Source organism: Quercus suber, unplaced genomic scaffold (genome assembly GCF_002906115.3).
Source record: "Quercus suber isolate HL8 unplaced genomic scaffold, Cork oak 2.0 scaffold_657, whole genome shotgun sequence".
NCBI classification, from domain to species: Eukaryota; Viridiplantae; Streptophyta; class Magnoliopsida; order Fagales; family Fagaceae; genus Quercus; species Quercus suber.
This window is the reverse complement of record NW_027070098.1, coordinates 177,591-249,199: the sequence shown is the minus strand read 5'-3', so window position 1 is coordinate 249,199 and position 71,609 is coordinate 177,591. Positions and strand designations below refer to the sequence as shown.

General features: G+C 35.4%; 6 protein-coding genes and 1 pseudogene across 6 annotated transcripts in view; 4 read left to right on the top strand and 3 right to left on the bottom strand.

Annotated features, from left to right (window-relative positions):
- The window catches only part of LOC112008721 (protein DOWNY MILDEW RESISTANCE 6), a 9,700-nt gene extending 8,613 nt beyond the window's left edge, over positions 1-1,087 (top strand). The window contains exon 5 of the mRNA XM_065765836.1: positions 159-1,087. Within this exon, the coding sequence (XP_065621908.1) occupies positions 159-401 (243 nt within the window). The 3' untranslated portion in view covers positions 402-1,087. The remainder of the gene's footprint in view (positions 1-158) is intronic.
- A 13,669-nt stretch (positions 1,088-14,756) lies between these two features.
- Positions 14,757-20,975, bottom strand: LOC111998091 (caffeic acid 3-O-methyltransferase). The gene is made up of 4 exons (XM_024030199.2): positions 20,456-20,975; positions 16,316-16,626; positions 15,572-15,636; positions 14,757-15,280 (listed from the first exon to the last, which is right to left on the bottom strand). The coding sequence occupies exons 1-4, from the start codon at positions 20,872-20,874 to the stop codon at positions 14,978-14,980; spliced, it is 1,098 nt and encodes a 365-aa protein (XP_023885967.1). The 5' UTR covers positions 20,875-20,975; the 3' UTR covers positions 14,757-14,977.
- A 130-nt stretch (positions 20,976-21,105) lies between these two features.
- LOC136064283 (caffeic acid 3-O-methyltransferase-like) lies at positions 21,106-21,528 on the bottom strand. The gene has a single exon (XM_065765837.1). It carries the CDS (start codon positions 21,526-21,528, stop codon positions 21,106-21,108), a length of 423 nt encoding a protein of 140 aa, XP_065621909.1.
- A 20,727-nt stretch (positions 21,529-42,255) lies between these two features.
- On the top strand, positions 42,256-45,509 carry LOC112008722 (uncharacterized). Its single transcript, XM_024041051.2, has 4 exons — positions 42,256-42,719; positions 44,294-44,380; positions 44,466-44,549; positions 44,954-45,509. Exons 1-4 carry the CDS (start codon positions 42,303-42,305, stop codon positions 45,134-45,136), a joined length of 771 nt encoding a protein of 256 aa, XP_023896819.1. The 5' UTR covers positions 42,256-42,302; the 3' UTR covers positions 45,137-45,509.
- Positions 45,510-47,858: 2,349 nt separating this feature from the next.
- On the top strand, positions 47,859-49,449 carry LOC136064281 (RPM1 interacting protein 13-like). The gene is made up of 3 exons (XM_065765834.1): positions 47,859-48,583; positions 48,756-48,842; positions 48,952-49,449. Exons 1-3 carry the CDS (start codon positions 48,251-48,253, stop codon positions 49,030-49,032), a joined length of 501 nt encoding a protein of 166 aa, XP_065621906.1. The 5' UTR covers positions 47,859-48,250; the 3' UTR covers positions 49,033-49,449.
- A 3,066-nt stretch (positions 49,450-52,515) lies between these two features.
- Positions 52,516-54,485, top strand: LOC112008719 (nascent polypeptide-associated complex subunit alpha-like protein 2). The gene is made up of 4 exons (XM_024041049.2): positions 52,516-52,756; positions 52,846-52,945; positions 53,636-53,754; positions 53,839-54,485. The coding sequence occupies exons 1-4, from the start codon at positions 52,664-52,666 to the stop codon at positions 54,187-54,189; spliced, it is 663 nt and encodes a 220-aa protein (XP_023896817.2). The 5' UTR covers positions 52,516-52,663; the 3' UTR covers positions 54,190-54,485.
- A 625-nt stretch (positions 54,486-55,110) lies between these two features.
- LOC112008716 (peroxidase 5-like) lies at positions 55,111-57,440 on the bottom strand (annotated as a pseudogene).
- Positions 57,441-71,609: the final 14,169 nt, after the last annotated feature.

The following is a 71,609-nucleotide window of genomic DNA, read 5'->3' as shown; positions in this document are numbered from 1 at the left end:
ATTTGATTTCAAATGGCACAGTAAGCTTGTAGCACGTTGATTTTCATCACAATTTGTACTATAAGATGCATATCAATTTGCACTATAAGATGCTTATGTCATTTTCATGAAACACATTCTATTGTCAAGGATATAAAAATGACAATGAGTCATTGCAGGCATTGAGTAATGGGGTTTATAAGAGTGTTTGGCACCGAGCAATTGTCAATGCTGACAAACCAAGGCTATCAATAGCTTCGTTCCTCTGCCCATGTGATGACGCATTAATCAGCGCCCCCAATTCACTCACAGATGATGGATCTGAAGCTGTATACAGGGGTTACACATACGCAGAGTATTACAAGAAGTTTTGGAGTAGGGACTTGGAGAAAGACAACTGTTTGGATTTATTCAAGAATTAGCCTGTGTTGGCTTGGATAGTCTTAATTTTTTGTATTTTATTTGCTTATTTTCTTTGAAGTGAGTTAGAAAATGGCTTTAAGCAAATAAGCTTGTTTGAAGTTTTGCTTATTTGCTTAAAGCCATTTTCTACCTCCTTGAAGCAAGCAAGCTAATAAGATACCGAATATTAAGTCTATCCAAGCTCTCAACTAGTCAATCTGTTGTTGTTGCTGTTCTAGTACTTTTCATCTATTTTTTTCTACTCATATTGGGTTTCTCTTGTTGCAAATGAAGTTCTGCGGGTGACTGTAATCATTTTGTTAAGAAAAGTTCAATGGCAGCATGGCTGAATTGGTCCCCCTCTGCCATCAATTTATTACGCCAAGCTCCATAGCAGCATGACTATAATTCACCCTAGTCTTGGTGGGATAACGGGGGTTCTGCCCTATTTCATACGCGACAATGCATATTCTCTGGAGGAGGCTGCCCATTGTACCTGTTATGGTAAGTAGGAATTTTTTCTAACTTTTTTGGGCATAAGATGAACCTTTAATTGTTTTTTGCTGTATGTTTGATTGTCGGTGCATTCTGTTGTATAAGGTTATGTTATGTGAAGTTGAACTTCCCTCCATAATTGTATTATGTCAGACAATTTTAGCTGTTCATGAAATGGTTATTGTATGAAAGAAAGTTTTTTCCCTTGTCACTTATGTTGCGTAATATAAGGTAGAAAAGGGTTGAGCTGCATTACAATAAGGAAGCTCTGATATCTGGCAGTAGTGTATTATCACAATGTTATTCCCATCCTACTAGATTTTTTCAATGAAGCTATGATATCTCTTTTTTTTTTTTTTTTTTTTTAATGAATCAGAAAATTTCATTAAAGAGAACCCAAGGTACCATTTTTTTTTTTTTTTTTTTTTTAATGAATCAGAAAATTTCATTAAAGAGAACCCAAGGTACCAAACATAAGGCTATACAAAGACCAAATTTTAGTAAATACTTAAACTTCACAGACACATCTGCAAAAGCAAGCCCATTTAGACCAGATGAAGCACAAGCTACCAGCTCAAGGTCCCTCACAAGGAACTAACAGATGAGAGACATGCACTGAGCAAATTTGCAAACAAAGAGGTAGCCAACCTCAGTCAATCCAGCCAAGCTAGCTTCATTCTGCAGGTTCACTAGGCTACTAAGCCCCAGCAAATGATAGGGGATGTTTCAATTAAGCAGAGCAGCACAGTTTGCTAACCTTCATCTCAGGACACAAGCTGCAGAATTTCACAATCTTTTGGGTCTAGTTACACATGACGGAAGGGTTCAGCCCCCAATTATAACAAAGGGCCTTATTTAGGGTGGAGTTCCGAAATTTAATTTGAGATTCAAGACGACTTCTCACCATCCTTAGAATCTGCTTAGACTAGAGGGAGCCATAATGTATTATGGCATTTCTCTGGAATCATAGATAGTAGATAGAAGCCCTAAAGCAATTTTACAAATGTAGGTTCTCAGCCCCTTCACTTTCAGATTGCCAGTAGCGCATGTCATCAGCTCCTGTCAATTGCTCTTAGCATCTGATACTAGACAAATGAACATTCAAAAAGAGTTGATTTCTTCTTTCATTGCAACCCCTGCAGAACACTCAAAGACTGTCACCAGTGTAAACCCTTTGAGACAGCCTATCTCTAGTTGATAGCTTATTCTTGATTATCAACTAACCAATAAAAGAGGGTCTAGGAATGCTAAGAATGATCCGTAGTATTTTGCAGTAATTAACCACCTCTACCTTCATTCTAAGATCATCATATGCAGCTGCACAAGGGAAGCAGCCAAACTTGGTAACACACCATCTTGCCTTATCCTCATCCTTCAAATTCACCAGGCTTAGTTGGCTCTATTTGATAACAAGCTCCCCAAACCTGACAGGCTTTCCATATCCAGTTCTTTTTCCTCAATACTGAATCCACTCTAACCTCAAAACAACTTGCTGCATCATAAATGATTCTAAAACCAAGTTTCAATAAGAATACCCTCAAGATGCCAGTTATTATGCCATAGAAAAATCCTATTCCCATCTCCCACGTCAAACTGTATAAATCTTCTAGCCTCATCCCAAAGCTTTAAAATGGTTCTCCAATCCCATGTCAGCTTTGAGGGATTTTTATGGTCCGAAGGCACATGCCTTTCAGCAGACTCTCATGAATCCAAGCAACCCATAGAGACCCTGCCTTGCCTTAGTGAATAAGCTCCAAATGTACTTCCTAACATAAGCTATGATATCTTCTCCACACACACTTGAAAGTTGAAACCATTCGGGCTTTGGCAAGGAAAGGATTTTCTTTAAGGGTCTCAGATTCTGTACCCAAGAGAACTTCCTTTCAAGAAAAATAATCGCCTTGTGGTGTTTTCGATTGAGATCACTAGTTACATGTGCTGGCCAGGAAGAGGGTCAGCTTGAGTGCTGTCTTATGCATCCTCTTGCTACTCTAAATTGACTTCCTTTTTTCTGGGTGGATTTATGGCTTCCCTGCACAGTTTTCACTAGATTTCTTCATATTATTCCTTTCTGTTTTTTCATATCAATGCATATTCATGGCTAAATTTAAGAACTTGCATAGTCAAACACTGTGTTGTAGTTTTCTGAATGGCTGATTAGCTTCACTGGTGGTACTTTAAAAACCAAATCCCTCTACTTTGGAAAACATTCTTGAGTCCTTGTGAAAATGCATGTGTTCTGTTAAGTTCTTGGTTGATCAAGAACTGTTAGGAAGGAAAGGTAGTTACTTCGAGGGTAACTGTCCTCTAGAATTTAGAAAGAGTAGAGAGAAGGAAGATTAGAGAGGGAATTAGAAGATAAGGAAGAGAGCAATTGAATGGTTTCTGCTTGATTCACTTCAATTGTACTTACAGACTTATATACATGAGCCATTCCATGTTTTCCCTCCAAAACTAACAAACTAACTAACTGACTTGCCAGTTCACTTACATACCAGCCCATCAACTAACAACCTAACATACAATGCAATACACATACATCAATGTTCATATCAATGACTAAATGATCCCTTAGAATTAACAATACAATCATGTACAATCGGGTTCCTAACAACTACCCCCCTCCATTAAAACATCTTGCCCACAAGATGTGGAAATTGTTGCTGAAGTGTCAAAAGATCCTCCCGGGTAGCATCCTCAGTGGAACAGCCTTGCCATTGGACCTACAACTGAGTAATAGTCCTCCTGTGCAGCTGAAGTGACCTGATCTACAGAATGGCCACAGGTTCAGGGGCAAGAACACCTTGGGAATCAACAGAAGGCAAAAGAGCAAGAGGGACAGTCTTGTGGCCTAACTTAGCCTTCAAACATGAAACATGGAACACTAGTGAATATAGGAACCAGCAAGAAGGTCCAATCTATAAGCATCCTGTCCAACCCTTTGGATGATTTTGAAAGGACCAAAGAACCTAGGGGAAAGTTTATGGGAGGCCCTATAGGCCATAGATTGCTGTTTGTAAGGCTAAAGTCCTAAGTATACTTAGTCCCCAACTTGAAATTCCCTTTTAGTTCTATGCAAATCACTCTGTTGCTTCATCCTGGCCTGAGCATCAACCAAATTCTACTTGAGCAAGGACAAAATTTGCTATCCAGAAGCACAGAATCAACAGCAGCTACTTGAGTGGTTCCTAGAATATAGTCCAGCAATCTAGGTGGAGCAGTGCCATAGAAAGCCTCAAATGGAGTAAACTTGGTGGCAAAATGGAAATTGGAATTGAATCAAAATTTAGCCAAATACAGCCAATCACACCACTTCGAAGGTCTATAAACAGAGAAGGACCTGAGATAATGTTCCAAACTCTTGTTGACAACCTCAGTCTGCCTATCAGTCTGAGGATGGTAAGCAGAAAACATTGCCAATTGAACTCCATAGAGCCTCATCAACTCAGCCTAAAACTTAGTAGTGAGCTTAAGGTCCTTATCAGAAATTAAGGAAGTAGGCATGCCATGGAGTTTCAAAATGTGCTAGGCAAATAAATGAGCAACCTTGGCAATAGAATAAGGATGGGAGAGGGCAATGAAATGCACATACTTGGTAGGCCTATCAATAACCACCATAATGATATTTGTTAGGACATATGTGGATATTGTTAGAGACATATGTTATATAAATTGGCTAATTTTTTGACAAAACGCACTTTACTTGAAGGAACAAGAATTCAAGCTTAGTATTGAAGCCATGCAAATTTGTCCAAGAAACAAGTGAAGAAGCGTTGTTCATTAAAACTTGACAAATAGCTCGACAGATTCATATCTATCAAGGTTTAATGAAGAAAGCTCGACAGAAGCTCGACAGAAAATTTGTCGAGATCTACGAAATTAGAATTTCTAGATCTGATTTTTGGCCCAAGCTGATGTGTATGTGTAGGGTTTCTTTTCTCACAACTCTAGACATATATAAAGCTTATTTTAGAGGTCGTTACATAAGAATATACAAGGAGAACAAATGCAAAAAGTGACCTAGTGCTTTATTCTCTCTGAAAGAAGTTATTGCGTCTTTGCGCCTTAGAGTTTTGTAACCAAGTACTTTTTGATCTTCATAGTTGATGAAGTGAAGAACTTTACAACCAACAATTTTATTCAAAGTTGGTGAGTTAGTTACGTACTGGGAGCCGTGCATCATTGATTAGTCACGTACTGAGATCCATGCAAAAGAGTGGCTTTCATATATTGAAAAGTTCAGAAGTTCTGAAACGGTAGAAAGTTTTTGTTATAAATTCATCTACAGGGATTGTAGAGTCTAGAAACAAAAGTTTTATACTAGATCTGAAACTTCTTTTTATTATAGTGGATTGCTATTTAAGAAAGTTTCCCTCCAGTTGTTTTACTGTGAAACTAGTTTGTTTCATTGGTTTTTTTAGGTTATCATATCTTGTCTTATTTACTTTTCTGCTGTGCATAATATTGACATGATATAGATGTTTGTTTGTTTTAACAAGATTTATTCAAAGTAAATCTAATTAACAACTTTGGTTTAAAACTTGTTAATTTTATCAACTGGGGTCTAAATCTTCCAACAATATCTATTCTTTAAGACTTAGGCAAACCATCAATAAAATCCATACTCACTACAGACCAAGACTTGTTCGGAATAGGCAAAGGCTGTAACAGCCCAGCAAGGTGACATTTCTCATGTTTCATTTGTTAACATACACCACATTCCTTAAAGTGAGTCTTCAAATCAGCTTTCATCCCCTACTAGAAAAAATCTTACTTCAGTTTATGGTAGGACTTAAGAAAACCAGCATACCCTCCCAGGGGACTATCATGCACCAAATGAAGGACCTTGGGCTTCTAAGCACAAGTAGGCTACAAAAACACTCTTCCATTGTACAAGATTAGAACATTATGCAAAGAAAAGAACTTAGGGTAGCCTGTATCAGACTGCAATTCCTTAAGAATCTATTGAGCTTCAAGAGAAGAATCATAGCTAGCCTTCAATTCCTCAATCCAAGAAGGGCAAGGAAAGGAGATCAAGCACAGGGAAGTTGAAGAAGGAACTTGGTCTACATCACCCTCAAGGTCAGCATCCACTTTCTTAGAAAGGGCATTAGCAACTCTATTTTCACAACCCTTCTTATATTCCATAACAAACAGGTAACCCAAGAGCTTAACCAACCACTTTTGTTGAGTTGGGGTAGCAATCCTTTACTCCAAGATGTACTTCAAGCTTTGTTGGTCAGTCTTGATGACAAAAGGCCTACCTAACAAGTAAGGTCTCCATTTGTGCACTGTAGTGACCAAGGCTAAAAGTTCTTTTTCATAAGTTGACAGGTGCATAGCCTTGCCCTTCAAGAGCTGACTGTGAAAGGCAATTGATCTGTGATCTTGCATTAAAACAATCAAGGTTGTCAAAATCGAGATCCTATGTAGGATTGTAGGAGGTAGGTAGAATCGTGGATCGTAAGATCGGATTGTGGATCGTATGATCCTATCTATTTTTAGATTTTAAGCAAAAAACTTATTGATAGTGACTTTGTATGTTATATAATCACTTAAAATATGAATCCATCCATTAAAAAAAAAAATTGCATCATAAAAAGTAATTTGCACGCACTACATTGTTCTTATGTCATTCTAACGAACAAAATATATTTAACTTTTGACATAATGTATCTAAAAAGTTCAATACATGTTTAATTAGCAACTAAGTACCAAAATATTATCTACACATTTGGAAAATGTTTTCCAAATTCTAAGTTCCAAATCCAAAATAAGTTAGGCTAGTTAGCATATAAAAACTAGCTAACTACAAATTTACAATATGTAATCCAAAAGAGAATTCTCAATCTAAGGTAAACTAGCTAATTGCAAATATGAAATCTAAAAGAGAATTCCTATTCTAAGGTTCTTCTAATCTAATCATTGTCATTGTCATATCCCATTTCATTATCTAAATATTTTAGGTTTTGTTTTTGAAAAAGTTAAATTTAAGTACTATGGTCTTTTTGAGATTTTTTGTTGACATATGGGTAAATTTGGGACTTCAATTCATTATTGGGCTTCTTATAGCCCATTGGGCTTGTGGGTTTAGGTGGATTATCTTACCCAAATGAATCCCACTTAAAAAAAAAAATCAAGCCAAATGGTAGGATCGGTAGGATCCCATACAATCCTATGTGATCATACATGATCCTACCATTTTTGTGATCCTGCTACGATTTAAAACTTTTTGGTGAGATGGGATCGTAAAATTGTGCAATTTTATGATTTGGATTGCGATTTTAACAACCATGAAAACAACCCTTAACCCAACACTAGAAGCATCACACTCTATAGTAAAGGGCTTAGAAAAATCTGGCAAGGCCAAAACAGGTGGTTGACACACGGCAGCCTTAAGTTTTTGAAAAGCTTCCTTAGCTTGCAAGGACCACACAAAGGCTTTTTTCTTCAATAAGGCAGTTAAGGGAGTAGCTATCTAACCATAATGTTGAATGAATTTCCTATAGTAGCCAATAAGACCAAGAAATCCATGCAAAGCTTTAATAGTTTTTGGAGAAGGCCAAGCTTGCATAGTAGAAATCATTTTAGGGTCAGCACTCACACCTTGACCAGAGATAATGTGGCCAAGATACTCTACTTCAGGGATGCCAAAGACACATTTGATCCTTTTGGCATACAACTGATGCTGCAACAGTAAACTGAGGACAATTCTGAGATGCTGAATATGCAAATATAAGCTTTTGTTGAAAACTAAAATGTCATTAAAAAAAAAAACCAACACAAACTTCCTTAAGTATGGTCTAAAAATAGCATTCATTAAAGCTTGGAATGTAGAGGGGGCATTGCTCAAACCAAATGGCATAACAAGGAATTTATAATGCCCTTATGTGTTCTAAAGGCAGTTTTGGGAATATCTTCATTCTTCATACAAATCTGGTGATAACCAGTCTCAAATCAAGCTTAGAAAAAAAAAATGCAAGAACCAACTAATTCATCAAGTAATTCATCAACAACAGGAATTGGGAACTTTTCTTTGATTGTGGCATGATTAAGAGTTCTATAGTCAATAAACATGCGCCAAGATCCATCAGCTTTCCTCGCCAACAACACTGGGCAAGAGAAAAGGGTCTGGCTGTGTCTGATAAACCCTAACTCCAACAAATCATTAACAGTCTTTTCAATTTCATTCTTTTGGAAGTGAGGATATCTGTAAGGCTTCTGACACACAAGTTCAATGCCTTCCTTCAAGAGAATCTTATGTTCAAACCCTTTGTAAGGAGGTAGACCAATAGGTGTCTAAAAAATAACAGCAAATTCAGTCAATAATTCTTCAATTTATGGGATACACTGTAAGGAAGAAGGACATGTAGCAGCTGGGGACACAATCTGTAACATAAGGCCTTTCTTCACAGGTGGTCTAAAGAACTTAGTACTTTCTTGGATGGTCAGACTAGTGAGTTGTAAACCTACTAATTTCATAGTGGAATTAAAATGATAAAACACCATAGATATTTCCAAAAAGTCCCATTGAATAAGACCAAGGGTCCTAAGCCACTGAGTACCTAAAACTAGTTCACAATCACCCAAAGCTAATGCATTCAAGTCCACTGCAAACACCTGACCTTGCATAGCAACCTTGAGATTAGAACAAACACCCTGTGTCCTAATGGAAGCACCATTGGCTACCTTCACTTCAATGGTTACAAAAGAGTCTAAGGGCAATTGTAAAATAGAGACTATAGCAGCATCTACAAAATTATGTGTACTCCTAGTGTCAATCCAAATAAAAAGGCAATGCCCATTAATTTTTCCTTGAATCCTCATAGTATCAAGTGAGGGACTGCCCAAAAGGGCATATAGTGTAATCTCTGCATCCACTACTTTAGGTTCAGACCTACTGTCAATAGATTTATCCTCATCTAATTGTAATAAGGTGGCTTCAGAATCATCAAGTTTTAGTAACTGAACATTAGAACTAGAATCTTGGAAAGGATAAAGTCCCTCTAACAAGAAAAGCTTAGCAGACTTACATTGATGACCAGGTTGAAACTTCTCATCACAGTTGAATCAAATTCCCTTCCTTCTTCTTTCTTCCATTTGAGCAGGTGACAACCTCTGCAAGTGCAACCTCAATTTGGATTTCACCTTCCCCTCAACTTTGGACCCAAAATTGAAGGTTTAACAGAATCAATTGAAGGTTTTTGACTCTTAAGGCTACTGTTAAGGTACTCCTCTAGGATTTTTGCTAACCCAAAGGCTTTGTTAAGGGTTAAATTTTGATGTTTTCAAATAGAATATGAGGTAGCCAAGTCGAAACTCGACAATGGGCCCATGAAATAAAGCCCAAAGGCTTTCAGTGTCGTGTAAGCTTGTCCAAGCAAGAGATAGATGTTGCATCCTGACAAGAAGACAACAATAAAGCCCAATAAACACGTTAATGTTGTTAGTTTGTTATATTATTAGTCCTTTTACAGCATCATAGTTCAAATTAGTCCTCCAGTGGTACGCTATTATCTCCAACGTAGTGTAATTTATATTCAATTATTAAATAAATTTAATAAAGTATTAACTTCAGGAAATTCTTGTGTATTTTGTTCAATAGGGTCCACAGTACTTTCAGCCATCATTACATTAATATGAAGAAAAAATTCAAAAAAAGTCTCAAATACATTATAACCTCTCGTAGTAAAACAATATGTAAATATTAGTGGCTGCATAATGATGAAAAATGAGTTATTTGGCATGGTATGAAGGGAGAGAGGGAGTCCTAGCTCAGTGCAGCATGTGGTTACCAAGATCCCTACGGGAAATGTGGGTGGTATGTTAGGAGAAGGTTTTTTTGTTGGGTGAGTGTGTGAGCTTATGAGAAGTTGGTTAAGAGGAAGCTTGGCCGAGTTTTATGGAGGAAATTTAAGCTTGTTATGGTCAGTTATGGGATGTTTATCGAGTATGAAGGTGTAAGGTAGGGAATATTGGTGTTATGGTAACTGTAGGCTGAGAAAGGTTGTGAGTGAGCTCAAGAGCGCTTGGGGAAGCTTAAAGAAAGCTTAAGAGGGACTGAATTTTTGCAGAATGTAGTCAATGACAAAATTTTTTAGAGAGACCTCTTCCCCTTATAGGGGCTAGAGTGGTTTGCCTTTTATAGAGAGAATTAGAGTAAACATTAATTAGCTAAAATCCAAAAAAACGTAGGTCTGATTCAGGGGAGTAGGACGGCTGAATTAATAACCTGGATTTGGCCTAAAAATTGGAGATTTGCTTTTGGGGCTGTTTTGCTTCTTTAGGCAATGTCACACATGGATAATATTTAGGGTAATCTTGCATTAAATGCTAAGCTTGTTGAGATTGTGTTCAGCCAATGGGATTAAGGCAAGTATTAAGGAAAAATCTTAGTGCTGCGATTGAGATTTAAAGATTAGGAAGTAGGATTCAACACTCCAAGTCAGATGTCAAAGTTTAAGTCTGCTTCAGAGGGTTCCGCTAGAGATCCCTTTGTGCCCTCCAAACCACATGTTCCCAAATTTTCCCCTTTAAAACTCATGGGCTTGGTTCATGAACCAATCACATACATTTTTAGTAAAAAATAAACTATTTGGTTGATGATTTCATGAGCTTGGAGGTCTTGGTTATGGCTTTCTTAAGTTGTGATCAAAACTTGGGAAAGAAGGGTATTTATTGCCCATTAGCCTTTAGGTGTCAGCTTCTGGTACTGTTTACGTCAGAGTTGGCAATGGGACAGGTGGCCAGCTCCTAATTTGGTTTGGGAGCTTGGTTGCTTCTTGAGGTGACCTCCAGCAAAAGACAGAATTGAATGGAGTTCTCCGCGGGGTCAATTTGCAAACATGGGCTGTTTTAGTTGAGATTTCATGTTGGGCTTGATCATGAGGGCTGAGTATTTTGGTGGGCCTCTAACTTGGTGGTTCTCTCCACCTGGGCCTATTCTTTTGCTTTCTCATTGTGAGCCCTACAAAATGGATAAAGCTACCATATATTGCCATGAATTTTTTATTCCACATAGGATTTAGTTGTTAATAGAAATAAATGAATCCATGAACTTTAATAAATATTTATGATAGGTTTTGGGTATTAATTTCCATGGGCTTTAAATAACAACTTGTATAGTTTCTCATAATTTTTGCTATGGATTACTTTGTAAATGATATTTTCTTTGGGGCTTTTTAAATAATGACCTCCAATATTTTCTTGAGAATAATATTTACCATGAGTTTTAACTTTTAAATAGAGGCAATATCCACTATAATGGAATAATGTGATATTCTCATGAGTTTTTCTATAGATAATCATAATGGGCATATAGGATGAATAATTACCATGAGTTTTAGAAACAAATATTATGAATGTTATGATGTAAGATGGATAGTGAACATGAGTTTATAATATAAAATGAAATAAATAAATGTCATGGGCCTAAAATAAATAATCATAACTTTCCATGGGCTTTTATAAGATGATTGCCATGGGTTTTGAGAATAAATAATTCATAAATTTCATGAACTTGTAATATTATAATAATAGGTTTAAGAATCTAAAGTATTGTTCATTATTAGACTTTTAAGTAAAATAATTATGATATAGTATTTTGCCAAGTATTAATAACCTTGGGCTTTTGATAAAATAGTGCTAAGTAGTTAGCTTGAGCTTTTAATAGTGCGAAAATAAGTTGGGTTTTTGATATTGCCAATGAAAATTGGGTTTTAATATTGCCAATGAGAATTGGACTTTAAATATTGCCAGCGAGAACTAAGTTTTAAATATTGCCAATAAGAACTGGGCTTTGATAATGCTAATGAGAATTGGGCTTTGATGTTGCCAATGAAAATTGGGTTTTAAATATTGCTAGCGAGAACTGGGTTTTTTATTGCCAACAAGAATTAGGCTTTGATGTTGTTGATGAAAATTGAGCTTTGATGTTGCCAATGAGAATTGAGCTTTGATATTGTTAATGTGATTTGGGTTTTGAATAAATAAATTGCCATGGGTTTAAATCATGGGCTTTGATTATAGATTTGAATTCCATTGATAAAATTGTTTTGCCATGGACTTGAATTATGGGCTTTTCAAATATTGCCAATCATAAGTATTCTTGAGCTTTAAATAAAATAGGATGTATGTATTGGGTTTATAGGGCCGGTTTTAGGTTTAGCTAAATAATAATAATAAAATTAGATAAAATATGAGTTTTGGGCTTTTGTAATAGTTTATATCATGACCCAATTTAGATAATGAGATATGAAACATTTGTGATTAACATAATAATAAAGCAAAAAATATTTGGGAAAATCCAATAACTTATTAGTGGTATTTGAAAATAAATAGGTGGTACTCAAATAAAATTAGGTGAACAAAAAAAAAAAAAAAGTACCCTAACAGGCTTCACTGAGGTTCTTGGGATGAAGCATCTTCACTGGTAATCTCACCTCATATTTGAGACCACTAAGGAAACAGCTCAATTTGTGGCCATCTGACAACCTCTTAATTCTGTTTGATAAGGCTTCAAACTGTCCCTTATAAACTACAACATTGGAAGTTTGCCTCAACCTTGTGAGTGATTCCATAGGATCCTCATAAGTAGTACTTCCAAACCTTGTCAGCAAGGCTTCCAAAAATCCCTTCCAGGTTGCAAACACCCTATTCTCATCACTATCTTGAAACCATACTAGGGCATCTCCTTCCTCGTGGAAGGAAGCCATTAACAACCTCTCATGGAGTGGAGTTTGATAAAAACTAAAATATTGGTTAGCTTTGTATAACGAGGAAGCAAGATCATCACCCTTAAATCGAGGAAAATCCAGTCTCACACTCTTTGACAGATGCGAATTAGGCAAAGAAACAACTTGGGTAATTGGAGATTTTGGTGAGTGAGATGAAGACTTTGGAGACATGACTTGTTGTTGTCTCTGTTCTTCGGCTTTAGTGAGTTTTTGCAGAGCTAAACTAATGGCATCCAATTATTGAGTGTTGGCATTTAATTGTTGAGTGTTAGCATTCAATTGTTTGTTGATCTCTTGCAAAGAATGGGCATGATGATCTGTGGTAGTTTTAAGAATAGATAAAGATTCATTGATGTAAGCAGAGGATCTAGTTTCAACCATGGTTACAGGAAAATAGGTTCTGATACCAAATTGTTAAGTTCTAGGTTGATCAAGAACTGTTAGGAAGGAAAGGTAGTTACTTCGGGGGTAACTGTCCTCCAGAGTTTAGAAAGAGTAGAGAGAAGGAAGATTAGAGAGGGAATTAGAAGATAAGGAAGAGAGCAATTGAATGGTTTCTGCTTCAATTGTACTTACAGACTTATATACATGAGCCATTCCATGTTTTCCCTCCAAAACTAACAAACTAACAGACTTGCCAGCTCACTTACATACCAGCTCCTCAACTAACAACCTAACATACAATGCAATACACATACATCAATTTTCATATCAGTGACTAAATGATCCCTTAGAATTAACAATACAATCATGTACAATCGGGTTCCTAACATGTTCTTGCACACTAATAACCACTTTTACACTTCTCTCACTATCTAAACTCAGGTTGCTGGTGGGAATTCCACATTTCTTGTACTGAATCTCAGATAAAGAGCTGCTTTTGTTTTAAAATCATGATGCCTTTTTTTCCCCTCCCTTCTACAACAATATTCTAAAGCTTAGATTCTCGCAGATAGTCAAGAGATACTCAATAGTCATGCAGATAGTCAGGAGATACTCAATAGTTATCGGCTCTAACATCCTACTATCTGAGCCTCTCTTGCTTCTCTCTTCTTGTCTCTCCAATTCTAACTTGATAAGCTGATATCTTGTTGAAGTAGGGTCATTGAATTTGTTCATTGTCACATTCAATTTAGTTTAACATGTGTATTCTTAGTAGATTTAGCTTTCTACCACCACATCAGTAATTCCTCGGCCTTCATTATTGGCAGTTACTAGAAAAGATGAGTTTACCTTTGCTAGTCTTGCTTCATTTGACTGGTACCAGCCCTTGGGGAATAGAATCCCCTATCCATGGCTTGTCTTGCTGTGTTTTTTTTTTTGTTTGTTCTTGTATGGTTACATATCTCACATCTACTCATCCTCTGTTTTCTTTGAATCTTTCCACTTATGAGTTATGGCCTAAAAGTTAAATTAGATAACTCAGGCAATACTTGCATGTATTTCTTCTTTCTAATATCTGAATTTTTCCACTTATGAGTAATGGCCTCAAAGTTGAATTAGATAACTCAGGCAATACTTGCATGTATTTCTTCTTTCTAATCTCTCTCAAAGTTTCATTAACCTTTTCTAGCTGATATCTTGTTGAAGTAGGGTCATTGAATTTGTTCATTGTCACATTCAATTTAGTTTAACATGTGTATTCTTAGTAGATTTAGCTTTCTACCACCACATCAGTAATTCCTCGGCCTTCATTATTGGCAGTTACTAGAAAAGATGAGTTTACCTTTGCTAGTCTTGCTTCATTTGACTGGTACCAGCCCTTGGGGAATAGAATCCCCTATCCATGGCTTGTCTTGCTGTGTTTTTTTTTTTGTTTGTTCTTGTATGGTTACATATCTCACATCTACTCATCCTCTGTTTTCTTTGAATCTTTCCACTTATGAGTTATGGCCTAAAAGTTAAATTAGATAACTCAGGCAATACTTGCATGTATTTCTTCTTTCTAATATCTGAATTTTTCCACTTATGAGTAATGGCCTCAAAGTTGAATTAGATAACTCAGGCAATACTTGCATGTATTTCTTCTTTCTAATCTCTCTCAAAGTTTCATTAACCTTTTCAGTTTTAACTAGTTCATGCTCCATTTGGTTGCATAATGCTATGTGAAAAAGGAAATGGTCATTTATTTCATAACTCTCACAATTAACCTTTTTCGATTCTGGCTCTTTCATGATCCAATTTTAAATTCATCTTCTTCAATACAAATTACAAAGTTTTTATTTCATATAAGAAATATACAATCACTCCACTGTTTCCTCTCTCAGTGAATATAAACTAAATATATCAGAAATCCACTTTCAAAACGAACATGGTCACAATCCCGCAAAACCCAAATGCAATAGGTATGTACCATAGCTGAGGGCTCAAAGCTTTTTAATGAATTCAATGATATAGGTATTGAAAGCAGAACACGCTACTCTGAACCCTTGAAATCCAGCCCCTTTAGCCAAGGCCTCAAACTCCTTTTCGGTCCTCTCTTTCCCACCAGGATTATGAGCCAACATGATAACGTCAATGTGGATGACTCCCTTAGCAGCAAGGCTAGTGTCCGGGGCTACAGGAAGAATGCATTCAGCAAGAATCACCTTTCCATTGTCTGGAAGAGCAGCATAGCAGTTCTTCAAAAAATTCGAGCAGTGCTCATCACTCCAATCGTGACATATCCACTGTACGTAGGAGCACACACATGTCAATAACATAAATCAAGGATAGAATGCCTTTGACTAATCAAATTTTCTTATAATTTCATTTTCACTCTATTATTCATGTACAAGTTAATACAATTGTCTTTGCACACCCTATAGTTGAATTAGACTGTAAAGTTTAGTGCTAGTGGTGCCTTCCAATTGTCAACTATCAATTGCACCATTGTAATTTTATAAAGCCGGACCCAACTAAAAAGTCAAGCAAGTATGTGGGTAAAAAAGTGAAAGGATCTCAGGTAAGTTTAAACCCACCTTCATGAAAATGGCATCTCCTTTAGGAATACTAACAAACATGTCTCCCCCAACATGCTCCACACCTGCAGCCAACACTCATATCTAGCCCATGAGATCACTATTAAACCCAAAAAACATTACAAAAAGAATAGCATTATAATGCATTATACAGGGTTTTAGTTTGGGAATCAAGTAATACATATTAAAAAAAAAAAAAAAATTTACAATTGACCACCAATCTGCATCCAACAACCCTCCAGAAAAAGTCTTTAACTTATTAAAAAAAGAAGGTCTAAATAGGCAGGCGCTTAAATCTACTTTGCCATTATAAAAGATAGCTTAAGTTAAGCATACAAATAAGTATATGGCTTTACTTAGGGACAAGAAATATCATAATAATAATAATAAAAATAATAATTATAATTAAAAAAAAAAAAAAAAGCATTATGCTGCAGTACATATGGTTTTAGTTTGGGAATAAAGTAATAAATATAAAAAAGACTTTCAAACAGGCCACCACCCACCAGTCTGCATCCAACAAACCCTCTTGAAAAGTCTAACTTATTAAAGACAAAGGTAATAGGCACTTAAATCTACATTGCCATTATAAAATATAGCTTAAATTAAGCATACTATCAACCATGACTTTTATAATAGATACTATAGATTTGAACCTATGGACAAAAACCTTTGTCAGATGAGATAACTTGAAACTACTTAATTTAATATATGACATAAATAAAAATAAAATAGTGTCAATACCGGGATAAGATGGTGCGTCCTCAATCACATGGGGCAAATCAAAATTGATGCCCTTAATAGAGGGGTATTTTGCGACGATCATGCTAAGGACAGCTCCAGTACCACCACCAACATCAACCACTGATGTGAGACCCTCAAAGCCTTTGTAGGTCTCCAATATTTTCTTCATGGTAATGGTAGAGTGATCAGACATTCCCTTGTTGAATACCTTGTTGAATCTAAGATCTTTACCATGATACTCAAATGAGGTCATTCCATGGGCCTTGTTAAATGGAATCCCACCTTCAAGAACTACATCTTTCAAGTGGTACCTACAGAAAATAGAATTATTCAATTAAGTGAAAATTTTATGGTCCGTTTGGATTGAGGGGGAGGGAGGGGGAGTAGAGTAGAGTAGATTTAGCACAAAATTAACTTATTTTTAGCCAACATTATTCTACTATCCTCCACTCCACTTCCTTCCCCCTTTCATCCAAACAGGCCATTAGTTTTCTACTTTTCTTTGGCTGGAAGGTGAATGAATTCTCATGCAAAATGCCAAAATGTCTATGCAATACAATACACGTAGATGACAAAGTACCATCTTTTTCCAACTTTTACATCAAATACAAGGCCTATCTTTATTTAATAGTAGTTGACAATTAAAGTCCTAGTTTTTTCTCAAAAAAAGAAGTCCTATTTTGGTATATACCGTTGTTAATGTTCAAAGATCTTACGAAGCATGGCCAAGTCATAAACATCAAGTCATGAAGCTAGTGTGAATTGAAAGTGAAAGGTGAGTCCATTATTGAGCCCAGAAAAGAAAAGAAAAGAAGGGCTAGTGTGAAATGGTGTACTTTTGTTAATTACAAACCTGATCCATAGCATTCAAAAATGCAAAACCAAACCTTTCTTTCATTATTTTTTTTTTCAATTTTCTTCACCTCTTCTAGAAAAATATCTTATGATTATGGCACATGCATCATCCTTCTCACATCGTATGGATCCCACAGAATTATAGGTCCACGTACTAGGAGATGGATGATACATATTTTTTTTAATGATACATAAATCCAATACTTCAGATAATTGTTACTTCTTTTATAGGAACCTGTGAAATCTAAACACCATAAAAGGGAATATACATATGGAAAATTCTTAGCTTACATTACTAGTACAATGTGTTTTTTTTTTTCAGAAGATTACTAGTAAAATGTAAACCTATAAAAGCCCTATACATATATCTAAAATCTTTTCTTTAGAGGTTACATATATCTAATATCTCACACATAAGATAATTGGAATCATGTTGTGCAAATTGTTAAGTATAATGATTAGATGCATACAAAATAGAAGTTATGCACAGCCTTAGTAAAGCACTAAGCCGTAAGCAATCATTGGAATCATGTGGATGCCAATTGTTGGGTATTATAAATATAGGCATAGAAAATAGATCAAGTTATGCACAGCCTTAGTAAAGCACTAAGCAGCAAGCAATTAGGAGATCATAGATGAAGTGGTGGTTGATTGTTTTAGACTCCTAAGTGGAGGGTCCCCCTATGCCCATCAGCATCTAGTGACTATCTATCCCACAAATCACCCTAAACATTTTTTAAGGGTCCCGCTAAGGTTTTTCTCTCTAATTTTTCTTTGCAAAGAGTCGCATAAAGAAAGAGAAAGAAACAAAGTACAACTTATTAGCAGTCCTAATAGTAATGTTATGCTATTAATTATGAAAAGAGTGAAAATCACTCTGACTAATCTAAAGGGACTTAAAAATTGTTGATCATGACTCATGACTTCATATATATAATTATATATATCACAATCCACCACCCAATCCAAGTTGGTTGAAGCAACTACTTGGCACGGCAACTTGCTTAGCGAATAGTATACTCCATATCCAATTGATTGTATATTATTATCCCCACATATATAAAATAAAATAAAATTTGGACTCGCAATCCACCTTGATATATTTAATGTTGCCTCCATATTTTTGTTTTGTTTATTTATTTATTTTAAAATTTTAATCTACAACTTTATCAGTTTAGCTCTAAAACTCAATAGACACATTATTAATAATTTTCTTAATATAATTTTTTATTTGATTTAAAAAAAAAAAAAGGATAGCCTTTTTTAAACTGAATTTATTATATATATTTTTCATTTTCCCCCCCCCCCCCCTTTTTTTGTCTTTTAATGATTGATTGAGGTATTGCAGCTGGATGTAATAAGATTAAGCACTTAGGGTACGTTTGGTACACTGAATGTAGATTACATTAGGAATAGTAATCTTTATTACTGGGAATAAAGACATTGTAATGGAATAATTATTACTATTCATTAGTTTGGTTGTTACATATGGAAAACTTGTAAAAGAAAATGTATAAGGAAACTTTACATTTTTGGAAATATATTAATTTTAAAACCTATTATATACCCTGAGGAATAGCTATTACATCCATTTTAAAGAGGAATAGCTATTCTTCAATTTAAAGAATAGTTATTCCAATGTAATAATTAATCCATGTAATAAAGATACAACCAAATGATCGAATTGATATTACACATGAATAGCTATTCCATTACAGGAGCTATTACAGCGTACCAAACGTACCCTTAGAGTTTATTTAAATACCGCTTTATTACTGAAAATTAAAAATATTATAGTAAAATAATTTTTAAATATATAAATAATACTGTGAGACTCAATTTTAAAATTATTTTTGTTGAATTTTATACTTGCAAGTCTCATTAACACATTAACAGTGCACGAGACCAAAAAAAAAATCAAACGCAAAAAAAAATTCAATTTTCAATGCAATCCAAACATACACCTACTATGCTTTTTTATTTACCAAAAAAAAAAATTAGCACCCACCAACAACTCAGGAAAAAAGATAAAAAAGAGTTACAAAGATCATTTTCCGGGGGCGGGCCCTTTTTCTTTTTCTTATTAAAAAAAAAAAAAAAACTCTAAAATTATAAAGGATGATTTTTCCAAGTGTCAAAAATGTTGGTGGGGCCCTTTCAACTACCCATTAAATGATTCACAAGTTTCTAAATTTTTTTTTTTAAGAAAAAAAAGTATATTCGTCATCCCTCGTCACTAAACCCAAGAGACAGGACTCCTACCTGTACAGACCAGGGTAAAGGAAAATTATATGAACAAACTATTCATATATTCAAACTTCCTTATCATTTGATGACGGAGGTGTTTTTTAATAGGAAAAAAAAAAAGAGGTTAGAGGCACCAGTGTAGCTTTCTTGAGCGTTATTATAGTAGCATCTAATGATCTTGAGTTAAAATCAACTGTGTATGCAATGATACAAGGAGAGACCTCGTTGTGCATGCAAATGCAACACATTAAAAACAACATCAAGAACACATTACTATTTTTCATTATAATGAATTGTAGAAACACACCCACTTCTCTCCATTGATTGAAAGTGAATAATTTCTCAGACAACATAGGAGAAAGGCTTCTCTGTTCAGCTTAAAAAGAATGACAGTGTGACTCCTTTAAAAACAAGGAATATTGTAGCTTTCTTGAGCGTTATTATAGTAGCATCTAATGATCTTGAGTTAAAATCAACTGTGTATGCAATGATACAAGGAGAGACCTCGTTGTGCATGCAAATGCAACACATTAAAAACAACATCAAGAACACATTACTATTTTTCATTATAATGAATTGTAGAAACACACCCACTTCTCTCCATTGATTGAAAGTGAATAATTTCTCAGACAACATAGGAGAAAGGCTTCTCTGTTCAGCTTAAAAAGAATGACAGTGTGACTCCTTTAAAAACAAGGAATATAAAAACAAGAAATATATATATATATATATATTTTTTTTGGAGAAGGAAACAAGGAATAAGTAGAAAACAAAGTGTGACATGTATTTTATTATCAACTATTAGCCCAATTAATCATTAATTTCAATTCCACCAGTTCATAAAATTATTTAATCAATGTTTAAGAAATATTTTAAAAATATTTTTATAAAACTTACAAAAAAAATGGTATTAAAACTTTTCTCAAATTGTTAATTAACAAACGAACCAAGGAAGCTGGTAAATTGGACCCCATATATCGAAAAAGAAAAAGAAATACAGAAAAGAAAAAGAAGAGGACAAGATTGAGAAGGGATTACCAGCTCTCCATGAGGACCTTATCTTGATTCATGAGAGAGAGAGCAGCAAGAGACACACCTTCTTCATTCTTGGTCAAGAACTTACACACAGGAGCTGTACCATACAGCCTCTCAATCTTCCCATCAGGGAGTGTGCGCAGAGAGTATGTGAGAACAGAGTAGCTAGCCAGGAGCCTCAATATGCGGTCCACAATCACTGGTGCATCTGGGTTTTTTGTAGGGAGCTGGGAAGCAATCTCTGCAGGAGAAAGGTAAGCACCTGGTCCAGCCTTGGCTATGATCTCCAAGAGATCAAGTTCTATGGCAGATTTAAGGACCATGGGGAGCACTGAAGCACTGGCTAGTTGCATGGCAAAGAGGTTGGCTTCTTCATCAGAGACTTGGGTTGGAGTCATCTGGGTTTCGCCGCTTGAGCCCATTTTTTTTTGTGGCTGGGTTATGTGGGTTTTGAGTATGAATAAGAAAAGTTAAGTGACAAAGAGAGGTTTGAGAAGATGAGTATATGGTATGACAAGGTTGGAATCGTTAATATATATGTTTTTTCCTCAACCACCACCAAGCATTTTCACTCTACAGCAAGTGTCCACCATCTACTTGACCTTTGTCTCGGTAATCTTCCTCCTCTTTTTTTTTTTTTTTTTCTTTTNGGATTACCAGCTCTCCATGAGGACCTTATCTTGATTCATGAGAGAGAGAGCAGCAAGAGACACACCTTCTTCATTCTTGGTCAAGAACTTACACACAGGAGCTGTACCATACAGCCTCTCAATCTTCCCATCAGGGAGTGTGCGCAGAGAGTATGTGAGAACAGAGTAGCTAGCCAGGAGCCTCAATATGCGGTCCACAATCACTGGTGCATCTGGGTTTTTTGTAGGGAGCTGGGAAGCAATCTCTGCAGGAGAAAGGTAAGCACCTGGTCCAGCCTTGGCTATGATCTCCAAGAGATCAAGTTCTATGGCAGATTTAAGGACCATGGGGAGCACTGAAGCACTGGCTAGTTGCATGGCAAAGAGGTTGGCTTCTTCATCAGAGACTTGGGTTGGAGTCATCTGGGTTTCGCCGCTTGAGCCCATTTTTTTTTGTGGCTGGGTTATGTGGGTTTTGAGTATGAATAAGAAAAGTTAAGTGACAAAGAGAGGTTTGAGAAGATGAGTATATGGTATGACAAGGTTGGAATCGTTAATATATATGTTTTTTCCTCAACCACCACCAAGCATTTTCACTCTACAGTACAGCAAGCGTCCACCATCTACTTGACCTTTGTCTCGGTAATCATTTGAGAGTACTTAGAAATATTCTACAATTTATAGTGAGGTTCATAATTTATATGAGATTGGAAGTATATTTTATGTCCTTTGTAATATTTTTTACTTCAAAAGAGGAAAAGAAAAAATCCTTTTACTCGTAAGTCTTTGTTTTTTGCTACTATGTTACAATATCAACTCTTGGTCTTAGCATATACTCCCCTGTGTCTTAAAAGATTTTATAAAAAAAAGGGTGTCTCGTCTTTTGATTAGATTATTTCACTTCTTGTTCAGAAGAAATTGAGATATTTCAAATATTTTAAAAATTAACTGTGTGGTGGTTTATTTTTATAACCTCTAAATTCATGTTACACTCCAAATCAATAAACCCAATACCAGGTACTATATTTCAATTTTCTTTCCCATAGTATTAACTCTAGGAGTCTATTACTTTTAAAAGAAATATTCTTAATTTCTTACTTTTATAACATTTAAAACATCTATTAAAACCGATAAAAAAACTATTATCAAAAATAAATGTCTTAAATATTGAACTATTAAAACGCTTTTCATTGCGATTGGTCTCCAAAGTAGAATTGCAGATTTTGTAGAAGAAAAAAAAAAAAGGACAAAAGACCGAAGTTTATAGGCATCCCCTGCACCACTAATCCTCACATCAAAAAGTAAAAAAGACTTAAAAGAACTGCTTTTTTTTTTTTTTAACCATAGAATGAGTTCCGTCAATGTATCTTATTTTATATAGAAATTGTGGCCACCGATACTCCTTCAGTCCTTTGGTAACCTTTAGAATTTAGTGGCAAGTTTGTGCTTATCTTAATTGACTTTACAAGAAGTGAAAAAGATTTAAAAGAACTGTTTTTTTTTTTTTTTTTTTTAAGTGTTTAAAAACCATAGAATGAGTTCCGTCAATATATCTTATTTTAGTTCGTTTTTCATTGTATAAATTTGTTTGTTACCCAAAAAAAGAAGAAGAAGAAGATTCAAAATGGTATTAACTATTAAATATATTATCTGATTCAAATTTTAATTATTCTCATAAAGAAAAATAAGTGTTATTGAGTTACAAAACTCTTAACAAATTGGTTTTATTTTTTACAGATGCTACGTCTACAACAATTTTATAACAAATCACAGGTGGTTAGTTGTTATTGGTTCAAATTTGAAACTAACACTAATATTACTTTTTTGCCTCAACAATAACAATCAGTAACAACCTGCCACTTATGATTTGTTGTAAAAATGTTATAGATATATCATTTCTCTTTATTTTTTAGTTTGATTTATATAAGTAATTTTCCAAACATCCGAGCTTAAATAGTAGCTTAGCAAGAAACAACAATATATATAGAAATTGTGGCCACTAATACACCCTTCAGTCCTTTGGTATCCTTTAGAATTTGGTGGCAAGTTTTTGCTTATCTTTTGACGGGACCGACAAGTTCGTCTCACATGGATGATCCCATCAATATAGACGAAGACACCCTCAGGAAAGACAAAGTAAATACCCACATTACTGAAAAAGACAACTAGGTCATTCAATGCAGCCACTTAAATATGGAACGGTTACAGAACCAGCTGTATGAGCTATTGGAGCACATTGAAACCATATCATAAGACACAAAACATTACCAAGAGGGACATTAAGGCCACCATCACTGCCCCCAACGGCTAGAAGAAGTTGGGAAGACATATAAAAGGCCCTCACAATGTCAACACAAGGTACGAAAAAATACTGAGACAATTTCACTGCTATTTTCTACAGTTCCATTTTCATGTTGCAAAGAGTTACCTTGTATTGACTTTGGCATCGGAGACGTTGTAGCAAGCACTACACCGGTGACAATTTTGAGGGTACGTTCATACAGGTTGACGATTGGTTCCATCTGCCCATTTTGACTGACGAACTTACGCTTCATCAGTTTGGCGCCATCTATGGGAAACTTCTAAGCATTTTTCGTATTTCAGTCCAAAAACACAGTTTCTATTTTTCAGATGGAGTCCAATCAAGATTCTGCAGCCTTGGCTCAGTAAGTCCAAGCTCTAGCGGCCACCGTTGAAGAACTTATTAGACAGAATCAAGAAATGAAGCTACGACTTCAACATGAGAAGAATTGGTCCAAGGGCAATCCAGAGGATGAGGGAGATAGCCACAGAAGAAATAATTAGCAAAGGACCACCACTCCTGACGAACAGAATTAAGATCTTCTCTGAGAGATGAGAAAGGAGATGGACGAGTTAAGAAATGCCATCAATGAGAGAATAGACCGGAGCATATATAGACTGGTTAAAGCCACGGATTCGCCGTTCACCACGACCGTCCAATAGTGCCCAGTACCGTCGAAGTTTCGTCTTCTTCAAATTGAGCCATTCGATGGGCTAAAAGACACTCTAGATCATCTTAATACCTTCAAAACAACGTTGGGCCTTCAGCAGCCCCCTGATGAGATACTGTGTCGATCCTTCCCCACTACTCTCAAAGGAGCTGCAAGGGAACGGTTCACAAAGTTGCCAACATCGTCCATTAACAATTTTGACCAGTTGAGCAATGCCTTCTTACGTCACTTCATTGGGAGGTAGCATCCCAAGAGGCTAGCAGACTACTTGCTTACCATTAGGCAGGGAGAGAAAGAAACCTTAAGGTCTTACGTTAAGCGCTTCACTCGTGAGACCTTGGAGGTGGTCGAAGCTGACGATAAGGTTCAATTGACGACCTTCAAAGCAGGATTGAGATCTAGAGACCTCGTGGCTTCACTCACGAAAAATCCTCTGAGAACGATGGCGGAGATGCTCTTGAAAGCATAAAAATACATAAATGCTGAAGACGCATGAGCAGGCATAGAGGATGTAGAGAAGCCAAGAGGCAAAGGAAGGAAGGACGACGAGCGTAGGAGACAGAAAAGGGAGCATCCAGATTGTCGTACCAATGACGGGAACAGAAGGAGAGACGATAAAAGCTCTTGAATGATAAAATTTACCCCTCTAATTATGCTTGTTGACAAAATTTTAACGCAGATTAAGGATGAACATTTCCTTAAATGGCCAAGGCCTTTGCATTCATCTCCCAACGTCCGTGACAAGAACAAGTACTGCCAATTTCACAAAGATCATGGTCACTACACTGAAAATTGTCAGGACCTTAAAGAGCAAATAGAAGAGTTGATAAGTAAAGGAAAGTTACAAAGATATGTGAAGAAAGGGGAGTCTAGCAGATTCAGAAGGAACCCTCATCCAGAGAGAAAGATAACACCTCCTAGCCTTCCTAGGATATTATTGGAGAAATTAATACCATAGCAGGAGGATCGTTCCTAGGAGGGTCATTCAAATCCCTCAGGAAAGCATGTCAAAGGCAAGTGAACAGCGTCTACATAATACCTCCGTCCAAGCAACGACGGACGGACCAGGATATGTCTTTCAATGAAGCAGATGCCAGGGGAGTGAAGTAGCCTCACAATGATCATTTGGTTATAATGTTGACTATAGAAGGATTCAACACCAAAAGGATCCTTGTAGACAACGGTAGCTTTGCAGATATTATCTACCTCCTTGCTTTTCAACAGCTGAAGTTAGATCCAAAGAGACTGCGCTCATTTGACTCCCCTCTCGTCAGTTTTAGTGGAAACAGAGTATATCTTAAGGGCATAATGATGTTGATAGTAACAGTGGGGACTTACCTGAGGTAGTTAACTCGTCAGATAGACTTCTTTGTGGTAGATTGCCCCTCATCTTACAATGTGATTATTAGGAGGCCCACGCTCAACAAATGGAAGGCAGTCACACATGGATGATTGAAGAGAAAGAAGAAGACAAAATGGAAGCCCTGGAAATGGTGGAGCTAGACGAAGAAGAGGCAACCAAGACGACGAGGATAGGGATGACGTTAAGTCCTGAGATGAAATTAAGGCTCGTCCAGTTCCTAAGAGAGAACCAAGATGTCTTCGCCTAGAGTCACGAGGACACGCCAAGCATATCCCTAGAAGTCATTCAACATAAGTTAAACGTGGACCCAGAGAGGAAGCCCGTCAAGCAAAAACGGAGAGTCTTTGCTCTAGAACGAGACTAGGCGGTTATAGACGAAGTTAACAAATTGTTGATGGCAGGGTTCATTCGGGAAGTATACTATCCTGATTGGCTCGCAAATGTCGTCCTAGTGAAGAAAGTAAATGGGAAATGGAGAATGTGTGTGAACTTCACGGACCTGAACAAAGCATGCCTGAAGGATAGTTTTCCTTTACCAAGGATAGACCAGCTTGTGGATTCTACCGCTAGACATAAGTTGTTGACGTTCATGGACGTTTTCTCAGGATACAACCAGATAAAAATGGTTGAGGAAGATCAAGAGAAGACTGCTTTCATTACAAGTCAGGAGTTCTATTGTTATAAGGTAATGCCTTTTGGATTAAAGAACGCAGGAGCTACTTACCAGAGGTTAGTGAACAAAATGTTCAGCAAACAGATCGGCAAGAATATGGAAGTATATGTGGATGACATGCTCGTTAAGAGTAAGGAAGAACTTGCCCACCTGGATGACCTGAAGGAGACGTTCGCCACCCTAAAACAACACCAGATAAAGTTGAATCCTAATAAGTGTGTCTTTGGTGTAGCTTCAGGAAAATTCTTGGGATTCATGGTATCCCAAAGAGGAATAGAAGAAAACCTGGAGAAGGTGCAAGCCATAATCAACATGGCATCACCCAGGATCGTCAAGGAAGTCCAAAAGCTCACAGGAAGAATTGCAGCTCTTAATAGGTTCGTCTCTAGAGCGATGGAAAAATGCCTCCCCTTCTTCAAGACTTTGAAACGGGCATTTGAGTGGACAGACGAGTGTGAAGCAGCATTTCAGAAACTAAAGCGTTACCTGAGCACCACCCCTCTTGAGTCCTTCAAAAGAAGGGGAAAACCTATATTTGTACTTAGCGATATCAAATACAATCGTGAGTGCAGCTCTAATTCGAGAAGAAGACAAGAAACAGCTCCCAGTGTACTACGTCAGCCAAGCTTTCCAAAGGGTTGAGTCCAAGTATCCAAAAATTGAGCAGATTGCATTTGTGTCAATAGTTGCCTCACGAAAACTGAGACAGTACTTCCAAACAAATCCAATCCTGGTGATGACAGACCAACCTATCAAAAAGTCCATAAACAAGCCTGAAGCAGCTGGAAGAATGGTCCAGTGGGCAATCAAACTCAGCCAATTTGACATCAAGTACCATCCCAGGACAGCCATTAAGGCACAAGCCTTGGTGGACTTCATCACCAAGTTCACTTCCCCGGACGAGGACAATCTCACCAACGATGTCAAGAAATGGACGATACAGACAGATGGTTCGTCAGCCCGAAAGAAGGGGGGAGTAGGGGTTGTCATAATCACCCCAGATGGAGAAGTACTAAAGGACGGAGTTCAGTTGAAATTTTCGGCCACTAACATCGGGGCCGAGCACGAAGGAATTCTGACAGGATTAAGACTCGGAAAGGTGTTTGGGGCTAAGAACCTGTTAGTCCAAAATGATTCAAAACTAGTAATTAGGCAAATCAAGGGAGAATATGAAGCAAAGGAAGAGAGAATGCAAAAGTACCTTAGGCTGACGAAACGTTTGACTTAGGAATTCGATGAAGTGGAATTTGTACAGATACCCGAAGCCAAAATATGGTGGTAGACGAAGTCTCGAAGATAGCATCGTCAGAAGAAGGGGCGACGAGTATGGACTTGATGATGGAAATCCAGAAAAACCCCAGCATTGAAGAAGTCCCAACATTCACAATCCAGAGCTCAAACAGCTGGATGACGCCCATCATATCCTTCCTCCAGGACAGGCACCTCCCTCTGAATACAGACGAGGCCAGGAAGATCAAGAAGAGGGCAGCCAGATTTACGATCCTCAATGACACCCTATACAAGAGAGGCTTCTCCATGCCTTACTTGAAGTGCATTAATGAAGGAGAAGTCAAGTACATCCTGGAAGAGATCCATGAAGGGGTTTGTAGGGACCATGCTGGCCCAGATCATTTGAACAGGTTATTTCTGGCCTACTATGCAGGTGGATGCAACAGAGTTCGTCAAGAAGTGTGACAAGTGTCAACGGTTTGAGAATGTCCAACGATTTCCAGTAGAGAGATTGATGACAACAACGACCTCGTGGCCGTTTGCACAATAGGGAATTAACATTGTCAGCCCACTGCCCTTAGGCAAAGGTCAGGTAAAATTCTTACTAGTTGTTATTGATTTCTTTACAAAATGGGTTGAAGCAGAACCATTGGCGACCATCACTGAAGCGAGGATCCGAAGTTTCGTGTGGAAGAATATAATTTGTAAGTTCGGGATTCCAAGGGCAATTATATCAGATAACGGACAACAGTTCGACAGCCAAGGCTTCAAGAATTTCTGTTCAGGCCTGGGAATCAAGAACCAATTCTCATCACCAGGACATCCACAGGCAAACAAACAGACGGAGGTGACGAATCATACGCTACTCAAGATCATAAAAACCAAGCTGGATGATGCGAAGGGTGCTTGGCCAGAAGAATTGCCCAATGTCTTGTGGGCTTACAGAACCACAGTAAGAACCCCGATGGGAGAGACCCACTTTAGACTCACCTATGACACTGAAGCAGTGATCCCAGTCGAAGTAGGAATCACCAGCACCAGGCGAGAAGTATTCAACGAAGAAGCCAATGATGGCCGTTTGCGAGTTAACCTGGACTGTTTAGACGAAGTAAGAGACAAAGCCTACAACAGAATTGCGAAGTACCAGTAGAAGATGACTGACTATTACAACAAAAGGGTAAAACTCAGGCGACTTGATATAGGCAACATTGTCCTGTGCAAAGTAACTTCGGCAACTAGAGATCCCACTCAAGGAAAGCTCAGCCCTACATGGAAAGGACCCTACCGAGTCATCCATTACTCCAAACAAAGTAGCTATCACCTGAAAACCTTGGATGGACAAAGACTCCCGAGACCATGGAACATTGAATACTTGAAGAAATACCATCAATATATGTAACAGTTAAATGTATTCATTATTGAAATTAATAAATGAATTATTCAGCTAACGATTCCGTGACGAGCAGATCTAATTCAGTAGGAAGTACAAAGATGTTTAAGTAACAAGATTCGGCCTAGACGGATGTAAGTTACTGACGACGACAAAATCCCTAAAAGGGTGTAAGTCACAAAGGCCGAAAATGGCTAAGTAAAAAGATTCTACCTAAATAGATGTAAGTTACTGATGATGACAAAATCCCTAAAAGGGTGTAAATCACAAAGGCCAAAAATGATTAAGTAATAAGATTCTGCCTAGACGGATGTAAGTTACTGACGACAACAAAATCTCTAAAATGGTGTAAGTCACAACGGCCAAAAACGGTTAAGTAACAAGATTCCACCTAGACGGATATAAGTTACTAACGACTACAAAATCCCTAAAAGGGTGTAAGTCACAAAAGGCCAAAAATGACTGAGTAACAAGATTCCGCCTAGACAGATGTAAGTTACTGACGATTAAAAGATCCCAAAAAGAGGTGTGAGTCACAAGGTCCAAAAATAGCTAAGTAACAATATTCCACCTAGACGGATGTAAGTTACAAACGATTAAAAGATCCCAAAAAGGGGTGTAAGTCACGAAGGCCAAAAATGGCTAAGTAGCAAGATTCTGCCTAGACGAATTTAAGCTACCAGTAATGAAATAATAGACGAAAGATACTAATGAAGAGAGGGGATAGCAAAAGGTGCCACCAGCATATCACAAACTAAAGAACATGCAATCACAAGTGCAAGTAAGTACAGAGAAGCAAGTTAAATTAAAGCCCAAAACAAACGGGCAAATTACCATTGTTTTTATAGCTAAAAGTCCATAAACCCTAGGCTAAAAATATTGTTCTCAAAATAGACGAAAGTAAAATTGTGCAGAAATTAAATTTACAAAACTGCCCAAAACATAGAGGGCATCCAAAAAAAAAAAAAAAAAGAAGAAAATTTCCACTAAGTATCAGGTCTAGGTGTCAGCAGTAGCACCATCACTAGTAGGAGCATCATTGACTGGATCATTCTCGAGGACCTCAGGCTCAGTGGCAGAAGATTAAGCAACCTCGTCAGCAGCCATCTCTTGGTCCACTTCCTCCAAATCCAGCCTCTCCATATCCACCCCAGAAGGATGCTTCATAAGATATCTTCTCAGGAGCTCGAAACCTTTAAAATACTAACTGAGAAGCACGGTGTTGTACTCATCAGTGGTTTGGAAGGCCTCGACGAACCTGGCAGTGATGGTCTTTAGACTCTCCTTGGCCCCTAAAAGCTGCTCGTCCTTCTCTATGGTCAGTTGACACTCGACTCTGAGGTCGTCATTTAGTTTCTTCACTTGCTCTTTCAAGACAGTGGCCTCACCCATGGAGTCAATAAGGTTCTTCTTCAGTTTGGAGTTCTCCGCCTCCAGAGCGTCCATCCTAGATGTAAGGGACGCCACCTTAGCCTCCTGAGTAAAATACTCAGAAGTAAGGTGAATACTTTCCCTTAACACCTAAAAAGAAGGCTAGAGACGTCAATATGCCGAAAAAAAAAATTCAAAGTTGCACAAAACAATATACCTGGACGAGCTTGTGGTCGTGGCGAGCCGCAACATCATTAAAAGGGATGCCAAATAAGGCCTTCAAATCCGCGGCAGTCACAACCTCGTGAGCCCTGTCCACTGCCATCTTCTTGTTATTCCAGATTGTAGATGAATGAGAGTCGGTCTTCTCCTTCTCCTTTTCAGACAGCCGCGACCTTTTGGAGATGGGAGTGCCACCAATCTCTTCCACAGATGTCGTTGGAGATGCCGTCCTCGTCATCTCACCCACAGAAAATATTGGATTGACGGAGGCAGCTAGAGTGACGGAGCCACCCTTCCTTGTGATGTGCACTGTCTTTTTCCCTAGGTTCGATAGAGGCTTATCCTTCTTCGACCTCATCTTTGCGTAGAGATCCTTATTGAATTTGGTCGTTATTTCTGCCAGAAGGAAACACTTGTTAAAAAATAATAAAGAAGAGAATTTTTACCGATGAGTTCAACATTTACTCTTTTTTCCTTCAATCTCAATATTGTGCAAAATGAAAGAAGACGGGTTAGGACCAAGATGATAAAAAGCCAGAGTCTGCGGGTCTACCAGGTCGTCCTAACTCTCGATCATCTTGGCGTACTCAATTGCCTAATCAACGCGTTCCTTGTACCTGCCCTTAAGTTTAGGTTGTCTTTTCACTGTGAAAAACAAAGGATAAAGAAGTTAGTGGGTACGGCAGAACTAAAGTAACAAGAAGAAAAACTGACGCACCTAAAGTCGGGGTTCCCCACCGACGAAGCAACCTCGAAATTTCACCCTAACCCCTACTGGAGGGAGTCTCAAAATCATCCCCAGTTACAAAGAAAAATATTGACTTCTAGTACATGAAGGACGAAGGTAATCCTTTAACAATCTTGGTCGTCCTCTCTTAAGGTACCAGCTTATAGTATCCATATTCCTTAGACTCTTTCAAACAATATAGGTAGACGTGCTCACCTACCTTAATCATGTCCCCGTCAGCAGCCAATCATATTTTCATACAGTTAACCACTATCCTCCACGAGTTGGGCATTAGTTGCCTAGGAGCAATCCTGAAATGACTTAAAAGCTCCATCAAGAAAGGATGGATGGGGAATCTAAGTCCACAAATGAAGACAGCCTTATAGAAGCACACCTCACTAGGAAAAAAGTGACAAGCTCTATCCTCGTCACTAGGCCGACGAACACGAACCCTCTCCGGAAACTGAAACCTATCCTTGAATCTACCCACAATTTCAACATCTAATCCACAAGCCTCCCTGAGAGCATAAAAAGCCCTAACCACATAAGGAGTGGACATAGCTGTATCCCCCTCCACTGGATCATCGCTAGACGATAACCCAGTCTCGAGGTCACTAGATCTAACCTTAGACATCGTTCTTCCCCTTTTATCTTGACCCTCAAACCAGTCAATTGATTGCCGTATTAGAGGCAACAGCTCAGCCAATACAACATTCAGAACACTACCCTCGAAAACAAAGTTTCAAGGTCTGGAAAATTGCCTAAAGACCCCCCCAAACGTGCGAAAAGAAAAGATACTGAGGGACAAGCAATCCTAACCTTAGAGTTACTAACCATGAAAACCCAAAAAGAAGCGCAGGGAGTAACAATACAAACTAAACCCCAAAGAAATCGAAAGCAAGTGAAAAGAAAAAGGAAAGGAAAAGAAGGAAATCAGAAACAATATCACAACAAAAACGAGAAAAGGAAAAAGCAGGAAAAGAACGTACCTTAAACAATGGTAGACCAAGGAAGCACTACCAAACAGCACACCAATTTGAAGAAAGATAGCAGAAGGAGGCTAATGGAGAAGAAGCAATGATTGAAAATTTTTGAGAAAAGTGAAAAGAAAAGATGAGGAGGGGAGGAGTTTAAAAACCAAGGCTCGAAAAACGGAAAGACCGGCGGGAAACTTAATAGTCCCACTAGTTAGAGCATTAACTCCACCAGTCAGCACGTGCCACGTATGCCACGATCTGTGGAGCACAGCCACTTCGCACTTAATACGGAGCAAAACCCCAAGTGTCATTGGCAACCTGTAACCCTTCATATTCTATGATTGTCATGACAAATCACAACGAACACAGAATCGGGGGGTAGCTGATGGGATCGACGAGTCCGTCTCACATGGACGATCCCATCAATATAGACAAGGACACCCTCAGGAAAGACAAAGTAAATACCCACGTTACTGACGAAGACAACCAAGCCATTCAATGCAGCCACTTAAACATGGAACGGTTACAGAACCAACTGTATGAGCCGTTGGAGCACATTGGAACAATATTATAAGACACAAAACGTTACCAAAAGGGACATTAAGGCCACCATTACTGCCCCTAACAGCTAGAAGAAGCTGGGAAGACATATAAAAGGCCCTCACAGTGTCAACACAAGGTACGGAAAAATACTGAGATAATTTCACTGGTATTTTCTACAGTTCCATTTTCATGTTGCAAAGAGTTACCTTGTACTAACTTTGACAACGGAAACGTTGTGGCAGGTATCACATCGGTGACCATTTTGAGGGTACGTTCATACAGGTTGACGATTGGTTCCATCTGCCCATTTCGACTGATGAACTTACGCTTCATCATCTTTAATTGACTTTTACTCCTTTTTTTTGCTTGAATAATAGACACTTTAGTCTGCTTCCTTCTCTAACCAACTTTATTAAAATAGAAGAGGAATAAATTTGTGGTTAACTGGCTATTAATTTAGCTTTGGAATTTGTTAGGTTTTGTGGAGTCTAGTTATGTTTGATTCAGTTGATGACTTGACCTGACTCGAATAATGTTGCATGGGTCGGCCTAAGCTTCTGCTCCATGGATAAGGGAAAATTTTTTGGCCTGTTTTGTAGCCCATTATGAATTTTGTGCGCAGGATATAGAAATCGTTTTTTGGTGATTAGAGTTTAGTCTTGTTGTTGTTTTGAGAGAGTGAAAAACATTGTAGCCGTACTCTGTATTTTTTTTTTGATAATAGTGAAATCCCTGCAAATCCGTGAACGTAGGCAAATTACTGAATCACGTAAATATTGTCTTGTGCGTGATATTATTTTTCTTTGATGTGTGTTTCCTTTATTTATTTATTTTTCTCAAAGGTTGGGAATTTCGGATTAATCCTCTACAAAATTAACTGAAACATGGTTGCTTTCTGTGAGCATCTGAAATTCTAATATGCTCAGGCCTTAATTGCACTAAGCTACTTTTTTTTAAGTTCTAGAAGACACGCCTAATTAGATTTGCAGAAAACATCAATACGTGGATCGGAACAAAATGATGAAAGAAAAAAAAAAGTATGTAATCACTATAAAATTCAAACTAAAATCTTCATTAAAAAAGAAAAAGTCATTTTTGACTTCCATAAAAAGAAAAAGAAAAAGTCATTTTGAGTCTTTGACCTTTTTAGTAGACAATTCAACTTTGTTGATTTAAGACATTCTGTTAAATCTTAAATGGTTTAAACTTTAAAAACAAAACCCAAAAAAATTCATCCAAAAAAAATTATCTCAATAATTAATGAGTCACCAAATAAAATTTATCATATGACTTGTAATACATAGGTTGAATACTTGCAACAAACATGAATTTTAGAACTTAACTTTTATCATAAATATCTAATTTATTATTTTTATTAATTAAATAGCAATAAGTGTTAGTTGAAATTAATTAGACCTCATATGTGGCAAGTTTTGTTTGACTAAATCAACTTATTCCTAAAAAAACGTGAATAAATTACGTTTAATTCTCTCCAATCTTAACCAAATTTAATTGAGTTATATTTGATATTTTCTAACAAATTCTTTGATTTGATTTTTTATTTATTGATATTATTAACTATATCATTTTGCAAAATCATTCCTCAATTGCATTGCACAAGTTAGTGATTAATACAAATATTTTTTAAATCATAGTTAGAACAATGCTCTTCCATTAGTTTATAAATCTATGGTACGTGTTCTGTTTATCAATTGAATAATATAGTAAACAAAAAGACTAATTGTCTTTGGAGAAATTAGTTTGCAAGATTATTTAAAGCATATAAAATTTGTTGTCATTTCTTTTTAGCAATCAAACAAAGTGGTGGATATTTTTCTCATTTAATGGTACACAAGAAATAGGAGGTAGAGCTTGTCCGTGAAGCTTTATGGCTTGCTTGGATTAAGAGAAGTAGAGTAGAGTTAGTTAAAAATTAGTCTAATATTAAGCTAATTCTACTCTAATCACTTCTACCCCACCTCCCTCCCTCTTAATCCAAACAAGCTATAATTTTTCTCAATTTTCATTTCCTAATTTCCCAGAAAAATTCATGGGTAAAACTATTAATTATTAGTCACATTCCTAAGTTAGGATCGGGGAACCAAATTAGTTGGTGAGTGGAGCCAGTGGGCTCGACCAGCATGTTATACTAATTGTTATTGGATCATCCAACTATATCATCACTTAAAAAACAATTGTGCCTTGTTGGTTGATACGTCATATCTGCACTTGTTTATTGATTTCTTGCAATCCACTTAATAACCCACCTTATTTTCTTAGAAACTAATCATTACAATAATGACTAGAGTACTTATACTTGCTAATTTTCTAACTCGTTGGATTGCATTATTTCAATGTGCAGAAGGAAGAATGCTAAATAATACAATCCATGCATAAATATGCTATGGTTTATGCAAGCAATTTGATGGTCCTTAAAGAATTATTTTTTTCACTTCCATGATAGGGTGCTTCGAAAGCTATATACATGGCCTCCACCACTTTTTTTAGTTCCCATTTCTGAAAGTGCTACTCTTGGCTTTTGAAACACATAAATTGCTAGGAAGAAAATCATTGTTGTCCTACAATGTAATTCATCATATGACTTGTATTACATAGGGTTTTTTTTTTTGAGAAGTATTACATAGGTTGAATACTTGCAACAAACATGAATTTTAGAACTCAACTTTTATCATAAATATCTAATTTATTATGAGAAATGATATGTCTACAACATTTTTACAATATTTTTATAACAAATCCTAAGTGACAGGTTGTTATTGTTGGGGCAAAAAAGTAATCATAGTGTTAGTTTTAAATTTGAACCAATAACAACTAACCACCTGTGATTTGTTGTAAAATTGTTGTAGAAGTAGCATCCCTTATTTATTATTTTTATTAATTAAATAGCAATAAGTGTTAGTTGAAATTAATTAGACCTCATATGTGGCAAGTTTTGTTTGACTAAATCAACTTATTCCTAAAAAAACGTGAATAAATTACGTTTAATTCTCTCCAATCTTAACCAAATTTAATTGAGTTATATTTGATATTTTCTAACAAATTCTTTGATTTGATTTTTTATTTATTGATATTATTAACTATATCATTTTGCAAAATCATTCCTCAATTGCATTGCACAAGTTAGTGATTAATACAAATATTTTTTAAATCATAGTTAGAACAATGCTCTTCCATTAGTTTATAAATCTATGGTACGTGTTCTGTTTATCAATTGAATAATATAGTAAACAAAAAGACTAATTGTCTTTGGAGAAATTAGTTTGCAAGATTATTTAAAGCATATAAAATTTGTTGTCATTTCTTTTTAGCAATCAAACAAAGTGGTGGATATTTTTCTCATTTAATGGTACACAAGAAATAGGAGGTAGAGCTTGTCCGTGAAGCTTTATGGCTTGCTTGGATTAAGAGAAGTAGAGTAGAGTTAGTTAAAAATTAGTCTAATATTAAGCTAATTCTACTCTAATCACTTCTACCCCACCTCCCTCCCTCTTAATCCAAACAAGCTATAATTTTTCTCAATTTTCATTTCCTAATTTCCCAGAAAAATTCATGGGTAAAACTATTAATTATTAGTCACATTCCTAAGTTAGGATCGGGGAACCAAATTAGTTGGTGAGTGGAGCCAGTGGGCTCGACCAGCATGTTATACTAATTGTTATTGGATCATCCAACTATATCATCACTTAAAAAACAATTGTGCCTTGTTGGTTGATGCGTCATATCTGCACTTGTTTATTGATTTCTTGCAATCCACTTAATAACCCACCTTATTTTCTTAGAAACTAATCATTACAATAATGACTAGAGTACTTATACTTGCTAATTTTCTAACTCGTTGGATTGCATTATTTCAATGTGCAGAAGGAAGAATGCTAAATAATACAATCCATGCATAAATATGCTATGGTTTATGCAAGCAATTTGATGGTCCTTAAAGAATTATTTTTTTCACTTCCATGATAGGGTGCTTCGAAAGCTATATACATGGCCTCCACCACTTTTTTTAGTTCCCATTTCTGAAAGTGCTACTCTTGGCTTTTGAAACACATAAATTGCTAGGAAGAAAATCATTGTTGTCCTACAATGAAATATGGTCCCTGAAAAGAGTAGCCACAGCTTGTCTTTTGCGGACAAGTATGGCTTTTTATTGATTGGGTGGCATTGACATTTCAAATGGGATAACATCTCACCAAACTTCTAGATCTTAGAAGTTAGAATTTAGAAATTATAAGATAGAATAAGCCAAGGATCGCAGCTATTGGCGAAGAAAGGTATTACCAAGACTTGACCCCACCGTTTTTCTGGAGGCTAACACAATGTTCTCCAAAACCACATAAAGCCCAAGAAAAGTCAGAACCAAATGTTAAATTCTTCACCTACTTTCCCACCAAACCTGGATTCTTTTTCATGTAGTATTTTTTATAATTAAAAGATATGCTGAACTTGATTAGTTCAGCACAACTAACCTTCGGCCAAAATAGCTACTGATTAATGGTATATTTTAGTATCAACTATCAACCTTTAAGATAATTTCAATCTCGCATTCAAGATGTCAAAATATATATAGGAATTATTATTTTTTTAATTTTGATGAACGAGAAAAAGGGGTCTTGTGCATGTGGTCACTGACTCTGTCCACTTAAACCCGAATTTAGCATGGCGTGGAGCACCTTTAGGTAGATTAGGGCTATCCACATCACACTATAGCATTTTTTCATTGAAGTGTGTAATTCGAACCAGCACAACACTCAAGCATCACGTGCCGATACTCCTTCCAACATGCCCTGGTCCAAAGGGCAAATTATTATTTTTTAATTATAAACAAGAAAAGGTGACCATTTCATACAAATATTATTCTATTGCCTGTTAATTAATAGATTTTCTGGACACACATCTGACTTTGGTTAGTTTCTACAATCGAGAGATGGTCATTAGTCCCATTATGATAATAAGGTTTGGCCGTTTGGGCACGCAGGACGTGCCACCAAATTCATCATCTACAATTCTACATAGACATGTTAAGCAAAGAGGTCTTGCTTAGACGCTTAGTCAAAAATAACAACAAAGGGAAATGCCCAGAATTTGGTTTCAGCATTATTTTAAGCCTAGAGGCAGTGGCCTTTACAATGTAGTTTTCAATAGCTTAAATTATGCTATATAAAAAGCAGATTACAAGATATGGCACCTGACCTTGACTACTCAAAATTACTCTTTTATTTATTTATTTATTTATTCCACCAAATCATATCATATGTAATACAAAAAGATATCGGTCTTATTCATCATACTATATTGTTGTGCGATTCAATGTAAACATTATCTTAATTAAAACGTTTTAAAGAAAAGGACTGCAAGTTGTAGTTATCGCAATTTGAAGTTTCAATTATTGTGCTCTGTGTCCTCTTTAATCTTTATTATAGAAAGTGTGGAAAAAAATTGACCTTTGCCCTTTTTAAAAAAACAATTTAGCATTTTTCCATCTTTCTTAAACTAATTAAGGAAATGCTCCTCTTTTGAAAATCAATTTTTTCAAAATCGAATTAAGTCATATAGCAGCGTTTTTAAGGAGCCTATAGTGACATTTTAAGGACTTATGGTAGCATTTTGTAACTCGATCTCTATGAAGTCGCGTTATAGGTAAAAAAAAAAGAAAAAGAAAAAAATTTGCGTGTAACTCGACTTCATGGAATTTGAATTACAAAACACCACTATAGGTTATTAAAACGTCACTATAGGCTCCCTAAAAATGCCACTATAGGGCTTCAAATTTTTTTTTTTAATAACTCGATTTTAAGAAAATCGAGTTTCAAAATAAGGGCATTTTTCTAATTAGTTTGGGAAAAGGAGCAAAATGCTATTTTTTTTTTTGAAAGGGGCATTTGCCCATTTTCTCCGGAAAGTGTGGTTTAAAGTTTACGCCAATAAGATTCATAATTAGAAAATTTTATTACCATTGACATCATTACAAATGGAATTAAAGTTTTCATCGAAAATATCCTCAAAAGGTGTGTTCTAATCAGAATAATATACTACAAGAGTTAAGATTTAAATTGACAAATTATCTGTGACAGTGTAATTTGCATTAAGGTTGTAATTATGTAAATGAAAATTCAAATGTGAAGCTGCTAAAAGATTTGGCATCTGCAGGATTAATTTCGCTCAAGCAAGTCTTAGTTATCAATCATTCACACAAAAATTTTGTTCCAAAGTCTACCAAACACTTGCTTCAAAGATTTTGTTTTTTCGGCTGAATACTTACTTTAAAGATTTAAAGCTTGCTCGAGCACACTCTTTAGGAATAATGTTAGAGGTACAACATTTTTTACAATTCACAACAGTTAAGTACTTAAGTTGACAATTATTTCCTATAAAAAAAAAAAAAAAAGTTGACAATATTATTATTTTTTAGTTTTCGTTTTCTAACTTGGATTTAATTTATTTTAGGGCCAGCCATTGTTGAAATAAGAGGATACACACAGAGGCTTTTGGTTGTGGAGGTCAGCAGTCATTTTCGTTCTCTTAGAATTAGCTTGGGGTTTTTAGTTCATCATCAGCCTTTATGGCTAAGAAAGCAAATAGGGAAGGTTTTGGGTTCTTGAGCCACTGATCGATCCGTGAGGACTTTACAGAAAGAGTACAAAGATTTGTTTCTCTTGAACTTGATAGAGGCAAGATTGTCGGGTTTCACTCTCTGAGCCATTTTCGGTGAAACACAATTTTTTTTTTGGGAGAGATTTTCAACTTATGGCCTTCACTCCTGATAATAGTTATTTATCATCAAACCAAGACATTAATCAATTTTTAGTGTAGGCGGAGATTGAACTCCAAATCTCTTATACAACCATCAGAAACTTTACCAATTGAATTAACTAGAACCCACCAACACACAACATTTTGTTTAGTCAAAATAAGGAATAGAAGAGAAAGTATTTCTTGCACAGCTGCGCTGGATTTATGAGACGCATATCTCACTCACATATAGAAACGCAAGAGACCCACATATCAGTGAGAAATGCGTCTCATAGGTGCGGCACATAAAGGATTTGATGGATATAGAGAGAGTGAAGCTCTTTAACCCAACTCGTCTGCTTGTGCAAAAAGAGAAAAATCTAATACTCTCTCTCTTACTTAAAAAAAAAAAAAATTGGAGCAAACTCTCTCTCTCTCTCTTACTTTGGTCTTGATCATGAGCCTTATTTTTCCAACCAATGTTATAGTTATCCAATACCAAGTGTTTGATAAAATATTCCTTCCATTATCCCACTCATAAGTCAAACCCACTTTGAGTTTATGAGTTTGAAACCACAAAACTACAAATCTTCAGTGAAGTTCACTACAATGTCATATGTTCTTGTTAAAGAAGGATTCCATTGACTCTGAGATTATCGAGGTAGGAATACAAGCGGGTGTTTGTAATTGTTCGAGTGTTCGTTACATGGTAGATTTTAAAGAGTCCAAATTTTCTGTCCTACTTTTTTTGCTCCACTCTATACTCCACCAATAAATACTTGTCACGTGTTCATCTAATTAATTAAATACTACTATTAATTAATAATTGTAGTATTAATAAGTCAATAATGATAGTATTTAATTAATTAGGTGAACACGTGACAAGTATTTATTGGTGGAATATAGAGTGGAGCAGGAAGAATGAGGCAGAAAATTTGAACTCGATTTTAAAAGGATTTTTTGTCCCAACAAGTGGTTTTTATTTTTTGAGAGATTCTCCTTAGGTTTTCCAATTCCTGACTAATCAATCTTTGTGTGACCATCTTTATATAGTTGCAAGTCAATATATATGCTGTTGGATTGTTTTATTTAATTGATGGGTTTAACTGTTAATTTTATTAATTTCACATTATTAAACACGTAGGGGTCTAAATTGAATTTTTTCAATAAGGAAAATTAAGAAAAATAAAATAAAATAAAAGAAGATGTCTCATGTTTTCAAAATCTCAAAAGAAGTTAGTAACTTAGTATAACAACCATACTGCTCTACATTTAGTGTTTCTTGGTAATTCCATTAGGGTGAAAATCAACGACACCGTTAAAGAGAGAGAGAAAATAATCTAAAATGAATGAGGAGTCCCAATATTTATACTCCTTCATATTTCTTGGAAAGATATATATATCTTTTTATTTAAAGATGTATTTTATCTAATAACATGATTTTTTGATAAATACTAACTTTAATGTTTGATTAATTACCTATTATAGATTGGTGAAGGAACAACATGAGTGAATATTCACTATATTATGGTGTAATCAAACATGAAACTACCCTAAAGATAAAGAAGAGAAAGAGTTTTTTTTTTTTTTTTTTTGTATATATGTATTTTTAGTTTATATTCAATACAATAGTTTGGCCCCAGGTAAAAAATTTTGGTGCCATCATTGCATAATGTACTAGAATTTGTGTGGAAAAGGATTCTTTTCGTTTGCTTAAAAATTAAGACCTTATCTCCTCTCTTCTTGTGTGTGTGTTAAAAATACTTAGTATTCTAAAAAAAAAAAGTGGGTTAATTCCACATTAGAAAATGAGTGTGAGTTAAAGAAGTTTAAAACCTGTGTTGTATATGTAAGAGTTAGATCTTTTTGGATATACACTACTATTAGTTTTTTTAAGACCTTCCCCTCTCTCTCTGTATGTATATGTTAAAAATACTTAGTATTCTTAAAAAAAAAAAAAAAAAAAAAAAGAGTTCATTTCATGGTAAAAATTTGGTAGTTAAGAAATCAAAAAGTAAATATACACTTCATTTAAAATGAGTTATTGTTGCATTATTTGGCGGCATAGAATTTTAAATCATATGACACTATTTATATCCTTAGATTCATGGGAACTTAATCTAATAGCCTCCATCTTCATGGTACTTGTTGCACATTGGTTGTGCTCCAAACTTTGATTCTTACCAGGGAAATTGAGTTCACTAACCTAATTGTTGAATGTGAAGACTTAGCTTTGATCAGGTTGCTATGTCAAGAAGAATTGTCTCTCTGAACTTGGCCTATTAGTAGACGATGAGGCACTTAAATTTACACACTAACACACATCAAGTAGTGCCTTGAAGTGTATCTCAAAAAAAAAAAGAAAAAAAAAAAAAAAAAAGAAAAAAAAAGAAAAAAAAGAAGAAGTAGTGCCATGAAGTGTGGCTTGAAGAATGTCCTCATTTTCTTCAATTATTTTATAAATTCTAATATTACAAAAAATCAAGGCATCCACTTTCACTCAAAAACAAAACCTTCTTAGTCTTAACTTTCTTTTTACCTCAAACTCTTCATTCTTTATTTATTTATTTTATTAAAAATATTGAAAACATATAAAATGGTACAACTTACTACGTTACAAATTATGAATGATAATTAGAAAATTATGTCATTTTATGCGTGCAAATAACATTACTAGTTTTTTTATTAATCCTTAACCAAAAGAAAAATCTTGATCAGATTTATATTCCTTTGTTAATCTCAATCTTTTATGATGTTGGGAATTAGGATAGATAAGATGGAGATGATAGAATGATAAACTTGAAAAACCATTTTTGTTTTGGGAGAATACTTTTTTTAATGAAGAAAATATGAAAAGTGAGATATTTATTTATATATTTAATATTTCCCCTTTCTTTATGATAGCTAGGAAGTGAAAAAAAACAAAAACAAAAAAAAAACAAAAAACAAAAACAAAAACAAAACGGCGTCGTTTGCTTCCTCAATTTTCACTCATTGTGTTTGATGATTTGTGGGGAATTCCAACGGTCCACTCCACGAATTCCAAAACCTAAATATTTTCGAAATCCGAGTCGCTCTGCTCACAGTGTAAATAGCAGTAGTAGTCGGTGGCATCGCTCAAATCACAGACTGGGAATCATTTTCTCGGTTACCAAACAGAAAATGGCAAAAAATGGGACACAGGTGATTGAGATATCTCCCTCTTCGTCTGAGAGATATTCAGAAGAGGAAGAAGATAATGGGACTCCGTTGAGACCCGTGTTTTGCGTCAAAAGAAACACCGATATCAAACGCATTGAAGAGATCGAGGAATGCTTCATATTGGACTTCGATCCCTTTGACTCCGTCGATATCTCAAAGCTCTCTGTTAGCAATAGTCCTATTGATAATGAAGTCTCTGTTGTTGCTGAGAAAGGCCAGGTTTGGATTCTTAATCACACACCCATTTCAATGATTTTCTCTTTTCTGTGATGGGTTTTCTTTTTTATGCATTTTGGGTCTTTTTGGTTTTGGTTGTTAAGGAAATGTAGAACATGAAAAGACCCAATTTTTTGTTGTTATTGATGAAATTGAATGATGGGTTTTTTGTACTTCTTTGCTTGGTGTTATCATGGAATGGCAGCATAGGAGAGTTTGGCTTTCATTTTCTGCGTTCATTTAAAATATAATTAACTTATCAAACACCCTAAAAGGACAAAAAAATTGTATTAGTGAGGAAGAGTTTGGTTTGAGTGTGAGAGATGTGTACCTATTGAAGTGTGTTAGGTACACTTGGGATAGTGGTTCATCTTATTGTTCATTTGCCCCACTCTTCGTGCAAGTACATGTAACATCTAACATGTCTATAATTATTGTTGTTGTTGTTGTTGTTGAGCTTCGCCATCACACCAATCATGTGATGTTTCATTGGTTTGAGGTCAAGTTTAGTTGGTAGTATGTGGGCTTGAATGAAGTTAAATTGTCAACATGGCTTGGGCGATGGAGAAGGCCAACAACTACAATTATAGTAATTGATGCATCTACATAAAGTCCTATTTGGAGTGCTGTGGAAGATTGTTGATGGCAATAAGACCTACCCCGAAGGCGACACAGAAGATTTTTAGTGATATATCATGGCTGGAAGGATGTTGTGTGTGAGACTAAGTAAAGATAACAATTTTAGGAGTTGAAATTCTAGGTGTCATCGTGTGACTAGGTAACAACTATGTGCAACACTAAGGAGGTGTATCTTTTGTGCAACAGTGCCTGGCACAGGTGTGAGTAAAACCCTGTTGGGATGTTTGGAGGGGGAAGGGTTTGAGGGGATTTGAAAGGGATATCTTACCCCTCCAAATCCTCATGTTTAATTTCCCCAAATCAGATGAATTTGGAGGGGAGTGGAGGGGTTCCACTTATATTAAAAAAAAAAAAAAAAATTGTCAATTTATATCTATTTCTTGTAATTTAGTGGCATTGCTTGGTCTCCTTTATGAGGAGAACCATGGATCAAATTCCCCACCTCCACTTGTAACAATTGCATTAGCAAAAAGTGTTGTAATTGTCAATTTATATGACTATATCTCTCACATCTCCTCCACGTACTTAATTTTTGGAATATCTAAACAAAGTACTTAATTTTTAAAATATCCAAACAAAGGGGAGGGATTTCTATATTTTAAAAAAACCCAAACAAGGGGAAGAGGTAACCATTCCCCTTTCCTCTCCTCTCCTTCCCCTATTACCCTCTACTCTCTTCTCCTTCCAAACATCCAAACATACTGTAAGATAGAGTGTTTTTTGTGTGCCATCCATGTGGCTCAAAGTTGTGTACAGGTGAGTCTAAGTGCGTGTGCAAGGGAGTAGGCAAGAGTGCCCTTGATTGGTGTGCTTGTAAAGTAATATTATTAAGGGATGGTGTTTGTTGTTTTAAGCCCACTAGCTGCGTGCGTTTTACTCAAAATCTTTCTGTGAATGTGCCGTCCTAAAATGTTTTCATTTTGATTGATGGTGAATAGGTGGCTTGCAGAGATTATCCACATTCAAGGCATCTCTGTATGAAATTCCCTTTTGAGACAACACCTCATGAGCAATACTGCAAGCTGGTAATGGGATTTAACATTTAAGCAATATGGGATGTATACTTTGTCTCCATTCTATAATAAATTTCAATCTATGGAATTATTGCAGTGTTACTGTTATGTTTGCGATTCATCTGCCCCGTGCAAGTATTGGATGCAGCATGAACAAGCACACTGCCATGCTTCAGAGAAGGTTGGAGATTGGAAGTCCCGGAGAAATTTAAGGAAAAAACTACCAGCTGTTTGGGATTGAAGAAGTTTTTCTTTCTTTGTGCTTTATTGTAGTTAATGGGTTTCTGACTTTCTGGTATAGTGGTACATGACAAAAGAAAAAGTAAATTGTTTTGCTTTAATGCTGTCAAATTCATGCCTAGAATTTGATATGTGGGTTCTTTAGATATGTTTCTACTGTAGGAAACCTTTTTTCATTTAAAGAGGCATATGTGCTATTATTCCTTCATTTTGGGTTGTTTTATATATGAATATATATACATGCTATGATATATGTAAAGGATGGTGAGAGACTGAGAGTTGGGTGAATAATGTTGGAAATTCTATTAGTTAAGGAACTGGAGTCTGACTCCTGGTCTTTTGCAGAAGGTGAAAGCAAGGATTTGTGTATCCCTCCCCAAAAAATTGTCAGCAATCAAACCCCTTGCACATGTTGGAAGAGTTCATAAATTTTTTGGAGATGAGTGGATGAAGTTGATTTACTTCCAGTACTTAAAAAAGAAGAAGGAATTGAATTCTTGTCCAGATCAATTTCTTATATTATTTTAAACAATGCAGTTCTCAAGCAGGTTCCACAGCCTCCTACTTCGGTTGCAGCTATTGTGGAAGGAATTCATGTTTTGAGTTCAAATGTTGGGGTTGTTGGTTATCCTCATGTGCGAAGGACTGGTAATAAGCCAGCCCACATTCTAGCATGACAAGCTCAAAGCCTTGTCAATGATGTAATTTGGATTGAAGAGATTTCTTGTTGTATTTAGCAAGCTCTTATCCATGATGTTCTTGATGTTTTAATAATATTTCAGTGTGTGTAAAAAAAAAAAAAATGCAGTTCTAAATTAGAAAATTTATTTAAAGTTGTGCCCACTTCCTGTTTAGTGTTAATTCTGAATGAAATGCCTTCATCAATGTGGGCCTTCAAGCATGGACTGTAGAGGAGAAATGTTTGTATTTTTAAGGAACTGACTAGATACCCTAATTTTTACCTCTAATTTATAGAACTGGATTCTTTTAATGTTTCAGAAGTAAATTTGACTACCAGTGGATTAGTATGTGGGATTTGAAGGAAACAATTTTCCCAGTTAATTATTATTGTTATTTTATTTTTAAAATGGGCCAAAAGGGAGGAGTAGATTTTTTTTCCCTATTGAGTAAGCAAAACTTTTATAGAGGAGAGAAGAAAAAGATGAAGCAAGGAATTAGAAAATTTATTTAAAGTTGTGCCCACTTCCTGTTTAGATGTTGCCTTGCTTCATCTTTTTCTTCTCTCCTCTATAAAAGTTTTGCTTACTCAATAGGGAAAAAAAATCTACTCCTCCCTTTTGGCCCATTTTAAAAATAAAATAACAATAATAATTAACTGGGAAAATTGTTTCCTTCAAATCCCACATACTAATCCACTGGTAGTCAAATTTACTTCTGAAACATTAATAGAATCCAGTTCTATAAATTAGAGGTAAAACTTAGGGTATCTAGTCAGTTCCTTAAAAATACAAACATTTCTCCTCTACGGTCCATGCTTGAAGGCCCACATTGATGAAGGCTTTTCATTCAGAATTAACACTAAACAGGAAGTGGGCACAACTTTAAATAAATTTTCCAATTTTCCCAGTTAATTATTATTGTTATTTTATTTTTAAAATGGGCCAAAAGGGAGGAGTAGATTTTTTTTCCCTATCGAGTAAGCAAAACTTTTATAGAGGAGAGAAGAAAAAGATGAAGCAAGGCAACATTGGTTAATTCGTCAGTACAATATCTTTTTTTTGTTAAGGACCCCAACGGTCTACTTAACATTGCATTTTTAGAGAGTTTTCTTTGCTGTAGTAGTAGTACACTCTCTGCGTCTTGATTCATAAGGACTCAACTACTCGGTAACAAAACAGAAGAAAGAAAATGAGTGAAAATGAGCTTAATATATCACCCTTCTCATCCGAGAAAGAGAGAAAACTTGCTAGTCAGATGAGGTCAATTACTTCTTCAGATGAATCAAGTTTTTATGAAGTCGGAGACATTTCTTCTTCTTCTATTGGGTCTCCAATTAGATCCATATTTTGTCTCAAAGAAAAAGCGGACATGAAGCGCATAGAAGAAATAGAGGACTGTTTCATCTTGGAGTTCGACCCTTACGAGCCCCTCGACGTCTTCAACCTCTCCATGAACAATAATCTTATTGATGGTCATCCTGATGGTGCTAATGATCTCTTTGTAATTGCTGAAAGAGGCCAGGTATGGATTGCACTTTTTTTTTTTTTCACAAACTTGATGTCTGGTTAACTTGCTTTTGTGTTATCAGTGTGTTATATACTACCAGCTGTTTGGGATTGAAGAAGTTTTTCTTTCTTTGTGCTTTATTGTAGTTAATGGGTTTCTGACTTTCTGGTATAGTGGTACATGACAAAAGAAAAAGTAAATTGTTTTGCTTTAATGCTGTCAAATTCATGCCTAGAATTTGATATGTGGGTTCTTTAGATATGTTTCTACTGTAGGAAACCTTTTTTCATTTAAAGAGGCATATGTGCTATTATTCCTTCATTTTGGGTTGTTTTATATATGAATATATATACATGCTATGATATATGTAAAGGATGGTGAGAGACTGAGAGTTGGGTGAAAAATGTTGGAAATTCTATTAGTTAAGGAACTGGAGTCTGACTCCTGGTCTTTTGCAGAAGGTGAAAGCAAGGATTTGTGTATCCCTCCCCAAAAAATTGTCAGCATTCAAACCCCTTGCACATGTTGGAAGAGTTCATAAATTTTTTGGAGATGAGCGGATGAAGTTGATTTACTTCCAGTACTTAAAAAAAAAAAAAAGAAGGAATTGAATTCTTGTCCAGATCAATTTCTTATATTATTTTAAACAATGCAGTTCTCAAGCAGGTTCCACAGCCTCCTACTTCGGTTGCAGCTATTGTGGAAGGAATTCATGTTTTGAGTTCAAATGTTGGGGTTGTTGGTTATCCTCATGTGCGAAGGACTGGTAATAAGCCAGCCCACATTCTAGCATGACAAGCTCAAAGCCTTATCAATGATGTAATTTGGATTGAAGAGATTTCTTGTTGTATTTAGCAAGCTCTTATCCATGATGTTCTTGATGTTTTAATAATATTTCAGTGTGTGTAAAAAAAAAAAAATGCAGTTCTAAATTAGAAAATTTATTTAAAGTTGTGCCCACTTCCTGTTTAGTGTTAATTCTGAATGAAATGCCTTCATTAATGTGGGCCTTCAAGCATGGACTGTAGAGGAGAAATATCTGTATTTTTAAGGAACTGACTAGATACCCTAATTTTTACCTCTAATTTATAGAACTGGATTCTATTAATGTTTCAGAAGTAAATTTGACTACCAGTGGATTAGTATGTGGGATTTGAAGGAAACAATTTTCCCAGTTAATTATTATTGTTATTTTATTTTTAAAATGGGCCAAAAGGGAGGAGTAGATTTTTTTTCCCCATTGAGCAAGCAAAACTTTTATAGAGGAGAGAAGAAAAAGATGAAGCAAGGCAACATTGGTTAATTCGTCAGTACAATATCTTTTTTTGTTAAGGACCCCAACGGTCTACTTAACATTGCCTTTTTAGAAAGTTTTCTTTGCTGTAGTAGTAGTACACTCTCTGCGTCTTGATTCATAAGGACTCAACTACTCGGTAACAAAACAGAAGAAAGAAAATGAGTGAAAATGAGCTTAATATATCACCCTTCTCATCCGAGAAAGAGAGAAAACTTGCTAGTCAGATGAAGTCAATTACTTCTTCAGATGAATCAAGTTTTTATGAAGTCGGAGACATTTCTTCTTCTTCTATTGGGTCTCCAATTAGATCCATATTTTGTCTCAAAGAAAAAGCGGACATGAAGCGCATAGAAGAAATAGAGGACTGTTTCATCTTGGAGTTCGACCCTTACGAGCCCCACGACGTCTTCAACCTCTCCATGAACAATAATCTTATTGATGGTCATCCTGATGGTGCTAATGATCTCTTTGTTATTGCTGAAAAAGGCCAGGTATGGATTGCACTTTTTTTCTTTCACAAACTTGATGTCTGGTTAACTTGCTTTTGTGTTATCAGTGTGTTATATTTACAATCTCAATATATTAGTATCATTGGAAGTGTTTGTGTTTGTATGTGTGTTTTACTGAGAGGTTTTGATATATAATTTGATTAATGATAAATAGGTGGCTCTTAGAGATTATCCACATTCAAGGCATGCATGTCTCAACTTCCCCTTTCATACAACACCTCATGAGAACTACTGCAAGATGGTGATAGTTTTATTTAACAGCTAATTTAATCAGTGTTTAAGTGCATATAGTCTATACCTGTTATACATAAAGATATACTGATAAATTTTCGTATATTGATGGAATGCAGTGTTATTGTTATGTTTGCGATTCAGCTGCACCATGCAAGTACTGGACAGAGCCAGAACCAGCACATTGTCATGCTTCATAGCACGTAGAATATTGGAAGTTCCAAAAGAATTTGAGAAGAGGCAACCCACCTTTAATGGCATATGGCAGAGATTAAGTAAATTATTTTGCTATGAGGCTGTCAAATTCAAGCTTTAGAGTTTAATATTTGGGTCAAATATAGCTTTCTGTTTTGTAGAAGAGTCTTTTCATTTTGAAGAGGAATATGTGTCGTGATTGACATATGTAGATATCCTAGTATTTGTAGAGAATGGAGAGAGAGTTGGGATCAAATGAAATTCGTCCATTTTAGTTATAAGAGGAGTGCATTTTGTTTTGTAGTCTGATACAGAAGGTGATGTAACAGCATGAAATTAGTGCATTAAGTAATTTGAAATTTAGAAGCTAGCTGTGACATTTATCTGAAAAGAAAAAGATGGATAGCCTAGCCTTTCTAAAAGCAGTTCTTTTTCTGTACCTTTATTTTTCTTAGCCTTTGAACTTAATTATGCTTGTAGAATTAGATTATCTTTCTTTCTCATTAAGTAAATCAATAAGTATTGGCACCTATCATTTTCAACAACATTTTTTTCACAATTGTTCACATGATCCGTTACAATTGACGTATAATAAAAGTAGTGTTAATGATTGACCTGAGTGAAATGATCTTATTTATGAAAAAAAAAATGATGAAAATTGTTCTATAACTAACATTATTCTTAGTAAATGCATTCTTTATGTAAATATACTTGCATTTGTAAACTATGAATATCATTTTGTTTGTGTGGGTATGTTTCAAACGTTTTGTAATTATCACAATGTGAAGAATTAATAAATATAAGTAATTAGTGCTTTGTCTAATGAGTTATTTGATATACATCACCATTTTCCTATTGCTAAAGATTTCTGTCAAAGGAGATTGTTTGTCTTGTGTAAAGGCCATCAACAACTTAGGGAAGTCATCTGGTTGGAAAATTGCAAGTAGCGTGTGTGGATTATATATTATTGCATAGTTAAGCTTAGGATTTTGCTCTGTTCTTTTGGGTGGGTTCCTAGAGATTCTACACGTGTTGACTAAATGGGCTCTTTTAAATTCTTTTGTGGGCCGGGCTCCCTCCCTCTTATGCGTTTTTTGCAATTTTGGAGGAGAGGAACCTAGGTTTTATTTTTTTTTTAAACCCTTGTTGCCCATGCAATAAAAGTTTTATTTCACAAGAAAAAAAAAGATTTAGGGGATGAGTCAATTGGTGTATATGTATTTGAAGATGAAGGTAGTGAGAAATTTGCAGAATAATGACCTAATGTTTGTGCAAAAAATTAGAGGACTCTTGGAAGGGTACAAAGTCCATTTCAAGCTAGTGTGTGTGTGTGTGTGTGTATATATATATATATAAATACTTTTCAAGCAAAAAAAAAAAAAAGGCTTTCGTTGGTCTTACTCAAAAATCCAAATTATAGTAGAAGAGAGTGTCAATAGTCAATACCGAATTCCAGACCAACCCCTGGCTAGGCTCGAATTAAATTTATATGGAAAAGAAGTAGATGAAAAACTGAGATGATAACTATCTTAAATTAAAAGCTTAATAAATAAATAAATAAAAAGAGAAAAAAGAACTTGTATTCTTCATCTTAGTTATCTTCTCATAATCTTTGCTCGAAATTCGTTTTTCATCACCAATTTGTAAAAAGCTCGTTCCCAAATTTTTTAAAAACATTCTAGTTTATATCCTTTTGTCAATTAATTTTGACTTTTATTCTATGCGTTTGAACGGAATTCTAATATGGTATATTTGTAGCATTAGATAATCTAACATTGACCAATTCGTTTAAAATAAAAACACAACACGTGGCACCAAATGATTGGTCACATGCACTATTGGATGTTTGAAATTTATTGAAACACCCCTCCCCCTATGTACCCAACCCAAATTGACACAAAACTATCTCCTAGGGAAAACCTCCAAAACCTTAGTGATAGTCTTACGGCTCTCTCCAACCAACCAACCCCCCCCCCCCGGTTCGCCGTGTCCCTGATTTTTTTTTTTGTTGGTTATGTGTTGGATTTCGATTAAATTATTTACAAACAAAAGATTTTTTAAGAATACTATACTTTCCAATTATGTTACCTTAGTTTTCAAGCAGACCCTTGCCTCATGATCAAACTAGGAAAATTTTATTAGAAGATGATACATATATGCATACTTTATGCCACTGAATAAAGGTGCTGTTATGTTAGAATTCTCACATGATTGTCTTTTCCTTCTGTGAAGTAAAAACAAAATGTTCACTCAAAAACAAAAATGCATATGAATTTGGGGTTTTCATTTAGTATTTGGGGGGTTTTCTCTAAGCCCTAATTTGAGATTTGAGGATTGTTTTTTGTCAATCTGAGTTGACAGTTTAGATGGAGAGGGGTGTTTTTGTCAATTTTTAAAGTTAGCAATGCGTATGATCAATCATTTGGCGCCACGTGTTGTTTCCTTTTTTGTTTTGTTTTGTTTTTTTTTTTTAAATGATATTGGTCCTTGTTAATTATCTAATGATAGAAATATATGATCTTAGTATTTTTTTTATGATACATTAGAGTACTAGTATCCAGAGATGCAAAAAAGTGTCTATTTTATATCTTTAAAATCTACTCTATCTATTTTACCAACTCATATTACAACTTACACAACATTCCAGTTTTTATTTTTACGTACAACTCATTAAAATAATATAAACTATCACATCCAATAATATAAATAACTCATTTCTCTCTCTTCTTTCCCATCTTTTTCTTCCCTTTTTTCCTCTCTTCTTCTCTCTCCATCAAATCTACACTACCAGCTAGGGAGAGAGTGAATTAAATAAGTATATTTATGTTTTTTTTTTTTTGAACTCAAGTATATTTATGTTTACATCTCAGCTACAGTAGGTTGTAAATTTACAACCTTGGGTAGGAAAAAGTTCTGAATATACCAACCCGGATGTTGGTGGTTTTGGACATATGAGGTGCTAAAATAGCACCTTGGGGGGTTTTATACCCCCAATGCTAATGCTCTTATACATAAGATAAAAAGTTAATGTGAGATGATGGAAAGATATATGGTGAAATTTTTTCGAAGTTTATGAAAAAAAAAAAGGGTAAAATACAGTTAGTAGCTCTAAGTTTTGCCCTAATTTCATCTTAAGTGAAGACTTTTCAAAAATCAAAACTGACAACTTGATCCCTAAGCCAATAAACCAAATTTAAACCTTAAATTATTACTCATTTTTCTTATTTTTTTACAGTAATTAGAGACTAAGTTGGTTAGTTTTGAATAATTTTGAATCTTTTTGTGGATAAAAAATGAACCTCGTACAAAAGTTTAAGGACAAAATATATTATTTATATATATATATATATTATATTAATGTATTTATTTATTTATATATGGGTCCTTTACTTATGGGCTCCTCACATTCAAAATGGACTCTAAGTTGGCCCAATTAATGAGAAAACCCTTATCTTATTTCACACATAGTCCCCACACACAAAACAAAAGCCTCGGCTTATTATTCACAGAGACAAAAGAAGGTTTATCACCTATTGATACCTCAGTCCCTCAATTTTCTCTCGCCTCCTCATCTTCTTCTTCCAAGCACCAAAAGATAAAACCCAAACCCCTAAAAATCAAAAGTGCTTCAAAGCCATGTCACCAGGACCAGTTGTTGAGGCCGCAGAGCCCGAGACCTTGCTCCAGACCCCAACCACCGACGAGCCCCAGAAGACTCTTGAACCCCAGGTCACCCATTCTTCACTCTATGCTTCATTCATTTTCTGGGTCTTTTTTTCTTTTTGGGTTTTGAGTTTTGTCTATGTGTCTCTTAGCAGAACGACGAGGTTGTTGTTGAGGATGTGAAGGACGAGGATGACGAGGATGATGACGACGACGACGACGACGACGAGGATGACAAGGAAGACGGGGCGCAAGGTTTGTTATTTTTTTTATTTTTTATTTTTTGTATTTTGTGTTTTAGGATATTTACTTGTTTGATATGAGTGATTTTGTGTAGTTGGGGTGTTGGGCTTATTTTTTGAGCAAGTGGGGTTTGGTTTATTGGGTAAAGATTTTGACTTTTGAATTGGGGTTTGGAGCATTTTTTAATTGAAGATTTGGGGTATATGTTTTAGTCATTTTAAGTGGAAATGTATTAATTGAGAAAATGTAGGCATAAAGGAAGGATTTTTATTGGTATCTAGGAGGACTGAGCAAAGTAAAAATGGAAAGAATATAAATTGTTTGGTTGAGTCGGTCATACTTTAAGCAATGGCAAAAGAAAGGATTGTTTGTGTGAGATAATTCTGTTCATTTGCTAGAAAGTATAAAAGAGTGGGTTGCATAGTATTCCTGTTCTTTGTTATTTTTTGAGAACATATTGTAGAAAAAATTGACTTTTGAGGTAATGGAAGAGACTTAATGTTTGATTGTTGTGGTTGTTATTGTTTGGTACAGCGAGATACAACTGCTTCCTAAATGATAACGAATTGATTTTATTTGGTTTCATTAATCAACTATGATATTTATCCATGTGTTGCTTGAAAGCCAGGGTTTATTTGGCTGTTTAATTATATGACTATTTTCTATGTTGTCCAAGTTTTTTGATTGGAGAATGAGTTGCAGGTGGGAATGAGAGTTCTAAGCAGAGTAGAAGCGAGAAAAAGAGTCGCAAGGCAATGTTGAAGCTTGGCATGAAACCTGTTACCGGTGTTAGCAGGGTCACCATCAAGAGAACCAAAAATGTAAGCTGTTATCTTGTTCTCGTTTGATGTAATCAACTGTCTACATGATGGATGGAAATTCACCGTAGTTTTCTTGTTATTCAGATACTGTTTTTCATCTCAAAACCTGATGTCTTTAAAAGCCCACATTCTGAGACCTACGTCATATTTGGGGAGGCAAAGATAGAGGACTTGAGCTCACAATTGCAGACACAGGCTGCCCAGCAGTTCAGGATGCCTGACATGGGATCTATTATGGCAAAATCAGACGTTTCTCCTTCAGCTGCTGGAGTGCAGGCTGATGAGGAAGAGGAAGAGGTGGACGAAACTGGCGTGGAGCCTCGGGACATTGATTTGGTCATGACACAGGCAAGTGTGTCAAGGAGCAAAGCTGTCAAGGCTCTCAAGACTCACAGTGGGGACATTGTCAGTGCTATCATGGAGCTCACCACTTAGATATGCTCCATAGTCTATCCTGCAGTACTTTTTTTTGATGATTTTTGAAACTTATTTCATCATTTAGTTATTGTAGTCTATTTGGCTCACATCTATCTGGTGGTTAAGTTACCTTTCTCTTTTTGTTGGACTTGAGAGTCTCAGACAGTTTTCAGTCACAGTGAGGTTGTCTTCCCGATGAGTTATTCTACTCATGAGTAATTAAGGTTTTCATTACTGGTTTTTTTTGTTGCTTGAAAGGCCGCAACTCAATTAATTGGGTTATGGATTCCTTAACAAAATTACGCTTTCTACAAGTGCTTGTAAGAATTGTCTGCTAGAATTGCTTAGAATGTCTGAAAGGATGTGTTTAAAGACTCCTTACATAACATCTTAGAATTAAGCTCAAGTGACTATCAGACTTTTGAATTTGAGCTCTATTTTTTGTAATATTTTTCTGGGGCAGTTGGGTTACTGAATTTCTAAAATGTAGGGAGTAGTGCGGTTTATGCTATCTTGACTGCAATGGTTTGACAGGTTTGGTATACTTGCTAGGTTTTAGCAAACTTGGTAAAATAACTCGAATGTCCAGACTTTAAACATTAAATTCTCGTTGGTTTCCGTTCTTTTTATTTTTAGTGTTTTGGTTAATAATTCAATAGTTAAGGTGGGCAGATTAGAATAGGGGATGTCTTTCTTGGTTACTGAGTTGTAACTTATAAGCCTTGTATAGCCTGTTTTGGTTTTAACTGGGCCCTTTTGCTACCAAGCGAAATGTCATGTATGTGGCACAGAAGTGACAGAACAGAAAGGCAAGGCTTTGTGAAAGTTGGGCTGGTGTCCATGGAGTAGCTTCTCTCTAGCTGATAAGAGGTTCCCCTAAATCCTAAACATCAATCGGTTCTCTTGATTGTAATCAACAAGGCAGTAACTAATCCAAAATAAAAGCATCAATAACTTGAATAATTATTACTTGCCTTCTGATTATACTGATTACAGGCACAATACGCATCCAGCTTTTAGCTTAAAGATTACTAAGCTTCCCTCTCATCTCTCTCTAGCTAGTTATCACCCTACAATTTGAACGTATCTCACCAGCATCACCCGTTAAGACATCAAGTTGACTCATCTTCAACATAGCACCAGCAAATTTGCTCCTCCAAAGATTGGGGTTCCTGGCATTTTGATTCACTTGGATTGCTGTTGCTGCGTTTGTCATGAGTGTTTGGTCTGATGTGAACAGTCCACGGTTAGCTAGAACATTCTTGTAGTAGCCTGCATCACGGAAGCTAGGGCAATCAGTGGTCATTGGAACCACCAAATTAGGATTTTTGCTGCCTTGTGGACACCTCTGCTTCAGCTGAGTCACATATTTTGAATCTAAACTTGGGTCCTGACTTGTGGTTCCATTGAAATTGTACAATCTTTCACTGAAAGAAGTGCAATGAGAGCGGCCAATGGTGTGTTCTCCTGTTAACACATTTTATATTAGGAAAGTGCAATATTTACTACAAAATAAACTGATGTTGTAAGAATATGATTGATATTACTCTTTTGTGATTAGCGATCGTAAGTTCTGCAGTAAAATTTAGTGTCCCTAACTTTAGTCTTTATGTTATTTAGTTGTTTCTTCTTCAAAATTTCTCAATAATATTGAGTTGGTGGTAAATGGATTTGGATAGTTTTACAAGATAGTAGTGTGAAGTTCTTACCGGTAAGGGTGACCATTTCTTCTTGTGTGAAACCCTTCTTTGCAAAGGCTTGAGTTAGTTGGTCAACATTCAGTGTAGGGGGAGGTAAGTTAGTAAATGTCTCATTAACTAGAGAAATTCTGCCATCTCTTCTTCCAGCAGGAACCTCATAGCCAAACCCTCCAGCCTGCATGAAGAAAATAAGAAACATTCGCCTAAAATGTTTCAAGAGCGTAAGCTGGTTAGGTATCTCTTACTATCATTATGCTATCCCTGGCTGCAAATGTGACTATATCCGCACAGGAAACAACACCCTTACATATGGCTTCAAGTCTAGCCTTGGCTCTATCGATGACTTCAAACCCTCGTAGACTGGGATCATTTGCTGGAGAATCTTGCTCTGCTGAGTTTCCTGGAGTGGAGTCAATGAGTACTGATGCATCACAACCCTGAAAGTTATACATGTTAGTTACTCTTGTCAAATTGCTCAATATGTGACTCAACGCATTTGAGAATATAAATTGGCATCGTCTCCTGCTAGGTACTACTCAGCTCCTCTATGTTACCCACCAAAAGTTCTTTATTTTGATGGATTAAAATTTGATGCTTTATACCCCATAGATGGTTTGAACTGTACATGAACAATTATCAATTTAGCTTGAATGGTTACTAGCCTCTTTGATCCATTCCACGTTTCATGGTTCCAATTAAATTTTACAAATATATCTAATCTCACGTTATTTAAAATGGATTCATTTCATGATTAAAATTAAATATTAGATATAGAGATGTATCTAGTGTAACATAATTTAAAATTTTAATTATTGTCACCATAGCATTATATACAAGAAATTAAATCTTAAAGTACTTTTAGGAACAATATTTTTCGCAATTGCTGACACGGTTTGTTGTAATTGGAATAACATTACTTTCATTTGGATTTGCCATTGATTATTATGGACCAATCAACAATAAACCATATCAACAATGTGAAAAATATTGTGTCCCTTAAGTCTCTTCACTTCACTTTAAATATTGAGGGTCACTCATGGATCAAATTAAGCTCTAATTGTCATTGATTGGAAATGAACATGCTTACTAAGTAATTACTATACTTAAAATGGAGTGTCCAAGAGCCTTATAACTCAATTAACATATTTTAGTGTTTCCAACAAAAATGTTTAATGTTCAAATCCCCCTCCTCAACTATCGAATCATCAAAAAATAAAAATAAAAGTGTGCTGTGATTGGAGAGAGAGAGAGAGAGAGAGAGAGAGAGAGAGGAAAACAAGTGATTAGCTGCAATATTAGCACATTTGCTTACTCTAACAAAGCAGTCATGGAAGTGTAGTCTCACAAGACCAGCAGCCACTCCCTCGTCCCTACTGATGCCTTTTCTTATCTCCTCTTTAACTATGGTTTCAGCTGAGTTACATAAATTTCTTTAAAAGCCTACTTGAAGCTGAGAACGCACACTTTGACATAGCAGAACCACAGTGAAAGTTATAAATGCACAAGTTAGCTTCCTTGCACTCATTTTGTTTAGAAGCTAGTAAGACCTGAAGGCATATTAACAACGTTATGTATAAAACTATATATAGTTGGCAAAGCAGTACTTCGTGGTCTTATAGTTCAGACTAAAGTATGCGTCCAGTGCCATGCGAGAAAGCAAAATGAAAGGTGCAAGTATAGTGGGCTTTGACGAAATCGCACTATTTATCTATATAATTTATATTCTATATAATACTTTCTATATAATATTAAAAACTGAAGCGTAGTATTTAATGTTGTTACGCTTATGTTGAGTCATGTCAGTAGTCATGTCATTTTTATCATATTTTTTTTGTACTTGTCCAACAATTTAAAAATAATTTCTATTAATTTTAAAATACTAAAAAATATAAAATAAATCCCAACCCTATCTCCACCATAAAACCCACTTCTTATTTATATATATCTCTCAACTCATCATCTTCCTCTTCTTTAAAAAAAAAAAAAAACAACACATCATCTTCCCACCAAACAAATTGCTAATGTTTCTCCTATCAATGACTTCACCATTAAATCTCAATTGCCTTAAATTCAACAATCAATCCTCTCTCTTTCTCTCTCTCTTTTTGACTTATTATCTCCTTATCTCCACCATAAAGCCCATTTCTTATCTATATATCTCTCTCAAATCATCATCTTCCTCTTCTAAAAAAAAAAAAATCGTCTTCCCACCAAACAAATTGCTAATGTTTCTCCTATTAATCACTTCACCATTAAATCTCAATTGCCTTAAATTCAACAATCAATCCTCTCTCTCTCTCTCTCGCTCTCTCTTTTTGACTTATCATCTCTTTATTTTATTGTTTGTGCTAGATTTTTTTTTACGATGTTGTAACACTGTTTTTTTTAATCCACTTTTCAATTTTTAGTCTTTTTCTTTATATTCATGTTTACAATTTTTCTATACATAATTGCATTTTAACCATTAAAATTGTTTGTGTCTAAAAAATTGGAATGCATTTTATTAATTTAGTACATGTGAAACAATTAAGCTCTTTTTTTTTTTTTTTTTTTTTTTGGTTTGGTAATGTTTTGTTTTGTATTATTTGTTACTATGTCTAGATTCCATAGATAGAAAATAAAGAGTATAGTTTTAATGGTTCCATTTTTTTTTTTTAAAATCTATGGCAAACTAACCTTTCTCCTAGCCTCCTCCACAATAAAAATCATTTAATGCATTGATGTTAATGTTATGGTATTTGTTCATCAATATTAGCCCAATTGATGGAGCTATCTTAACGGACCAGCTAATAAAGAGTTTTTTTTTTTTTTAGAAGAGTCAAATAAAGAAGTTAATAATTGATTAAGGTAAGGGAGTCATTAATTAACACATGGCAGACATTTTAAAACAGCTTCTCTTCCCCATCAAAACATTCATTTGCCTCCTTTTGTATTTAAAACTCACTGATTTAAATTTTTTTTTTTTCATATAAATTTTGAATTGCTCTCTTTCCACCCGATAAGTCACCAAATTACAAATAGAATTGGAAACTCCCTTTGAGTTCAGTTTTTTCTTTTCTTCCCCTCAACTTCTTTGCTTTTGAGCTACAAATTTTATGGTTTGTGCTATATATATATATATATATATATTTTTTTTACGATGTCGTAATACATTGTTTCTTTTTTCTTTGTTCCAATTGTGAATTGTTAGTCTACTTCTTTATATTCATGTTTAAAATTTTCCTATACATAATTGCATTTTAACCATTAAAATAGTCTAAAAAATTGGAATGCGTTTTATTAATTTAGTATATGATCATTTCCCTCCCATTTATTTATTTTATATTTTGAATGGCTTTGTTATTTGTTCTATTTATGTTTACTATATAAATTCTTGCTAATTTTCTTTAGTCTCATCTATATCTATGCTAACTTCTAACTTCTTAGGATACTTTGGAAGATGAAACAAAATCTTCTACATATTGTGATCGATAGGTATGGAGCATATGGTGTTCCTCTTTTTTTTTTTTTTTTTTTTTTGTATTTGAGATTATAACTTAGCTTTGTATGGTTTTCTCATTAATTTTACGTTGTAAATAACTTTACAACAAGTCACACATACTAATGTATTTTTTTTTTTTTTTAAAATCTAATCTCTAATTCTTACCATTTGTCATCTCAAAAAAACAAATTCTTACAAATTATAATTTTTAAGGAAACAACTCTGGGACGCTTACAATGTTTAACTATTGCTTTATATTTTCCATGATAATACTAATATCCATTACTCTTACTAGAAGCACATACCANGCCGAAACCAAGAAGGGAACCATTTCCTCAATGCAAATAATCTTGCTTGAAAGAAATTAATTGCTTTGAGGGAACAGAGCTAAATGGCCTGTGCCCAGAAGAATCTTTTGCCTTAGTAGATAGTAGGGCTTTAGAGGGAGAGAGGGGATCCACCTATTGGTGCATGCTTGCCACTATATGCTCTTTGTTTTTTTTTTTTTCTTTCTTTCTCAGTACTTGCTTCTTTATTGTGATTCTTTCTTAGGGTTACTATTACTATGTTCCTCCTCCTTGTGCATGGCAAAGGTCCTTTATATAATGCCTGCTGTGACTGGCTTTTACTATTTTAGCTTTTAACTACCTTTATCTGGTTTGGGTGTCCTTGCCGACCACTATTAGTTTGTCAGTCACCGAGCCATCACCACTTACCTGAACTGGCTGTGCCACTTCTCATCACCAAACAAAGAAGACTATTTTGTTTGTTTGCTTGCCGTGGCATTCTTACCTGCTATGGTGTGAATGCTCTCTCTCTCCCTATCCCTAATGGCATACACCTAGTGGTTCCAACTCGTCCTTACTTCTTTTGGTGGTATGTCATCTCAGCAAGACATTTTCCCGAAAAAAGCCTGAGCAGGAACCTCAGAATAGGTTTTCCCCTCTCCCCACCACCAGACCATGCCTTCTTACCTCTAACCCATGACCCGTCACCTCCTGTATTGACTAGGTACAGGCTGGTGACGCTTGGGTACAGGCTAGTGACGCTTGGGCCTTGCATGTGCTTCACTTCTATGTATGCCAAAAACCTGCTTGCTGCTCATGCATTCGCTGTGGTTTGGAGGCCTGTTTGCACATTCTGCCATCCATCCTTTACCTCTTATGGCGTGAGCTGTTTTCTGATTTCCCATTTATTATGGCTTGCTCCCTTTAGGGGATGGCTTTGTTTGATTATGGGCTTTTCTTCATTCAACCCACTCTTTTGCTCTTTCTACAATCTTGCTACCATTTCCTGTAGCACCACTCTGTCATTCCTGCTGTGATATCATTTAACCCAAGCCTGTTGGGCTTTTTTGGGCCTAGTGCTTATTCTTCTCTTAATGACTCAGTATGGTTGTTGGGCATTTTATTACATTACTTGTGGGCTCCTGTGTCCCATTTATTTCCTCTTGGGCATCCTTGGTCCATTTACTTTCCTTGGGCATTCTTGGCTCTTTCTAACTCTGCATTCTCATGGATTTTTACTAACTCGTTTGGGCTTCCATAGCCCAATTACTTTATCCTTCATCCTTGAGGCTCATGAACTTCCCATCAGCCCTTTACTTTTTTGCTTTCATTACTTCGGGCTTGCTGTGGCCCATTCTCACTTTTCTACATCATATACTGCTCATGGGTTTGCTACTTCTCTCTTTCTGGGCTCCTTTAGGCCCATTTGCTTCCTCAAGGCCTATTTGTTTATCTTATGGGCCTATGATTCATTATTCCTGTCGCTTGGGCTAATGGCTATTCTATCCAATCACTAACTCCTTTTTGCCCATGTTGTTGGGCTTTTTCCTTTCTATTGGGCTTCCCAAAATGAGCATCAACACTTTGGAAGAAGAAACAAGATCTTCTACATATTATGATCGATAGGTATGGAGCATATGGTGTTCCTCTTTTTCTTTGTGTTTGAGATTATAACTTAGCTTTGTATTGTTTTCTCATTAATTTTATGATGTAAATAACTTTACGGCAAGTCATACATACTAATGTATTTTATTTTTTTTTAAAGATCTAATCTCTAATTCTTACTATTTATCATCTCAAAAAAACAAATTCTTACCAATTATAATTTTTAAGGAAACAACTCTGGGATGCTTACAATGTTTAACTATTGCTTTATATTTTCCATGATAATACTAATATCCATTACTCTTACTTGAAGCATATACCTCGATGTGATCTCATTCTCACATAAAAAAATTTGGGAAAAATATAATGAATATGGAAAGTCTCTAATTTTCCATAAACCAATATGGTAGTCCAAAAGTTCTCTATTCAGACTTGCTATTGTGTTACCACATTTAATTCGATGAGTTTATATATATATATATATATAGACACACACACATACAAACATCCATATATGCAACTTAGCAGTTACAAATACAATTTTTAATTACCAAAATATACAAAGTCTCTTCCTCTTCCCTAACCTTTCCCCTCCCACAACACTTATGTATCATTTATACCTTTTCCCCTTCCCCTACATATTTTAAATATAAATATATATATATATATATATATATATTCTATTTTTATCTCTTTTAAAACCAATAAACTTAGTATTTGTGATGGAAAAATTTCAATTATCAATACATGTTTGTTTTTTATATCTACTACATATCAAAGGTACCTCTCTCTCTCTCTCTCTCTCTCATTTAGATTTTTCTATAATCTTGACATTCTATTTGTTTTAATGCTTTATGATAGGCATTTTACAAGTTCTAGAAGTTCTTGGATTAATTAGAATGGAGAAAGTTAATATATGAAGATTGATAAGTATTGTCAACATAACAATAGTTTTTTATGTCAGTAAAGCAATTTGAATAACATAGTTTAAATGATAAATGGTTGTTAGGTTGTCTATATGCTGGTATTACTAATCAAATTTGATATTTCTGGAAAATCAGTGGGTTAGAAATCTTCGGACTTCGACAATCTTCAGAGTCAAATCCTGCAAAACCAAATTTAATCAGAGAAAAAACCGGTGGAGATCGGCCTATGGTCCTCCGATGGTGAAGTTAGTGGGCTGGAATCAAGAAGAAAAGTTTCTAAATGTTTATCCTTCTCTCTCCAAAGAAAAAAAGTCCGGATCCCTTACCTCTATGCAGAGAAGTGTTTATATAGTGTATGGAACGGTTATTTGCTCTGATAACCGTTCCTATTGTCGAGGAATTCACCAAAATCGGAGGTAACTTCCATAACTTCCATGGAAGTTATTTTATCTGAACCGGTGCTTTATCACGAGCAATGGAGGTTTTGATTTATAGGTTAGGTCCAAGTCATGAATGTTTGGCTCATCCGTCCCTAATTGAGGGCGGACGTGCCTCAGCATAAAAATTCTTGCCTCGTCCGTCCTCATCCAGTTTATGACGGACGAGGTAATACGGCTGCACCCGTCCTTCTTTCTTTTTCCTAGGACGAGCCATATGGACAATTTTTAAGGTGATATTTTATAGCATCATCAAAATTCTCTTACATTATTTCACTTTTCGTATTACTAAATTTTTTTTTTTACTTTCACATAGGTCACACTTTTTAGTAAGTTTTCCTGACCATATATATATATAGTCATCTATTTGGATGATTTCCTTAGCAATACTACAATCATCAATGCATTACCCTTGCAATATAATTATAGATTATTGCATTGTTTGTTGACACATGATAATTTATAATTCAAGATCTTTTCCTACTATTTTCTTGGCTAATTTGTTAGAATTTAGAAATTGTGTTTGGCTTCATCTTGTTAGGTTCTTTTTTCATGATCATTGGTTTATATGCTATGAGTTGGGCTAAAGTTAAAGACCTGGGAGAGATCAAACAAGATACAGTTGTACAACTACTACATGAATCTTTTAGAGAACGTGAGTATTAAATGTATAAATTTCTCAGTAGCTTAACATAATGAGGTGATTCCATGGTATAAAAAAACAAATATGGACATGTATAAACAATTATATCATGAATATGTTTGCTTTTATCTACCCCTTTTATGTTTTTTATTGATTGAGACTAAAATCAACTACACATTTAGCTTCTTCTCAAAAGAAAAAAAAAAATACTACACATTTAGCTTCCATAGTTTTTCAAAAATTTTAAATTTTGTGTAAAGGAAAAATATAAATCAATATATGTTTTGGGGAGAAATTTCTTTGTAATAGTTGATTCTCATATATGAGTTTAGTGATTATTGAAATATAAACTGTTATAACTTTGTTTAATAGTTCTTATGCAAAAAAATGAAAAAAAAAGTTTGGATAAATTGCTCATTAAATGCAAAATAATGTTAGCTTTCATATGAAATCATCAAGATTTATTTTCATGTTCTAATGAAAATTATACATTCTTTTTTTATTGTGTTGCATTTTGGGGCATATCTCACTATATTATAACGTATTACAAAATATTTTGTCATATATAATAATTAAAAATAAAACACAACATGTTTCCTTGGCCAAAAAAAAAAAAAAAAAAAAGATATAGACTTCTTTAATTATAGAATATATATTAGATATTATAGTGTAATCACATTATTGTGAGATGGGTTTGGGACTATTATTTATAAGTCTTAACCACAATTTTCATTTTTTACTTATTATAAAAGAATATGATGTCAAATTTATCACGTACCGTGTGGGTCTATGACTAGTGTTTTTATAATGTGGCACACTCACTTCCTAATGTGGCATTAAAAGTAGGTTGATAGAGTATTATTGTACATGACTTGTAAGCCATCAAAATTGGTGGACCATGTGGCTATTGCAGTATATCTCAATAAGAAATAAGAACGGTAAAAAAAATTAAAAAAAAAAAAAAACTAATTTGTTTGAATGGTGTTCGACAATTTTTTTTTTTTTTTGAGAAACACACACACACACACAAGGGAGAGGGAAAAATGTTCTAACACAATGGTACATCATAATTCCACTCAAAAGTCATGGTAGCTTTTAAGGGAGTGTGGGGCAAGTTATATGGTGTTCAACAACCTAACCAACTGTCACTGCCAGTGTCGCCCCTTTCAGCCTATCAACCACAATCAAACCCCGATCCCCATCTCTATAATAAATAAAAAAACCCATTCTAATCAACAAATAAAGTAAACCTTTATCATTTTTTTTAAAATTTTTTTTATGGACTAGAAAATAACACATAAAGCTAAGTATAAGTTATATAATACAATATGAAATTCTAAAATCAGAATGAGATTCCCATCTCCAAATTATTATAAATTCTTCAATAAATTTAGAAGTAAAGCTATACAAATTTTAAAAATATATGTAAATTTTTTAATACACATGCTAAAGAATCTGACCAAAAACAAAAATCACCTAGAAAATCATAAATATTTTTTGTTATAAAATATAGTAAAGAAAATTTATTAGAAAGAGAAAGAGAGAGAGAAAATAATAAGGCCTCTTTTGTTTGGAATGCTCTTGTTATGCCTAAAGACCCATTTGTTGTGCAAAAACAATGTTGTTTCATAGCCAAATCCTTATCAGCCACAACATCAAACCCTGGTCCCCTCACCTTTTGTCACAAGGCATATTTTTTAAGGTTATACTGCAGAAAATTAATCTATTTTTGTGATTACGCAAACAAAAGCAACATACAAATCTCACAAACAAGAATACATGTAGATTCAATAGGCAAGACCATTGTTGATGCCCAATTTTGTGAATCCATATCCAAAAGCCCATGAGGAAGAGAGCCCAATGAAAAGCAAGACCTACCAAGAAGACAAAAGAGCAAGAAAGGTCCAAAGAAAGAATGCAAGGGAAAGTGATCTGCAGCAGAATACAAATCTGCCGCAGAATATAGCTTTGTCGCAGAATACAGTTTTTTAACAAAATGGCTTCGGTAGATGAAGATAAATTGGGCCCAGGACCCTTTTGATTCAGTTAACATTATTTGGCCCACAAAGGCCCAAATCTTTTTGTATAAAAAAGATAGGCGTGAAAATTGATATGAAGAAGCACGATGAAAAGAAACAAGGAACAGTAGGAAATGTTAGCAGCAGAAATCACGTGAAAGAAAGAAAAGCCAAATCAAAGGAATTGACAAGCGCAGCAGGAAATACATGAAGAAATAAGATAAAAAACACACAGCAGAACAAAACAGAACTAATCTGCTACGGCAGAAATGGCGTGGGAATGAAAGAAGACAAAAAACAGAAGGGCCGGAGCACCACCAACCTATACCCAACTAATACAAGGGAGGTGGGCTCACGGTCAAAGGGATTCAGAGGGTGTGGTTTGGTGGTGGGGGGAAAATGGAGTCTATTTTGGTTTCCTGATATGACTTCTTTTGGGAATATACCTTGCTGGGATGGTATCTTACCCAAAAGAAGTAATAGATGGTTGGGACCATCTGATGCATGTCATATAGCTAGGTAGTGAGGTAGCCCAATCCTTATCTTTGAACCTAGGTGTAGAGGTATATGGCAAGAACAAACAAAAAGGAGTTTTGTCATGCAGCAAACATGTACTGAGCAATGACAATGGTCGGGGCAACCAATGGGTTGGTGGGTAGTCCTAAAGGGATGCCCACATCAAACCAAAAACAGTTGATGAAGTTCTAAGGGTAAAAGGGAGAAATTCCATTGAATCAATTCACTATAAAAGGAGGAGCCAGCCATGGATGGAGAGGGAGACCCAATTTGGGGATGGGGGGGTGGGGGGGAGGACCTAAGGGGGGGAAACCTATGGTAAGAAAGTAGTAAGTACCCAGAGAGAGGGACCTTGGAAAAGTAAAGACCAAAAGGGAGAACAACCCATGGCAAGAGAGTAGTAAGAGAACTAAAGGTAAAAAAGAATGGAGAGAAAGAAAGAAAGTGGTAAAAAGAAGAGAGAAAACACGACAGGAATAGGGGCATGTATCAATAGACCATCTTTTCCCTCCCTTTTAGCAAACCCACTCTTTGATGTCTCCAAAAGTAATAGCTAGTAGTCATTTAGGCATATTTTCCAAAATGTATAACTTTAATGGCAGAATCCTATGAAAAGGTTGTTCAAGTTGGAGTTTAGGTTCCTTCTTGGTTTACTTATTTTGTGGGAAGATTCAATATTTGATTTCGATTGCAAATATATTTGATTTTTCTCATTATAACTTATATCTGCTATATTTAGTCATTTTGCTGTAGCACATTTTTATCACGTCTGCTGCATCAATTGTCCTGCTGTGGTGTCTTTACTTGTTGTACTAGTTATTCTGCTGTAGCACCTTTTATTATATTTACCATGTTAGCTATTATACTAGCTAAACCTTTCTTGTTGAAGCTTTCTTCTTTACTTGTTATTACGTGTTTTACTTTTGATACAAATTAATCATTATCCTGCCATAAGTATATATACATATACATTGTTTCTCATGTTCTGGAAAAATATATTTTATATATGTATATGTGAATATGTATAAGTATATATATACTTATATATGTATGTATATATATTTGAGAATATGCTAACTCATTTAAACTAACATTTGTTTTATGGGTATTTTCTTTGGGTTTTAGATTTGTTTATGTGCAGGAAGTAGAAAAGTATTTCTGCGGTAAGAAAAATGAAGAGTAGTCATTCACGTTATAGAAAGCTTTACTTACTACACAATAGACAGTTTTACTACGCGGCAGATAGCTTTATTGCACAGTAGAAAGTTTTATTGCATAGCAGATGATTTTACTACATGGTAGAAAGTTTTGCTGCATAGCAAAAATGTCAGACCTGTGGCAAAAACTGGAGAAAAGTTCTTTCTGTGGCAGAAACGTCAATCCTGCGGTAGAAACAGGCAGCGACAAAAACAGAAAAGTCAATCCTGTGGTAGAAATTGGAGAAAAGTTCCTTCTGCGGTAGAAACAAAGGATAAGCCCACTTTGTAGCGTCTTCTCTTGGACTTGGACTCAACGTTTGCGCATAACCTGGCAGCGGTAGAATGGTACTTTGGAGCCCATTCAGTGGAACGCTAGGCTCGACTTCCTTCTTAGAAAAAGAAACGTAAAAAGAACCCATGATAACCATAAATAAGAAGAAATCTATAACATAATTAAATGACCTATAGACCAAATGTGTGAATAATAAATGATACAAAACTGAATTTTAGGGCATTACTCCTAGTAGTATCCGTGAAGTGACAAAGAGAAAGAATGCGAGAGAGGAGAGAAAGTAAAGGTAGAGATAAAAAATGAGGGAGAAAGAGAGTAAGTGTAGCACATTGTTAGGGGTGTCCAAGCCACGCAGTACCCACCTGCCATACCCTATCAGACCCGAATTGTCCACCACTCGAACTGACTACTTCGGCGGTTGGCGGTGGGTCCTCGCCCTCAAAAATTGACCCTAGCAAGTAGGTTGGTGGGTTTCTTCATCCAAAACTTGAGCCACCCAACTCGACCATGAAAACCACCAAATATGACGACATCCATGTGTTTTTCGGTGACAATTCAGTGGAGCTCCACCAAATCCGACGAGATCTCTGTCGAATCTGGGCAAATTTTTGTTGTTGCTAGTTTCGATCGAAGCGATCGCCACCTGACCCATAATCCAACTTGTCCAAATTGAATTCCTCATTGGTTGGTAGTTCGTTTGAAACTTCTCAACTCTGATTTAGTTGAGTTGGTTGCGAGTTGGGTACAAACCTGATACAAATTGACTCATGAATACCCTAAGCTCATAGATTTATTTTGAGAATAACATTACATAGGGACCACTTTTGCATGGCTCATAGATTTACTATAACTGAATGGTTCATAGGTTGTTAGATGCATGATTGTAAAATCCTAAACTAGAAGGATCATGCTTTGAATACATAAGTATAAATAGCCCTAAATTTTAAATTGCATTGTCTCCCCCACATCATAAAAACTCCGGTCTTCTGTCGTAAAACACAGCAAATTTTGAAGCCATGAGTATCATTAATCAACCATGTATTCCGCACAACATAAAAAGGGGATTATAATTATTTATTTATTTTTAATTAAAAGGGAGGAGGCCTATTGTGCATTTACATAAGAAAATTTTGGGTCCAAGAGTTTAGATGAAGTAATTAGTTTTTGGGCAAAGTTACTCAAGAGATAATAAATAAATAAATCGGGCTTGATAGACTAAAAACACCCTAACCCATGATCTAATTAAAACAAAACTTTTAAGTAGCCCCCTACTATTTGTCACCCATAGCAGCCCCTTCCCTTTTCCCTTACTCATCTCACACGCTGCACAAACCTTCCCTCCTTAAATGACAACTTGTTGACAATTTTGAAGGTAAATATAGACTCACTGGTAGCTCTAAATAGGGAACATTGCACCTTTGATAGCGCCAAAGCGGTGGTTTACTAGTCGTAGTTCAAAAGAGGAAGTCTGGCCAACTTTAGGTTCCAAAGAGGGAACCGCCCTCAAAGAAGAGGTCTCAGTGTCAAGTTAAGAGGGGACTGCACAACCTTGCCAAAGGGGCATCAATGTTGACCACAAGTCAAAGGCTTAGGCCTTAGGAAATTGTTTTATGTGATTTTATTCAATTTATTATGATGTAATTGCATTTGGTGAACTGAAAGTCTGAAAGATCTCTTAAGTGGGGTGAGGTTAATTAGGGAGAGTTATATCCTAACTAATGCTATTGCCCACAAAAAACGATATTTAATTTTCTTATACAATCTTTTGTTATCTATATTTGATGTTTTGAGATATCTACCTACACTGTTGTTCTAGAAATAATTCTAATTGCAATCTTATATGTTTTTGCAAAGTAGTGAATTTATCATAAATGTAATGTTGTAATAAAATGGCTAATTTCCAGTCCTAGATTAGCAGGTCCAACTTATTAAGTTATCTCACCCCTATTTATATTCTCTTTTCAGATTCTTGGAGCAATCTTGAATTAGAGAGTTCTAGGGTAAAGGTGGTTGCAGTTATGTTGAGATTAGAACTTTGACCATTGAGCTCTGAATGAATGTTTGAGGAATTTCAATTTTGTGTCTTTGCGAAGGATCTTTTTATTTTGGAGAATTATGGATGTAATAAAAGTCTATGAGAAATTTAGACTCTACGGAAATGGATTGTTTTTGTTGGAACCTCCTTTGGGTCAGAAGAATTCATTATCGTTGTGGTTTGGAAGATTTTATTTTATATATAGGTTAGAAAATTTGAGGATTCAAGCGCTCTAGGCACTGATTGGGTTTGGGGTGTGACAATAGTAGTTTCCAAACCTTTCACACTCCCTCCATAGCCAACTATTTTCAACCACCATCACTATTTTCCCATATCTCCTAGTTAATATTCAGGCCACAGTAGCCAAAATATATCAAGAAAGCTGATCCTAGGTTTGGCTTCCGTCGAATCTTAAAGGTAAATTTGAAATTTTTTGCAATGTATTTTATTTAAGTATTTTGCTTATGTGAATGCTTGTGAAATGTTGTCCATTGTGATATGGCTTGCATGTAGCGGTTTTTGAAATAGTTGATGAAGAATTCGTTGTGTAGAATGTTTGTATATGAATGTATTTGAAGGCTAGAAAGAAATGATATTGCAAGAGAAACCTAATATAACCTCCGAGCCCTTTCTCTCAGAATTTCTGTAGAACATCACTACTCTCCATTTTCAATAACCATATATATGGTTGTACTTGTACGGTTGTACCGTTGTAGAAGTTTTTGAAATTGGAACTCCGGAATCCTTTAACTTGATGGTGGGGTGTTATTTATAGAAGGAGAATGGGAATAGATTGCTTAGTTTAATTCCACTATTTCCCAATAGGAGTTTGGAACTTTATTTATTTATTTATTTTTGTAATTTTTTATCCCAGACTCGTTTGAATCTGATTCGGAGCTGATAAAGTATGCCAAAACTCGGATTTGGTGAGAATCAAGTCACATGCTGCTCTTTGAGTGAGAAAATTAAGATAGAACTTCTATTTAAAGAACTATGAAACAATGTACTTAATCTTAGAATAACTATTTAACATATGAATATCTATTTGCCACATGACAATTTCTTAGAACTTATTTGCTAAAAGCAATATTCACTCGTTAAAAACTTCTAAAAATGATGTCGAATATTATTGTCCTCCAATAATAAGCAATTGAGTTTTGCTAAGACATTGTCACAATATTTAAATTTTCACAATTAATGATGACATATGCTACAATTGGAGGTCTTCATTAAATACCTGCAATTATTCACAATGAAGAATTTGTTATTCATACTTTGTTACCATTTTACATTTTATGAGTCTAGCTATAATGTTTAACTTAGTTTTTGATAAACACCCTTTTAAGTAAGAAAAGAAATAAAAAAGACACGTATTATTGAAGTTTCCATTAGATAAAATTATAGGTCTAGAACTTTAAATTTAGTAAATCAACGTTCTCTAGGTAATAAATAGAATGCCTTGTATCACCATTTGAACTTTCCAAACATGACTACCAAATAAAACTTAAAATAGACAATTTTTTTTTTTGGGATATTAAAATTTAGTAGAGGTATTTTAAACATTTCACAATAGAATATTTTAGGAATCATAAGATTTCATTAGTAGTTGTGAAAATATTGTGATAACAACAAAATGTCACGATATTTTTAAAATAATATACATTTATTTTCAATTGTGGTAGTCATGGTCTAATATTTTATTTTATTTTGATCTATAAGGAACTAACACCTATGTCATAAAATTTTCACAATATCTTTATTTTTAGCTGTGGTTGGTCTAGTCTCATATTTTATTATTTTATTTTGGGATATAAGGAACTAACACCTTAACAATTGTGACAATTTGTTTTATCTATATAAAAAAACTTCTAAACCAAAATAAGCATATAAATACGGACAAAAATTCAAGCGATTGGAGCATGAGGTGGAAGTTGCTAATGAAGAGTTGAAGCTGTGCCCTCCTTTGATCTGGAATATGGGCATATGCAACACACCCAAAAATTCTGAAGTGATCAACAGTTGGTTTCCGTCATAATCATACATCCATGCTGGCCTCCTTTAAACACGATGAGAACGTGAAACTCCTGTAGCCTCTGAAGTCACTCCAATAGCACCAGAAGCAGTAGCTCTTTTTATTGATTGGATTACATATTCTTCTTATTGTAGGAGCCTTTTTTGTGTTATGTTTTGGGCTGGACTGCCTCTTGCAGTGATGGACTTGGGTATTCTGAGTAGGAGAGTTGAGACCGGTCCAACTGTTACTCACTTTGGGCCGGCTTGTGCACAAACTTGGCCTCGT

Coding starts and splice junctions, on each gene's coding strand:
- LOC136064281 (XM_065765834.1), top strand. CDS start 48,251: ATGAGTGAAAATGAGCTTAATATATCACCCTTCTCATCCGAGAAAGAG. Junction 48,584..48,755: donor TTATTGCTGAAAAAGGCCAG/GTATGGATTGCA, acceptor AATGATAAATAG/GTGGCTCTTAGAGATTATCC. Junction 48,843..48,951: donor ATGAGAACTACTGCAAGATG/GTGATAGTTTTA, acceptor GATGGAATGCAG/TGTTATTGTTATGTTTGCGA.
- LOC111998091 (XM_024030199.2), bottom strand. CDS start 20,874: ATGGGCTCAAGCGGCGAAACCCAGATGACTCCAACCCAAGTCTCTGAT. Junction 16,627..20,455: donor AAGGTCCTCATGGAGAGCTG/GTAATCCCTTCT, acceptor TATTTTCTGTAG/GTACCACTTGAAAGATGTAG. Junction 15,281..15,571: donor GAGATGCCATTTTCATGAAG/GTGGGTTTAAAC, acceptor TCCTACGTACAG/TGGATATGTCACGATTGGAG.
- LOC136064283 (XM_065765837.1), bottom strand. CDS start 21,528: ATGGGCTCAAGCGGCGAAACCCAGATGACTCCAACCCAAGTCTCTGAT.
- LOC112008722 (XM_024041051.2), top strand. CDS start 42,303: ATGATTTGTGGGGAATTCCAACGGTCCACTCCACGAATTCCAAAACCT. Junction 42,720..44,293: donor TTGTTGCTGAGAAAGGCCAG/GTTTGGATTCTT, acceptor GATGGTGAATAG/GTGGCTTGCAGAGATTATCC. Junction 44,381..44,465: donor ATGAGCAATACTGCAAGCTG/GTAATGGGATTT, acceptor GAATTATTGCAG/TGTTACTGTTATGTTTGCGA.
- LOC112008719 (XM_024041049.2), top strand. CDS start 52,664: ATGTCACCAGGACCAGTTGTTGAGGCCGCAGAGCCCGAGACCTTGCTC. Junction 52,757..52,845: donor AGAAGACTCTTGAACCCCAG/GTCACCCATTCT, acceptor GTCTCTTAGCAG/AACGACGAGGTTGTTGTTGA. Junction 53,755..53,838: donor CCATCAAGAGAACCAAAAAT/GTAAGCTGTTAT, acceptor CTTGTTATTCAG/ATACTGTTTTTCATCTCAAA.